General features: G+C 40.7%; 8 non-coding genes and 3 pseudogenes across 8 annotated transcripts; all 11 read right to left on the bottom strand.

Annotated features, from left to right (window-relative positions):
- Positions 1–5454: 5454 nt before the first annotated feature.
- LOC113567002 lies at positions 5455–5633 on the bottom strand. The gene has a single exon (XR_003409298.1). It is a non-coding gene; the product is annotated as a 5.8S ribosomal RNA (ribosomal RNA).
- A 596-nt stretch (positions 5634–6229) lies between these two features.
- LOC113566996 lies at positions 6230–8224 on the bottom strand. Its single transcript, XR_003409295.1, has one exon. It is a non-coding gene; the product is annotated as a small subunit ribosomal RNA (ribosomal RNA).
- A 2667-nt stretch (positions 8225–10891) lies between these two features.
- LOC113566997 lies at positions 10892–17596 on the bottom strand (annotated as a pseudogene).
- Positions 17597–18011: 415 nt separating this feature from the next.
- LOC113567001 lies at positions 18012–18190 on the bottom strand. The gene has a single exon (XR_003409297.1). It is a non-coding gene; the product is annotated as a 5.8S ribosomal RNA (ribosomal RNA).
- A 596-nt stretch (positions 18191–18786) lies between these two features.
- Positions 18787–20781, bottom strand: LOC113566995. Its single transcript, XR_003409294.1, has one exon. It is a non-coding gene; the product is annotated as a small subunit ribosomal RNA (ribosomal RNA).
- A 21465-nt stretch (positions 20782–42246) lies between these two features.
- On the bottom strand, positions 42247–42425 carry LOC113567000. The gene has a single exon (XR_003409296.1). It is a non-coding gene; the product is annotated as a 5.8S ribosomal RNA (ribosomal RNA).
- Positions 42426–43021: 596 nt separating this feature from the next.
- On the bottom strand, positions 43022–45016 carry LOC113566994. The gene has a single exon (XR_003409293.1). It is a non-coding gene; the product is annotated as a small subunit ribosomal RNA (ribosomal RNA).
- A 2400-nt stretch (positions 45017–47416) lies between these two features.
- LOC113566998 lies at positions 47417–56829 on the bottom strand (annotated as a pseudogene).
- Positions 56830–57244: 415 nt separating this feature from the next.
- LOC6603798 lies at positions 57245–57423 on the bottom strand. The gene has a single exon (XR_048223.1). It is a non-coding gene; the product is annotated as a 5.8S ribosomal RNA (ribosomal RNA).
- A 596-nt stretch (positions 57424–58019) lies between these two features.
- LOC6603797 lies at positions 58020–60014 on the bottom strand. Its single transcript, XR_048222.2, has one exon. It is a non-coding gene; the product is annotated as a small subunit ribosomal RNA (ribosomal RNA).
- A 2836-nt stretch (positions 60015–62850) lies between these two features.
- On the bottom strand, positions 62851–67308 carry LOC113566999 (annotated as a pseudogene; the record flags this gene model as incomplete).

Here is a 67308-nt window from a genome sequence, read left to right as displayed (position 1 = left end):
TTGATTGCTCCAGATCCCACGCCAGTTTAACGTCGCGGATAGGACTTCGACGTTGCCCGACACTCCGAATTCTCTCCGCAGTGCAGATATAACTTCCGGTCTTTCTATATTTCTCAACTTTGCGATGGTGCACATCGTCGAGAAACAGGTCCATCCGTTATAATCTGCGCATCCAATCACGCAAGCGTGATTGTCACGGATACACACCAGGTCTGGTTTACTACCGAGGTTTCCAGCTGCAAACTTGGTTCGACGTGTACTGTGTGGCCCTTCTCCTCAAGAATCCTCTTAAGGTTATTGACCACACAGTTATGTCTTGCTACCCGCCTCCCATGCGTACGGTAACAATTTTGCAGGATGTGGTTTGTTGTTTCGGGAGCATCACAACCTGCACGACATTGCCGTTCCAATTCATTTCTGCCCCTCGTGGTACGAGACCTCGATGGTAGGGCATTTATTCGCAGCTTGATACTGTTTCGGTAATCTTGACCTGTTAGCAAACGCGTGGGCTGACACACCTAGCCGTGTTGGGGACGAAAAAGTCCCGCTTCACGTAAGCCGCGACCATCAACAGACATATACAACCTGTTCGCCAAGTACGTTTCGATCTCTGTACGCGATGTCAACTCATTCAGTCCAGCCAGAGTTCTACCCCGGGCCTTATTCAATTCGTCGGTAAGAAATGAGCTGGCCGCCTCGGATTGCGCGAGGTGGGCCCACTTAATATTGCTCAATCTTTTCATACGTAGCATTGACGCTACCCAACGAACTGAAGGGATTCCGAGGCCCCCATAAGTATGAGGAGCATGGAAGAATGCAGTTGACACGTCCAGAGGAAGCCCTAACCACTTCCTTACGGTCGAACGTACCAGTATGTCACACTTTCTCAGAACACCTATCATCACACTACCTAGGGTCAGCTTATGGTAAAGTTGTGGGATAAGAACTGTTCTGAGTGCGAACAATTTCTGTTGTGGTTTTAGGGGGGACCTTGTCAGCCTCAACAGCTTCGGACCTAGGTCGTCGGCTGGACTGTACCTGGTCCTCCCTTGTGCAGTGAATGTTATGCCTAAATACTTCCACTCGTCTGTGCGCTTCAATGCAGGACACGAGCGCGAACCGATACGGAAGGTCTCTGGGATGACCACAGTACACTTCTGTTTCGGTTGCCCCTTTATTCCAACTGTAAAACATTTATCCGAGTTAAGGGTAAGCCCGACTGAAGATAGAAAATCGACAGTCGTGTCTAGCATTGTTTGAAGGCCTAAACGAGTTTCCGCAAATAAGACAATATCATCTGCGAACACGGCCGCGTTTGTTGTGTGATCACCGATTGTGGCACCAATCTCATTGGGGTAGGACCTAAGCAACTGATCGATGATCAAGTTGAATATTATGGGAGATAGCGGGTCACCCTGTCTGACACCTCGAGCAGGTATGAATTCCTCTGATCTCCATCCGTCCCCATTGAGCGTTGTGCCACAGACCTCGTACGAATTTTGTACGTAGTCAACGAATTCTTTAGGGGCACCATATGCAGTTAGAGTGGCGCTAACTGCTGCATGAGACACCGAGTCAAATGCTTTGCTTATATCTAAAGTTGCGATATAAAGTGATTTACAACGTTTATGGTGATCCCTTAAGATTAAGTCGACTATCGTCGTATTATCGGCACATCCGTCGGTTGGAAGGAAACCTCGCTGACGCGGATCCCAGTCGACTGATGAGGTCAACCGGGAAGCCAAAATGGCATTTAAAATCCTTACCATAACAGATTGTACCGTAATTGGACGAAAGTCTTGCGGTCGAGAAGCATTCCCCACCTTCGGAATGAAGATGGTTCGTGCCTGTCGGATGGAGACAGGCAACTTTCCGCACCAAAGTATCAGGTTCATTATGCGAAGCATAACTCCTGACGGAATACTCCTGACAGTTCTTGGAGTAATTCCATCAGGTCCTGGAGATTTCGTCAATGACACTCTGTGTACCCTTAGGTCCCCTAGTGTTATCGGGGACCAAACCCCTTCAAGTGGGTGTTCCGTCCGGAACGTGGTGTTCGTACCACTATATGTTGGGCTTGTTTGTGTCATGACTTGTCTCCAATAGGACCCCATGATACCTTGACTTGGCATAGTTGCTGTCCCCTCAGTTCCATCCAAAATGGCTTTTATACAACGACCTTTGTGCTTGTCCCAGTTACGCTGTGTTAAGGCGTACTGCTGTCTCCTACCTTGTCTCCTATTACGAGGTCTCCGTGGAGGTCTCGTTTGAATGGGGCGGTCATTCTGTGAGGGAAATACTTCCATAAGGTAAGTAGACAAGCGCTGAAGAGTAATTTCCTTACCCGAGGCCTGCGCACCATCTACGATGGATTGCAAAACCTCAACTCTCCATTGGTCATTGAGTCATAGTTACTCCCGCCGTTGACCCGCGCTTACTTGAATTTCTTCACTTTGACATTCAGAGCACTGGGCAGAAATCACATTGTGTCAACACCCGCTAGGGCCATCACAATGCTTTGTTTTAATTAGACAGTCGGATTCCCCAAGTCCGTGCCAGTTCTGAATTGATTGTTAATTGATAATCGTTATAATTAATAAGAACTAACTGGTTTAACCCAATTAGTATTCTTAAAAATTTTAGCAAGAAAGTTCCACAATTGGCTACGTAACTAAACTATCCGGGGAACAAGTAACTACCATAAATGATAGAAACTCTATTTACCCAGAACGAGCACATAAACCATGTTATTGTTTCCCAATCAAGCCCGACTATCTCAATCTTCAGAGCCAATCCTTATCCCGAAGTTACGGATCTAATTTGCCGACTTCCCTTACCTACATTATTCTATCGACTAGAGACTCTTCACCTTGGAGACCAGCTGCGGATATTGGTACGGCCTGTTGAGAAGTTTGCGTGTCCCCACCATAAATTTTCAAGGTCCGAGGAGAAAATATCGACACAACAGTATATGTCATGCTCTTCTAGCCCATCTACCATATCTCTCTGCGAAAGACTTCCATGGTAGTACGGCTATAAAACAGAAAAGAAAACTCTTCCGATATCTCTCGACGGCTTCTTTATGGTCGTTCCTGTTGCCAGGATGAGCACGAGGCCCATATTTAATAACAAACGGATACTCAACAGGTTACGGAATTGGAACCGTATTCCCTTTCGTTCAAAATTATTCAAGTATTTAAAAATCATAAAAGATTTGACAATATTACTCACTGATTTTTTACTTGAAAATTTTCGGCTTTCGCCTTGAACTTAGGACCGACTAACTCGTGATCAACCACTGTTCACACGAAACCCTTCTCCACTTCAGTCCTCCAAGGTCTCATTCGATTATTTGCTACTACCACCAAGATCTGTGCCAATGGCAGCTCCATGAAGGCTTACGCCAAACACTTCTACGCATACCATTGTACCTTCCTACTCACTAAAGTTTCAAAATTTATATCACAAGTAATATAAATCATCTACTTTAGCGGTAATGTATAGGTATACAACTTAAGCGCCATCCATTTTAAGGGCTAGTTGCTTCGGCAGGTGAGTTGTTACACACTCCTTAGCGGATTTCGACTTCCATGATCACCGTCCTGCTGTTTTAAGCAACCAACGCCTTTCATGGTTTCTGCATGAGTTGTTAATTTGGGCACCGTAACATTACGTTTGGTTCATCCCACAGCGCCAGTTCTGCTTACCAAAAGTGGCCCACTGGGCACATTATATCATAACCTTAAACTTCATATCAAGAAAGTTAAGGTTCTTACCCATTTAAAGTTTGAGAATAGGTTAAGATCGTTTCGACCCTAAGGCCTCTAATCATTCGCTTTACCAGATAAGATTATTTTATATAACATTAAAATGCACCAGCTATCCTGAGGGAAACTTCGGAAGGAACCAGCTACTAGATGGTTCGATTGGTCTTTCGCCCCTATACTCAATTCTGACAATCGATTTGCACGTCAGAACTGTTTCGGTCTTCCATCAGGGTTTCCCCTGACTTCAACCTGATCAAGTATAGTTCACCATCTTTCGGGTCACAGCATATATGCTCAAGGTACGTTCCAGTTAGAGGCATAAATAATATAAATATTATTATACATAACTATATAGAACGCCCCGGGATTGTGTTAATTATCTATAAATAGTTAAAAAACTAATCCCATTATTAGTCAAGTTAATTACGCTATTAGGTTTATCTCCCAATAACTTGCACATATGTTAGACTCCTTGGTCCGTGTTTCAAGACGGGTCCCGAAGGTATCCTGAATCTTTCGCATTGTTAATCATACAAATGCATATAATAAACACAAAAATCAATGATAATTATGCCATTATATAATTTCGAAAAATTAACGCACTGTATTAATTTTAATTTATCAACACTTTATCAAATTAATGACATTTATTCTATGTTAAAATGCAAGCATAATAATTTGAATAAACTATAAGTCATATTTTATGATAAATTTGTTATATGCTAATAGATTACAATGTCCTTATATGGAAAAAATGCACACTATTATTATAATATTGTTAAAATATTACAACTTTAATGATGAATTTTCCATAACGGATATTCAGGTTCATCGGGCTTAACCTCTAAGCAGTTTCACGTACTGTTTAACTCTCTATTCAGAGTTCTTTTCAACTTTCCCTCACGGTACTTGTTTACTATCGGTCTCATGGTTATATTTAGTTTTAGATGGAGTTTACCACCCACTTAGTGCTGCACTATCAAGCAACACGACTCTTTGGAAACATCATCTAGTAATCATTAACGTTATACGGGCCTGGCACCCTCTATGGGTAAATGGCCTCATTTAAGAAGGACTTAAATCGTTAATTTCTCATACTAGAATATTGACGCTCCATACACTGCATCTCACGTTTGCCATATAGACAAAGTGACTTAGTGCTGAACTGATTTCTTTTCGCTCGCCGCTACTAAGAAAATCCTGGTTAGTTTCTTTTCCTCCCCTAATTAATATGCTTAAATTCAGGGGGTAGTCCCATATGAGTTGAGGTTGTATATACGTATATTAAAATTTATAATGATAATTACACTATATTATTATATATAGAGCGTTCTCATAATGAAATCATTATAATATTCGTATTTTATAACGAATATCACGAAGAATATTAAATATTTATATTTACAACAAAATTTCCTTTCGAAACATTAATAAGAGGCAATTCTAGATGAAAAAACTTTAATTATTTTTTTATGCTAGACATTCCTCAGTATTATTTGATTCAAAAAGGACAAAAAAATATATATTTTTCTTCGTTCTTCTCACACAAATATATACAACAATGAGAGATAATGCGTTTCCATTTAATATCAATATTATGAATATATATATATATATATATCCAATAATATACAATATGCTTAAAAATTTCGTAAAATTTTTAAACAACTTATTTAGCATAGTCTTACAACCCTCAACCATATGTAGTCCAAGCAGCACTATAAAATTAATTAAAGTACCAAACAGCATGGACTGCGATATGCGTTCAAAATGTCGATGTTCATGTGTCCTGCAGTTCACACGATGACGCACAGTTTGCTGCGTTCTTCATCGACCCATGAGCCGAGTGATCCACCGCTTAGAGTGATTAAAATTTGTTTATTCATTTATTTGTCAGATATGTCTTTATTGAAAGAAATTAAAAATACACCATTTTACTGGCATATATCAATTCCTTCAATAAATTTTAGTTTTATCCTAAAAGAATGTTGCGAAATGTCTTAGTTTTATATAAGCGATATATTACCATATTGTTAAATAATATAATATGTATTTTGGCTTGTTTGATAATTATCAATTTATATAAAAGTATTAACCTGAAATCAGGTACAACATTGTACTTTTTAGGCTGTTGCATTAACCAATGTATGCCCATAGCTATGATGGACAATACATATTCGCAACGCGTGCATACTATGGTACATATGCACACAGATTTTATAAATCAATATTATTGTAATAATATCATCAATATGTATTTATATATTAATTGCTACACACATAGAACACAATGTTATATGTATAGCTACTACTAAATGAGTATATTGGCAATATAATTAATATAAACATATAATATATACAACTGAATATATTTTATTTTACAATTATGATTTTATAAAAACATATTTTGTTTGGTAAATTGGCAATATATAAATATTTTTGTTAACGGTAGAAACATACAATAATGATCCTTCCGCAGGTTCACCTACGGAAACCTTGTTACGACTTTTACTTCCTCTAAATAATCAAGTTCGGTCAACTTTTGCGAAACAACCGTAACACGCAAGGCGTCACAGTGATCACGTCCGGAGACCTCACTAAATAATTCAATCGGTAGTAGCGACGGGCGGTGTGTACAAAGGGCAGGGACGTAATCAATGCGAGTTAATGACTCACACTTACTGGGAATTCCAAGTTCATGTGAACAGTTTCAGTTCACAATCCCAAGCATGAAAGTGGTTCAGCGGTTTACCCGGACCTCTCGGTCTAGGAAATACACGTTGATACTTTCATTGTAGCGCGCGTGCAGCCCAGGACATCTAAGGGCATCACAGACCTGTTATTGCTCAATCTCATTATTGCTAGACGCAATTTGTCCATTTAAGAAGCTAGTGTCCTTATAATGGGACAAACCAACAGGTACGGCTCCACTTATATAAACACATTCAAACACAATAAACATTTTACTGCCACCATGAATGAAGGCTATATAAGCTTCAACACCATAATCCTGAAGATATCTATTTAATATATTTGAGTCTCGTTCGTTATCGGAATTAACCAGACAAATCACTCCACGAACTAAGAACGGCCATGCACCACCACCCATAGATTCGAGAAAGAGCTATCAATCTGTCTTACACACTTATGTTCGGACCTGGTAAGTTTTCCCGTGTTGAGTCAAATTAAGCCGCAGGCTCCACTCCTGGTGGTGCCCTTCCGTCAATTCCTTTAAGTTTCAGCTTTGCAACCATACTTCCCCCGGAGCCCAAAAGCTTTGGTTTCCCGGGAAGCGACTGAGAGAGCCATAAAAGTAGCTACACCCAATTGCTAGCTGGCATCGTTTATGGTTAGAACTAGGGCGGTATCTGATCGCCTTCGAACCTCTAACTTTCGTTCTTGATTAATGAAAACATCTTTGGCAAATGCTTTCGCTTAAGTTAGTCTTACGACGGTCCAAGAATTTCACCTCTCGCGTCGTAATACTAATGCCCCCAAACTGCTTCTATTAATCATTACCTCTTGATCTGAAAACCAATGAAAGCAGAACAGAGGTCTTATTTCATTATCCCATGCACAGAATATTCAGGCATTTGAAGCCTGCTTTAAGCACTCTAATTTGTTCAAAGTAATTGTACCGGCCCACAATAACACTCGATGAAGAGCACTAATGCAGGTTTTTAAATAGGAGGAATATATAAAAAAATACAAGTACTTAATTATATATAAGAACTCCACCGGTAATACGCTTACATACATAAAGGTATAGTAGTAACCACAATTGTAAGTTGTACTACCCGTATGAAGCACAAGTTCAACTACGAACGTTTTAACCGCAACAACTTTAATATACGCTATTGGAGCTGGAATTACCGCGGCTGCTGGCACCAGACTTGCCCTCCAATTGGTCCTTGTTAAAGGATTTAAAGTGTACTCATTCCAATTACAGGGCCTCGGATATGAGTCCTGTATTGTTATTTTTCGTCACTACCTCCCCGAGCTGGGAGTGGGTAATTTACGCGCCTGCTGCCTTCCTTAGATGTGGTAGCCGTTTCTCAGGCTCCCTCTCCGGAATCGAACCCTGATTCCCCGTTACCCGTTGCAACCATGGTAGTCCTAGATACTACCATCAAAAGTTGATAGGGCAGACATTTGAAAGATCTGTCGTCGGTACAAGACCATACGATCTGCATGTTATCTAGAGTTCAACCAATGTAACGATCTTACGATCGCTTGGTTTTAGCCTAATAAAAGCACACGTCCCATAAGGTCCGTGTTTTAATTGCATGTATTAGCTCTAGAATTACCACAGTTATCCAAGTAACTGTTAACGATCTAAGGAACCATAACTGATATAATGAGCCTTTTGCGGTTTCACTTTTAATTCGTGTGTACTTAGACATGCATGGCTTAATCTTTGAGACAAGCATATAACTACTGGCAGGATCAACCAGAATAATGTTTTCGTTTCGTGCGCATACGCTCACATATGTAAATATTTGACAACTCAATAATACTTTTGAATAAAAAAAAAAAATAAATAAATATTTTTTATCAACAGTTTATGAGAATTTGTTAAACGATTGTGGCCATTTTTATATAGCATTCACATTCGCCATTTTTCTCTATATAAATATATATATTTTATTATATACATTTTTTTTTCGTTCAAAAATATCTTTTTATTTGCACTTAATATATTATCACACGTATATAGGCTTAAACCAATATTAATTGTGTTTAAACTATGTATTTTAACAACAAATTTAAAATTTATCCAATTTCGTATGCGTTTTTTGTGATATACATTAAATAAAACCAAACACATGAGTTCATGTGGAATGGAATTTATATATTTTGGCAATATTTGAATTTGCATATAAATCGCTTTGATTATATATGCTGGTACATTGTTGAAATGGCACTCATACAATATTTAATCATATAAGACCATTTCCAAAAATTCACGATAATAATTCGAAACAGAAATGATATATACTAAATAGTATATATCTTGGTTAGTTTCACTATATTATCTTTATTAAGATCAATTTGAAAACAAATATCTCCTATTAAACACTACTTTGAGTATAATGACAACATATAATAATATTATATACAATACTGTACCAAATATTGTATACAATACCGATGGACATCAACTGTCCATCATGTATAGGTTTTCTGCCACGCTTTCCGCAAATCGGGTATTTTTGCTTTAGAGTGCCTCTTAACAATAGTTTCTTTTCGTATTTTAATAAAAAATACAATACTATCACTTCAAAATTATTCATATATATTAAGAAATATATATATATTCATATAAAATACACAGACATTGCCGGCTAAGTATATTCCCCATATCATATGAAATAAATTAATAATTTTTCATTATAAAATTTTCATATGAAATATACCATGCACGAGACTACCACTCCCTATATAGGTTTTATGCCACGCTTTCCGCAAATCGGGTATTTTTACTTGAGAGTGCCTCTTAACAATAGTTTCTTTTCGTATTTTAATAAAAAATACAATACTATCACTTCAAAATTATTCATATATACTAAGAAATATATATATATTCATATAAAACACACAGACATTGCCGGCTAAGTATATTCCCCATATCATATGAAATAAATTAATAATTTTTCATTATAAAATTTTCATATGAAATATACCATGCACGAGACTACCACTCCCTATATAGGTTTTATGCCACGCTTTCCGCAAATCGGGTATTTTTACTTGAGAGTGCCTCTTAACAATAGTTTCTTTTCGTATTTTAATAAAAAATACAATACTATCACTTCAAAATTATTCATATATACTAAGAAATATATATATATTCATATAAAACACACAGACATTGCCGGCTAAGTATATTCCCCATATCATATGAAATAAATTAATAATTTTTCATTATAAAATTTTCATATGAAATATACCATGCACGAGACTACCACTCCCTATATAGGTTTTCTGCCACGCTTTCCGCAAATCGGGTATTTTTACTTGAGAGTGCCTCTTAACAATAGTTTCTTTTCGTATTTTAATAAAAAATACAATACTATCACTTCAAAATTATTCATATATACTAAGAAATATATATATATTCATATAAAATACACAGACATTGCCGGCTAAGTATATTCCCCATATCATATGAAATAAATTAATAATTTTTCATTATAAAATTTTCATATGAAATATACCATGCACGAGACTACCACTCCCTATATAGGTTTTCTGCCACGCTTTCCGCAAATCAGGTATTTTTACTTGAGAGTACCTTTTAAAAATAGTTTCTTTTCGTATTTTAATACAAAATATTATACTATCACTTCAAAATTATTCATATATATTAAGAAAAATATATATACGCATATAAAATAAACAGACATTGCCGACTTAGTATGTTCCCCATATCATATGAAATTAAATTAATTATTTTTCATTACATTCATCATTCATTTACATGAAAGATATCATATCAGCTGGTATCTTTGCTTTAATTTCACATATACACGTAATATATCTATTTATATTAAATACATTTTTATATTTTCTATATTTATAATCGCATTATGATTATGCTATAATGTTATATTATATATGAGAAACATTCCCATATCCATATCCATATCCATATAAAACCTAATTCATAATCAAATCATGCTCATGTTATAATATAACATATAATATTATCACATTTTATATACCAAAGTATTTAATTCTTGCATTCATATCACATATCATTAAATTCCAATATTAGAAATACTTCCAAGTTCCACATACGATCACTCCATGCTTTTTGCATTCATATTATTTCATATATACATTCACATTTGCACATATGCATATACACTATGTTTCGTGTGTTTACATAATACAATTTTTATAAGTATCATTTCATATGTAATTAAGTATAACAAACTTATAATATAACATTATATTCATATTCAAGCCAACGTAATTTATATAGGATAAATAATTTATCCATATTTATATAAAATATATTCTTTTTAATATATATATATATATATATTACCATTTATAGGTATATATTCATATAAATATATAAAAATAATTTTCATATATAAAGAATAAATTTATATATATCGAATCATCAAGCAAAGGATAAGCTTCAGTGGATCGCAGTATGGCAGCTGCTCAACCACTTACAACACCTTGCCTGTTACAAAAGTCGTTTACAATTGATTCTAGGCTTTGTCATTGTATTAAATAATGTTTTTATATGCAACTAGCGCGGCATCAGGTGATCGATGATCCTCCCAATTTACTATGTTACAAATTACATTGGCATCACATCCATTGTCGTTTATAAAATAAATTATAAACTTTTAATGGTTTAGAAGCCATACAATGCAAATTGCCCCTTATTTATCATTGCAGTCCAGCACGGATACGACCTTAGAGGCGTTCAGGCATAATCCAACGGACGTAGCGTCATACCACTGTTCGCTCGAACAAGTATTGTGCCATTGGTCCGTACCTGCGGTTCCTCTCGTACTACGCAGGAATGCTGTCGCAACAACGTTTTGTCATTAGTAGGGTAAAACTAACCTGTCTCACGACGGTCTAAACCCAGCTCACGTTCCCTTGCATGGGTGAACAATCCAACGCTTGGTGAATTTTGCTTCACAATGATAGGAAGAGCCGACATCGAAGGATCAAAAAGCGACGTCGCTATGAACGCTTGGCCGCCACAAGCCAGTTATCCCTATGGTAACTTTTCTGACACCTCTTGTTAAAAACTCTTTAAACCAAAAGGATCGATAGGCCGAGCTTTTGCTGTCCCTGTGTGTACTGAACACCGAGATCAAGTCAGCATTTGCCCTTTTGCTCTATGTGTGGTTTCTGTCCGCACTGAGCTGGCCTTGGGACACCTCCGTTATTATTTGAGAGATGTACCGCCCCAGTCAAACTCCCTACCTGGCAATGTCCTTGAATTGGATCATACCTGAGTAATTGGAGTTATACCAAATTTTCAAATTGAAAATACATAAATGCATTTTCTCATTAAAGAATTTGTTTGCGATTATATAACAAACTCGTGATACTTTGATCAAGAAGCTTGCATCAAAACCCAATACCATAAGATATAATAAATATATCCGTATAATGGCTAGGAAATGATACACGTTCCATTTAATCAAGTAAGTAAGGAAACAATAAGAGTAGTGGTATTTCATTGTCGATACCAAACCGAAATCTAATATCTCCCACTTATGCTACACCTCTTATGTCTCCTTACACTGCCAGATTAGAGTCAAGCTCAAAAGGGTCTTCTTTCCCCGCTAATTATTCCAAGCCCGTTCCCTTGGCTGTGGTTTCGCTAGATAGTAGATAGGGACAGTAGGAATCTCGTTAATCCATTCATGCGCGTCACTAATTAGATGACGAGGCATTTGGCTATTTTTTTTTTTTTTTTTTTTGATCGCTGAGGAAGGAAAATCTTCAAAGATACTAGTGGAGGCCAAACCCCACTAGCATGCACGATTCATGATTACGAAGTAATCACGCATACGTACTAAAAACCCACCTCAAGTTTTACAACCACGATGTTTATACCTAATTTCACATTTTGCCTAGGTAGCAAGCGTCTTCTCTCCAACATAGTGTATAGGCTAAGTCCAATCCCGAGTGTAACCTGCGAGATACATGAACTGTCTGAAGCAATATAGTCCGCCTGTTACCACTCTGGCGCTAATGACATTGCTGTCACCGGATGAGATGAGACCCTTTGCTATCAATCTTCTAACGGATTGATTGCTCCAGATCCCACGCCAGTTTAACGTCGCGGATAGGACTTCGACGTTGCCCGACACTCCGAATTCTCTCCGCAGTGCAGATATAACTTCCGGTCTTTTATATTTCTCAACTTTGCGATGGTGCACATCGTCGAGAAACAGTCCATCCGTTATAATCTGCGCATCAATCACGCAAGCGTGATTGTCACGGATACACACCAGGTCTGGTTTACTTACCGAGGTTTCCAGCTGCAAACTTGGTTCGACGTGTACTGTGTGGCCCTTCTCCTCAAGAATCCTCTTAAGGTTATTGACTACACAGTTATGTCTTGCTACCCGCCTCCCATGCGTACGGTAACAATTTTGCAGGATGTGGTTTGTTGTTTCGGGAGCATCACAACCTGCACGACATTGCCGTTCCAATTCATTTCTGCCCCTCGTGGTACGAGACCTCGATGGTAGGGCATTTATTCGCAGCTTGATACTGTTTCGGTAATCTTGACCTGTTAGCAAACGCGTGGGCTGACACACCCAGCCGTGTTGGGGACGAAAAAGTCCCGCTTCACGTAAGCCGCGACCATCAACAGACATATACAACCTGTTCGCCCAGTACGTTTCGATCTCTGTACGCGATGTCAACTCATTCAGTCCAGCCAGAGTTCTACCCCGGGCCTTATTCAATTCGTCGGTAAGAAATGAGCTGGCCGCCTCGGATTGCGCGAGGTGGGCCCACTTAATATTGCTCAATCTTTTCATACGTAGCATTGGCGCTACCCAACGAACTGAAGGGATTCCGAGGCCCCCATAAGTATGAGGAGCATGGAAGAATGCAGTTGACACGTCCAGAGGAAGCCCTAACCACTTCCTTACGGTCGAACGTACCAGTATGTCACACTTTCTCAGAACACCTATCATCACACTACCTAGGGTCAGCTTATGGTAAAGTTGTGGGATAAGAACTGTTCTGAGTGCGAACAATTTCTGTTGTGGTTTTAGGGGGGACCTTGTCAGCCTCAACAGCTTCGGACCTAGGTCGTCGGCTGGACTGTACCTGGTCCTCCCTTGTGCAGTGAATGTTATGCCTAAATACTTCCACTCGTCTGTGCGCTTCAATGCAGGACACGAGCGCGAACCGATACGGAAGGTCTCTGGGATGACCACAGTACACTTCTGTTTCGGTTGCCCCTTTATTCCAACTGTAAAACATTTATCCGAGTTAAGGGTAAGCCCGACTGAAGATAGAAAATCGACAGTCGTGTCTAGCATTGTTTGAAGGCCTAAACGAGTTTCCGCAAATAAGACAATATCATCTGCGAACGCGGCCGCGTTTGTTGTGTGATCACCGATTGTGGCACCAATCTCATTGGGGTAGGACCTAAGCAACTGATCGATGATCAAGTTGAATATTATGGGAGATAGCGGGTCACCCTGTCTGACACCTCGAGCAGGTATGAATTCCTCTGATCTCCATCCGTCCCCATTGAGCGTTGTGCCACAGACCTCGTACGAATTTTGTACGTAGTCAACGAATTCTTTAGGGGCACCATATGCAGTTAGAGTGGCGCTAACTGCTGCATGAGACACCGAGTCAAATGCTTTGCTTATATCTAAAGTTGCGATATAAAGTGATTTACAACGTTTATGGTGATCCCTTAAGATTAAGTCGACTATCGTCGTATTATCGGCACATCCGTCGGTTGGAAGGAAACCTCGCTGACGCGGATCCCAGTCGACTGATGAGGTCAACCGGGAAGCCAAAATGGCATTTAAAATCCTTACCATAACAGATTGTACCGTAATTGGACGAAAGTCTTGCGGTCGAGAAGCATTCCCCACCTTCGGAATGAAGATGGTTCGTGCCTGTCGGATGGAGACAGGCAACTTTCCGCACCAAAGTATCAGGTTCATTATGCGAAGCATAACTCCTGACGGAATACTCCTGACAGTTCTTGGAGTAATTCCATCAGGTCCTGGAGATTTCGTCAATGACACTCTGTGTACCCTTAGGTCCCCTAGTGTTATCGGGGACCAAACCCCTTCAAGTGGGTGTTCCGTCCGGAACGTGGTGTTCGTACCACTATATGTTGGGCTTGTTTGTGTCATGACTTGTCTCCAATAGGACCCCATGATACCTTGACTTGGCATAGTTGCTGTCCCCTCAGTTCCATCCAAAATGGCTTTTATACAACGACCTTTGTGCTTGTCCCAGTTACGCTGTGTTAAGGCGTACTGCTGTCTCCTACCTTGTCTCCTATTACGAGGTCTCCGTGGAGGTCTCGTTTGAATGGGGCGGTCATTCTGTGAGGGAAATACTTCCATAAGGTAAGTAGACAAGCGCTGAAGAGTAATTTCCTTACCCGAGGCCTGCGCACCATCTACGATGGATTGCAAAACCTCAACTCTCCATTGGTCATTGAGTCATAGTTACTCCCGCCGTTGACCCGCGCTTACTTGAATTTCTTCACTTTGACATTCAGAGCACTGGGCAGAAATCACATTGTGTCAACACCCGCTAGGGCCATCACAATGCTTTGTTTTAATTAGACAGTCGGATTCCCCAAGTCCGTGCCAGTTCTGAATTGATTGTTAATTGATAATCGTTATAATTAATAAGAACTAACTGGTTTAACCCAATTAGTATTCTTAAAAATTTTAGCAAGAAAGTTCCACAATTGGCTACGTAACTAAACTATCCGGGGAACAAGTAACTACCATAAATGATAGAAACTCTATTTACCCAGAACGAGCACATAAACCATGTTATTGTTTCCCAATCAAGCCCGACTATCTCAATCTTCAGAGCCAATCCTTATCCCGAAGTTACGGATCTAATTTGCCGACTTCCCTTACCTACATTATTCTATCGACTAGAGACTCTTCACCTTGGAGACCAGCTGCGGATATTGGTACGGCCTGTTGAGAAGTTTGCGTGTCCCCACCATAAATTTTCAAGGTCCGAGGAGAAAATATCGACACAACAGTATATGTCATGCTCTTCTAGCCCATCTACCATATCTCTCTGCGAAAGACTTCCATGGTAGTACGGCTATAAAACAGAAAAGAAAACTCTTCCGATATCTCTCGACGGCTTCTTTATGGTCGTTCCTGTTGCCAGGATGAGCACGAGGCCCATATTTAATAACAAACGGATACTCAACAGGTTACGGAATTGGAACCGTATTCCCTTTCGTTCAAAATTATTCAAGTATTTAAAAATCATAAAAGATTTGACAATATTACTCACTGATTTTTTACTTGAAAATTTTCGGCTTTCGCCTTGAACTTAGGACCGACTAACTCGTGATCAACCACTGTTCACACGAAACCCTTCTCCACTTCAGTCCTCCAAGGTCTCATTCGATTATTTGCTACTACCACCAAGATCTGTGCCAATGGCAGCTCCATGAAGGCTTACGCCAAACACTTCTACGCATACCATTGTACCTTCCTACTCACTAAAGTTTCAAAATTTATATCACAAGTAATATAAATCATCTACTTTAGCGGTAATGTATAGGTATACAACTTAAGCGCCATCCATTTTAAGGGCTAGTTGCTTCGGCAGGTGAGTTGTTACACACTCCTTAGCGGATTTCGACTTCCATGATCACCGTCCTGCTGTTTTAAGCAACCAACGCCTTTCATGGTTTCTGCATGAGTTGTTAATTTGGGCACCGTAACATTACGTTTGGTTCATCCCACAGCGCCAGTTCTGCTTACCAAAAGTGGCCCACTGGGCACATTATATCATAACCTTAAACTTCATATCAAGAAAGTTAAGGTTCTTACCCATTTAAAGTTTGAGAATAGGTTAAGATCGTTTCGACCCTAAGGCCTCTAATCATTCGCTTTACCAGATAAGATTATTTTATATAACATTAAAATGCACCAGCTATCCTGAGGGAAACTTCGGAAGGAACCAGCTACTAGATGGTTCGATTGGTCTTTCGCCCCTATACTCAATTCTGACAATCGATTTGCACGTCAGAACTGTTTCGGTCTTCCATCAGGGTTTCCCCTGACTTCAACCTGATCAAGTATAGTTCACCATCTTTCGGGTCACAGCATATATGCTCAAGGTACGTTCCAGTTAGAGGCATAAATAATATAAATATTATTATACATAACTATATAGAACGCCCCGGGATTGTGTTAATTATCTATAAATAGTTAAAAAACTAATCCCATTATTAGTCAAGTTAATTACGCTATTAGGTTTATCTCCCAATAACTTGCACATATGTTAGACTCCTTGGTCCGTGTTTCAAGACGGGTCCCGAAGGTATCCTGAATCTTTCGCATTGTTAATCATACAAATGCATATAATAAACACAAAAATCAATGATAATTATGCCATTATATAATTTCGAAAAATTAACGCACTGTATTAATTTTAATTTATCAACACTTTATCAAATTAATGACATTTATTCTATGTTAAAATGCAAGCATAATAATTTGAATAAACTATAAGTCATATTTTATGATAAATTTGTTATATGCTAATAGATTACAATGTCCTTATATGGAAAAAATGCACACTATTATTATAATATTGTTAAAATATTACAACTTTAATGATGAATTTTCCATAACGGATATTCAGGTTCATCGGGCTTAACCTCTAAGCAGTTTCACGTACTGTTTAACTCTCTATTCAGAGTTCTTTTCAACTTTCCCTCACGGTACTTGTTTACTATCGGTCTCATGGTTATATTTAGTTTTAGATGGAGTTTACCACCCACTTAGTGCTGCACTATCAAGCAACACGACTCTTTGGAAACATCATCTAGTAATCATTAACGTTATACGGGCCTGGCACCCTCTATGGGTAAATGGCCTCATTTAAGAAGGACTTAAATCGTTAATTTCTCATACTAGAATATTGACGCTCCATACACTGCATCTCACGTTTGCCATATAGACAAAGTGACTTAGTGCTGAACTGATTTCTTTTCGCTCGCCGCTACTAAGAAAATCCTGGTTAGTTTCTTTTCCTCCCCTAATTAATATGCTTAAATTCAGGGGGTAGTCCCATATGAGTTGAGGTTGTATATACGTATATTAAAATTTATAATGATAATTACACTATATTATTATATATAGAGCGTTCTCATAATGAAATCATTATAATATTCGTATTTTATAACGAATATCACGAAGAATATTAAATATTTATATTTACAACAAAATTTCCTTTCGAAACATTAATAAGAGGCAATTCTAGATGAAAAAACTTTAATTATTTTTTTATGCTAGACATTCCTCAGTATTATTTGATTCAAAAAGGACAAAAAAATATATATTTTTCTTCGTTCTTCTCACACAAATATATACAACAATGAGAGATAATGCGTTTCCATTTAATATCAATATTATGAATATATATATATATATATATCCAATAATATACAATATGCTTAAAAATTTCGTAAAATTTTTAAACAACTTATTTAGCATAGTCTTACAACCCTCAACCATATGTAGTCCAAGCAGCACTATAAAATTAATTAAAGTACCAAACAGCATGGACTGCGATATGCGTTCAAAATGTCGATGTTCATGTGTCCTGCAGTTCACACGATGACGCACAGTTTGCTGCGTTCTTCATCGACCCATGAGCCGAGTGATCCACCGCTTAGAGTGATTAAAATTTGTTTATTCATTTATTTGTCAGATATGTCTTTATTGAAAGAAATTAAAAATACACCATTTTACTGGCATATATCAATTCCTTCAATAAATTTTAGTTTTATCCTAAAAGAATGTTGCGAAATGTCTTAGTTTTATATAAGCGATATATTACCATATTGTTAAATAATATAATATGTATTTTGGCTTGTTTGATAATTATCAATTTATATAAAAGTATTAACCTGAAATCAGGTACAACATTGTACTTTTTAGGCTGTTGCATTAACCAATGTATGCCCATAGCTATGATGGACAATACATATTCGCAACGCGTGCATACTATGGTACATATGCACACAGATTTTATAAATCAATATTATTGTAATAATATCATCAATATGTATTTATATATTAATTGCTACACACATAGAACACAATGTTATATGTATAGCTACTACTAAATGAGTATATTGGCAATATAATTAATATAAACATATAATATATACAACTGAATATATTTTATTTTACAATTATGATTTTATAAAAACATATTTTGTTTGGTAAATTGGCAATATATAAATATTTTTGTTAACGGTAGAAACATACAATAATGATCCTTCCGCAGGTTCACCTACGGAAACCTTGTTACGACTTTTACTTCCTCTAAATAATCAAGTTCGGTCAACTTTTGCGAAACAACCGTAACACGCAAGGCGTCACAGTGATCACGTCCGGAGACCTCACTAAATAATTCAATCGGTAGTAGCGACGGGCGGTGTGTACAAAGGGCAGGGACGTAATCAATGCGAGTTAATGACTCACACTTACTGGGAATTCCAAGTTCATGTGAACAGTTTCAGTTCACAATCCCAAGCATGAAAGTGGTTCAGCGGTTTACCCGGACCTCTCGGTCTAGGAAATACACGTTGATACTTTCATTGTAGCGCGCGTGCAGCCCAGGACATCTAAGGGCATCACAGACCTGTTATTGCTCAATCTCATTATTGCTAGACGCAATTTGTCCATTTAAGAAGCTAGTGTCCTTATAATGGGACAAACCAACAGGTACGGCTCCACTTATATAAACACATTCAAACACAATAAACATTTTACTGCCACCATGAATGAAGGCTATATAAGCTTCAACACCATAATCCTGAAGATATCTATTTAATATATTTGAGTCTCGTTCGTTATCGGAATTAACCAGACAAATCACTCCACGAACTAAGAACGGCCATGCACCACCACCCATAGATTCGAGAAAGAGCTATCAATCTGTCTTACACACTTATGTTCGGACCTGGTAAGTTTTCCCGTGTTGAGTCAAATTAAGCCGCAGGCTCCACTCCTGGTGGTGCCCTTCCGTCAATTCCTTTAAGTTTCAGCTTTGCAACCATACTTCCCCCGGAGCCCAAAAGCTTTGGTTTCCCGGGAAGCGACTGAGAGAGCCATAAAAGTAGCTACACCCAATTGCTAGCTGGCATCGTTTATGGTTAGAACTAGGGCGGTATCTGATCGCCTTCGAACCTCTAACTTTCGTTCTTGATTAATGAAAACATCTTTGGCAAATGCTTTCGCTTAAGTTAGTCTTACGACGGTCCAAGAATTTCACCTCTCGCGTCGTAATACTAATGCCCCCAAACTGCTTCTATTAATCATTACCTCTTGATCTGAAAACCAATGAAAGCAGAACAGAGGTCTTATTTCATTATCCCATGCACAGAATATTCAGGCATTTGAAGCCTGCTTTAAGCACTCTAATTTGTTCAAAGTAATTGTACCGGCCCACAATAACACTCGATGAAGAGCACTAATGCAGGTTTTTAAATAGGAGGAATATATAAAAAAATACAAGTACTTAATTATATATAAGAACTCCACCGGTAATACGCTTACATACATAAAGGTATAGTAGTAACCACAATTGTAAGTTGTACTACCCGTATGAAGCACAAGTTCAACTACGAACGTTTTAACCGCAACAACTTTAATATACGCTATTGGAGCTGGAATTACCGCGGCTGCTGGCACCAGACTTGCCCTCCAATTGGTCCTTGTTAAAGGATTTAAAGTGTACTCATTCCAATTACAGGGCCTCGGATATGAGTCCTGTATTGTTATTTTTCGTCACTACCTCCCCGAGCTGGGAGTGGGTAATTTACGCGCCTGCTGCCTTCCTTAGATGTGGTAGCCGTTTCTCAGGCTCCCTCTCCGGAATCGAACCCTGATTCCCCGTTACCCGTTGCAACCATGGTAGTCCTAGATACTACCATCAAAAGTTGATAGGGCAGACATTTGAAAGATCTGTCGTCGGTACAAGACCATACGATCTGCATGTTATCTAGAGTTCAACCAATGTAACGATCTTACGATCGCTTGGTTTTAGCCTAATAAAAGCACACGTCCCATAAGGTCCGTGTTTTAATTGCATGTATTAGCTCTAGAATTACCACAGTTATCCAAGTAACTGTTAACGATCTAAGGAACCATAACTGATATAATGAGCCTTTTGCGGTTTCACTTTTAATTCGTGTGTACTTAGACATGCATGGCTTAATCTTTGAGACAAGCATATAACTACTGGCAGGATCAACCAGAATAATGTTTTCGTTTCGTGCGCATACGCTCACATATGTAAATATTTGACAACTCAATAATACTTTTGAATAAAAAAAAAAAATAAATAAATATTTTTAATCAACAGTTTATGAGAATTTGTTAAACGATTGTGGCCATTTTTATATAGCATTCACATTCGCCATTTTTCTCTATATAAATATATATATTTTATTATATACATTTTTTTTTCGTTCAAAAATATCTTTTTATTTGCACTTAATATATTATCACACGTATATAGGCTTAAACCAATATTAATTGTGTTTAAACTATGTATTTTAACAACAAATTTAAAATTTATCCAATTTCGTATGCGTTTTTTGTGATATACATTAAATAAAACCAAACACATGAGTTCATGTGGAATGGAATTTATATATTTTGGCAATATTTGAATTTGCATATAAATCGCTTTGATTATATATGCTGGTACATTGTTGAAATGGCACTCATACAATATTTAATCATATAAGACCATTTCCAAAAATTCACGATAATAATTCGAAACAGAAATGATATATACTAAATAGTATATATCTTGGTTAGTTTCACTATATTATCTTTATTAAGATCAATTTGAAAACAAATATCTCCTATTAAACACTACTTTGAGTATAATGACAACATATAATAATATTATATACAATACTGTACCAAATATTGTATACAATACCGATGGACATCAACTGTCCATCATGTATAGGTTTTCTGCCACGCTTTCCGCAAATCGGGTATTTTTGCTTTAGAGTGCCTCTTAACAATAGTTTCTTTTCGTATTTTAATAAAAAATACAATACTATCACTTCAAAATTATTCATATATACTAAGAAATATATATATATTCATATAAAATACACAGACATTGCCGGCTAAGTATATTCCCCATATCATATGAAATAAATTAATAATTTTTCATTATAAAATTTTCATATGAAATATACCATGCACGAGACTACCACTCCCTATATAGGTTTTCTGCCACGCTTTCCGCAAATCGGGTATTTTTACTTGAGAGTGCCTCTTAACAATAGTTTCTTTTCGTATTTTAATAAAAAATACAATACTATCACTTCAAAATTATTCATATATACTAAGAAATATATATATATTCATATAAAACACACAGACATTGCCGGCTAAGTATATTCCCCATATCATATGAAATAAATTAATAATTTTTCATTATAAAATTTTCATATGAAATATACCATGCACGAGACTACCACTCCCTATATAGGTTTTCTGCCACGCTTTCCGCAAATCGGGTATTTTTACTTGAGAGTGCCTCTTAACAATAGTTTCTTTTCGTATTTTAATAAAAAATACAATACTATCACTTCAAAATTATTCATATATACTAAGAAATATATATATATTCATATAAAATACACAGACATTGCCGGCTAAGTATATTCCCCATATCATATGAAATAAATTAATAATTTTTCATTATAAAATTTTCATATGAAATATACCATGCACGAGACTACCACTCCCTATATAGGTTTTCTGCCACGCTTTCCGCAAATCAGGTATTTTTACTTGAGAGTACCTTTTAAAAATAGTTTCTTTTCGTATTTTAATACAAAATATTATACTATCACTTCAAAATTATTCATATATATTAAGAAAAATATATATACGCATATAAAATAAACAGACATTGCCGACTTAGTATGTTCCCCATATCATATGAAATTAAATTAATTATTTTTCATTACATTCATCATTCATTTACATGAAAGATATCATATCAGCTGGTATCTTTGCTTTAATTTCACATATACACGTAATATATCTATTTATATTAAATACATTTTTATATTTTCTATATTTATAATCGCATTATGATTATGCTATAATGTTATATTATATATGAGAAACATTCCCATATCCATATCCATATCCATATAAAACCTAATTCATAATCAAATCATGCTCATGTTATAATATAACATATAATATTATCACATTTTATATACCAAAGTATTTAATTCTTGCATTCATATCACATATCATTAAATTCCAATATTAGAAATACTTCCAAGTTCCACATACGATCACTCCATGCTTTTTGCATTCATATTATTTCATATATACATTCACATTTGCACATATGCATATACACTATGTTTCGTGTGTTTACATAATACAATTTTTATAAGTATCATTTCATATGTAATTAAGTATAACAAACTTATAATATAACATTATATTCATATTCAAGCCAACGTAATTTATATAGGATAAATAATTTATCCATATTTATATAAAATATATTCTTTTTAATATATATATATATATATATTACCATTTATAGGTATATATTCATATAAATATATAAAAATAATTTTCATATATAAAGAATAAATTTATATATATCGAATCATCAAGCAAAGGATAAGCTTCAGTGGATCGCAGTATGGCAGCTGCTCAACCACTTACAACACCTTGCCTGTTACAAAAGTCGTTTACAATTGATTCTAGGCTTTGTCATTGTATTAAATAATGTTTTTATATGCAACTAGCGCGGCATCAGGTGATCGATGATCCTCCCAATTTACTATGTTACAAATTACATTGGCATCACATCCATTGTCGTTTATAAAATAAATTATAAACTTTTAATGGTTTAGAAGCCATACAATGCAAATTGCCCCTTATTTATCATTGCAGTCCAGCACGGATACGACCTTAGAGGCGTTCAGGCATAATCCAACGGACGTAGCGTCATACCACTGTTCGCTCGAACAAGTATTGTGCCATTGGTCCGTACCTGCGGTTCCTCTCGTACTACGCAGGAATGCTGTCGCAACAACGTTTTGTCATTAGTAGGGTAAAACTAACCTGTCTCACGACGGTCTAAACCCAGCTCACGTTCCCTTGCATGGGTGAACAATCCAACGCTTGGTGAATTTTGCTTCACAATGATAGGAAGAGCCGACATCGAAGGATCAAAAAGCGACGTCGCTATGAACGCTTGGCCGCCACAAGCCAGTTATCCCTATGGTAACTTTTCTGACACCTCTTGTTAAAAACTCTTTAAACCAAAAGGATCGATAGGCCGAGCTTTTGCTGTCCCTGTGTGTACTGAACACCGAGATCAAGTCAGCATTTGCCCTTTTGCTCTATGTGTGGTTTCTGTCCGCACTGAGCTGGCCTTGGGACACCTCCGTTATTATTTGAGAGATGTACCGCCCCAGTCAAACTCCCTACCTGGCAATGTCCTTGAATTGGATCATACCTGAGTAATTGGAGTTATACCAAATTTTCAAATTGAAAATACATAAATGCATTTTCTCATTAAAGAATTTGTTTGCGATTATATAACAAACTCGTGATACTTTGATCAAGAAGCTTGCATCAAAACCCAATACCATAAGATATAATAAATATATCCGTATAATGGCTAGGAAATGATACACGTTCCATTTAATCAAGTAAGTAAGGAAACAATAAGAGTAGTGGTATTTCATTGTCGATACCAAACCGAAATCTAATATCTCCCACTTATGCTACACCTCTTATGTCTCCTTACACTGCCAGATTAGAGTCAAGCTCAAAAGGGTCTTCTTTCCCCGCTAATTATTCCAAGCCCGTTCCCTTGGCTGTGGTTTCGCTAGATAGTAGATAGGGACAGAATGAATCTGATCACTCAGCTTTATTTTACGTGGCGGTTCCTCAGGGAGGGATTTCAACCACGGCGTCTAATGTTTATTTGCAGCTTAGCCTCGATTAGTGCGATATATTTACATATATCACGCCATCACGCACCACCGCTACATACGCAGGAACCTGGTACAATGCGCCAGTTAGCGCCCCTAAAAAGAAGCTATAGCTATGTACATAGCGACTCTTCTGGTACCAATTGAAAGTATCCTGGTCGGGCATACAATCCCCCTTGGTGAGGGGCGAGGTGTATCTAACACGTCTTCCGATCTATGGGTCTCGGCACCCGGTTGAGAGCGCAACTCCACGAGGAGCCTAGCGGCTCTCCCCGCGTAACGTTTGGGTATCAACCACAGCCACCACGATACTCCCACTAGGGGGCCGACCTCAATGTGCAGCCTTGGAACTGCACAACCCGTGGTACCGATCTTAAGGACTCAGCTCGATCCTCCCTTTTAGCCCCGACCGGCCTGGATAGGGAATCCACCCAGCCCGTGCGCCGCTTGCGCATTCAGCAGCTGTTGTCGCCTGGAGAACGCCAGTCCGGCGAACCTGTCGAGAGTCCGCATTCTCTCCTGAGAAGCCGTCACATCGGAGAAGGTCCAGTCGCCATCCGTGTACTGCACTCCAAGTCCATCGAGGTATCGCAAGTCTGTATAGAGTGGACAAGCACATAGGAAGTGCTGCCAATCCTCGCGTTCTGCGCCGCATATACATGCTGGCGTGTCGCTAAGGCTTCTTCCATGCAGAAATGCATTGAGCGATCCGTGGCCCGTCAGCAGGAACCCAGCGCGCAGCGTGAAGCCAAACCTTCGTTCGCTGTAGACGAAGCCTGCGTTCGGGATGAAGCGGTGCGTCACCCGTCCTGGGGAGTCACCATCATCCCATCTGCGTTGCCACTCGCACAACAGGTCTTCGTCTAGTCGCGCCATCTTCTGCTTCCAGCTAAGATTTGCCAAATCTTCGCCGTACAGCCAATCGCTCTCCTCCAGCGGGTAGTCACGCTTTAGTTTGAAGCTGATTGCCAGGCGTCTGGCAACCAGATCAAACGGGGGGGCTCCAGCTAGTACTTGCAGCGCCATGGTGGACACTGTTCGGCATACCGGTAGGCATCCAATCAGGACGATCCTTTGGCACGCAAGCAGATGCCTCCTGGCAACCACTTGCGTCGTCGTCACGACAGACCAAACCGAGGCACCAAATAGTGCACAGGGCACCATGAGTCCGGCATATATTGTCCGCTTTGCGCGGGGACTGAGTCCCCAGTCGACCCGCAGTACGCGCGACAATGCCCCTACGACTCCGGTCAGCTTATCACGCAAGCCCGTGATGTGCGGGAGAAAACTCAACCGCTCGCCGACCGTGATGCCTAGGTACCGATACTTGCACTTATATGGCAGGTTTGCTCCAGCAAGCCGTACCACTGGCGGCCGTCTAAGTATGCCTTTGAGCAGCATGATCGCCGTCTTGCTAGTTGAAACGGCAACGCCGACTTCAACTCCCCAAGCGCCTACGATGGACATTAACTCACCTCCTTTTTGTTCGAGCTCTGATCGGGCATTCCCTTCGATGAGGAGGAGCAAGTCGTCAGCATACGCGCTGAGCGCACCAAGGGGCTCTAAGCGCTGGAGCAACACGTCCATTAAGATGTTCCATATAAATGGACCACTTATGGACCCCTGCGGGCAACCTCTTGTCACCGGAACAGTGGCTACTCCATGCCTACTGACGATGCTCGCACTCCGGCCGGAGAAGAAACTTCGCCACAAGCTTGCTTCTCGGCATCCCAGCTCAAGGAGGCGGCGTAGTGCAGCATTCCACTCAACGTTGTCGAAGGCTCCCTTGAAATCCACGAAGACTCCGAGCACGTATTTCGACCGGCTGGCCGAAACAGTACTCACGACGTGTTTCCAAGCATCCTCCACACAACGTCCTTGGCGAAAGCCAAATTGCCATCTGCAGCCATCCGGAATGGTGTCCTTCAGACGATTCACCATGATGCCCTCAAGCACTTTGCCCAGCACTGGCAACAGACAGATACCCCGATATGAGGTAGGATCGGTCCGGTCCTTATCGGGTCCCTTCAGGAGTGGAACCACCCTGGGATGCTTCCATTCCGTTGGGAAATACCCTGTCTCCAGGCAGCGGGAATACATCGCTGTCATGTGCTGAGGGATGGCACGCCACAATGCCTTGCAAATGGCACCTGTGATGCCGTCCATGCCGGGAGAGCGTCTGCTCTTCAACCTGGCGACGCATGCATCAACCTCGAAAGCTTCGAGGGCCGGTGGAGCCTCGATCGGGATGGCAATGTGTGCATTCGTCTCCGCAACAGGAAAGAAGTTGCGAAGGAGCACACCCGCACAGTCGCGCCATGTTGCGACCAGCCTACCATCCGTTCGAAGGCATCCAATCTCCGTGCTCTTTTTGCGGCCTCGGCAAATCCTGTAGACGTGCCCCCATGGATCATCTCTGTTCTCTCCCACGAAGCGTCGCCAGTTGTCTTCCTTCGATCTCAGGATGAGCTTCTTGTACTGCGCTGAGGAGATCCTCAACGCGAGCACAAGTTCCTCTGCTGCGTCGGTCTCATGCCGACGAGCGTCCTGGAGCCTTCGCCTCAGTCTCCTGACCTCTCGGCGTTTGGAGTGTAGTTCGGCAGTCCACCAAACTACTTTTCTCGCGGCTCTCGGTGTGCTGCGTCCCAGCACTCTGTCGCACACACTGTGCACTACAGAGCGCAGTGCAGACACTTGGTTGTCCAACGGCGATTCGGCGATGTCTTCCGGTAATTCGGCAATCTCCCTTACCACTTCCTCCTCGAACAATCGCCAGCGCGCATTGGAAAGCTTCCATGACGGCACAGGAGCAATGGGCTCAACTGTGTCGTTCGGGTCAGTCGTCACCACAACATGGATCATGTTGTGATCGCTGGTGTCCCATTCCTTCACTTCCCAATCGTATGTGGCCCACATAGTCGCAGCTTGGTTGACGATTGTCACATCGATATCGCTTTGGCCTCTACGGTTATCGAATGTAAACACCCGACTGGCTTCATTGAGCACGCCGGCTCTCATCTCGGTTATCCACTCAGACAGCAGCTCACCCCGTGCATAGTTAGCTTGCCCCCGATTGTGTTCGGAGAGCTTGCTAAACCACGCTGGGGATACTGCGTTCGCGTCGAGCCCAAAGATGACAGGAGTGCGGCTGCCCAGCAGCAGCACCGCATCTAAGTACCTGAGGTACGGCGCCAAGTCGGTGTCGAATTGGCAGTACACGGAGCATAGGAAGATTGAGCCGAATCTTCCCGTAACTCTGACGCATACTCCAAAATCCGTGGTAAGGGTCTCCATTGGCATGCAGATGGCGTCCGGTTCGTCGACGATGATAGCAGCTTTTCGTCGGCGGTCCTGGAAAACTCGCATTCCAGAAGGAAGGCCGGTAATCCGCCCTGCTCCATCGACGTACGGCTCCTGGACCAGTGCGAACTGACGGCCAGAGCTGCGCATGATGGCTCCGAGTTCCATCACAGCCGCTCGGCCACGGCCACAATTAGCTTGGATGAAGCTAAACATTAATGTGGGGGGACTTATACATGCGCGCGTATAATCCTCCCGGTTGTATCGAATTTGAGGCTACTTTCTCGCAATAATTGTTGTCGACGGATTCATTAAGAAATCATAACTTTATTTCGTTCATTGGTCTTATATTTAATTTACACAGTATTTTATAATTTTCTCTTCTCTCGCTTTCATTTAAGCCGCGCACACAGAACATAAGCTCTCTCTCTCTCTCGTAGCTCAAACTCTTCCTCTTCGATTACTCGATCTTAGTTTCTATTCGATTATTTCCTCTCTCTATGTTAATGATACTCCCGTTACTGCCTTTCCTACATTCGGCCATCCGACATCCTCATTCGTCCCGAATGATGGATACCACTTTTTCATGTGCTCTGCCACTGTGTTAGTCCGGTTAGGTCCCTCTTCCTCTCCTACTTTTTCGACTAAATATCTACCATGCCTCAATTTGCGGACTATTTTATAAGGTCCTAAATATTTTTTCTTTAACTTCAAACCCGCTCCAAACTGCGTTCTTTTGATGGCAACCAATTCATCCACCTCATACTCGCGCTCCTCTCTCCTATTCCTGTTATACGTTCTACTATTTTCTTCTTGCATTTTAGCTATGTTTCCTTTCACTGTCTTTCGTATCTCTTCTTTTTCACTCTGTAGCTCGGCTAGCAACTCTTCTTCCAACATGTCCTTCAACTCAATATCATACCCTATTCTCATATCGATGCCTGTCAGGATCTTAAATGGCGACACTTTCGTACTTCTCGGGGGTGACGAATTTATGAATTGCTGTACTCTACCGACATTCTTATACCATGCCTTAGGATCTTCCGCACACAATTTTGTTAACAACGAGATGATCGTCCGATTTAGACGCTCCACTTGCCCGTTTCCCCTCGGCACTCCCGTGGCAATAAGCAAATGCTGTATATTTTGTGAGTCACAGTACTCCTTAAAGATGTTTGAAGTAAAAGCAGTACCGCGGTCAGTAACGACCCGCCTTGGATTTCCAAACAACTCTGATTGCCTTTGAAACTTGTCAACCACTTCTTCTGCACCAGTGCTCTTCGTCGGATACAACCACACATATTTCGAGAAAGCATCTACTACTACCAAAATATGATTGTACCGTTTTTTCGTTAACTCCATAGGGCCTATATGATCAACATGAAAAGTATTCAACGGTTCGTCACCCTTATCAATAAAATTCAGAAATCCTTCTTTTCTACCATGTTTCGACTCGCTGACAATACATTCCAAGCACGACCTAACAATTACTTCTACTTTACTCGGCAAACTCGGTATATAATAATCTCTCTGTACTAGATCAGTAGTCTTTTTTACCCCAAAATGCCCTTGGCGATGGGCCATTAGAATAATTTCCCTTTCCATGCTGGATGGTATCACAATGAGCTCCTTAGTAGGATCTTTATGCAAAATACCATGCTGCACGTAAAAGTCATCGTATGTTCCTTGTTCTAACACCTTAACTATTACGCTTGTCCATTCATCTAGTTTTTGTGCATTTTGTATTTTAATCCTAATCGTATCTTCCAATAGAAGACAATGTACTCTGCTTAAAGCATCGACGTGTTTCATTCTGACGCCCGACCGATGCTCAATATCAAACTCAAAATCTTGCAAAAATATTGCCCAGCGGGCTACCCTTAAGGGAACTTCTCGTTTTTTTCATCGTCATTGCAAAAGCGTTGCAATCTGTAACGATCTTTATCTTCATCCCCAATACGTATACTCTCCATTTCTTCAATGCTTGGATTATAGCCAGGACCTCCAACTCATATGAATGATATTTCTCTTCAGTTGGCGTAGTCTTCCTACTCATATACTCTACTGGGTGAAACTGTTGATCCTCTGAGCTTCTTTGCAACAAAATGGCTCCATAACCAAATTTACTAGCATCACAATGGATTTCTGTAACTCTCTTTGGATTGAAAAGTAGCAAAACCGGTGGATTGGTTAATCGAAGCTTTAGCTGTTCAAACGAGGCCAGTTCTTCCATCCCCATCTTAAAAGAAACCTCCTTTTTCAATAGATTTGTAAGTGGTTTAGCAATCGTGGCGAAATCCTTCACGAACCTACGGAAATATGATGTGAGACCCAAATATCGTTGGACTCCCTTTCTATCTCGTGGAACTGGAAAATTCTCAACTGCTCCCGTTTTCTCTCTTGACGGTATAATCGTCCCGTCTTCTATAATGTACCCAAGGAAAATGACTCTGCGCTGTAAAAACTGACACTTACTCCATTTCATTTTCAACCCTGACGCCTCTGCCAAGCTCAAAACTCTCTTCAGTTTATTGATTCCTTCTAACTCACTCTCAGCTGGTATAATAATGTCATCCATATACAATATCAAAACGCCTTCGCTAATAAGTGGCCTCAGCACCGCGAATATATAGCGCGTGAACACCGCTGCCGAATTGTTAATCCCAAATGGTACAAAATTAAACTCGTATTGGCCGTTCTGGGTGACAAACGACGTAAATTTCCTCGAGTTCTCCTCTACTGGGACGTGAAAGTATCCGTCACACAAATCGAGTGTTGTGAATATCTTTCCTCTTTGCAATTTATGTAACACATCATCGATAACTACTGTCGGAAAATTATCTCGTATAATCTTCTGGTTGAGCTTCCTATAGTCACAACATAACCTTTTCTTACCGTCTTTCTTCGGAACTAGCACAATAGGCGAAGAGTATTCCGAAACACTGTGTCGAATGATTCCTTTCTCCAACCATTCCTTAATTTGCTGATCTACCCTTTCTTGGTCGTCATAAGGCAACCGTCTCGGTCTCTGATATACTGGCACTTCGTCCATGAGTATAATCTTCATTTCCACTGGACAATTAGTCGACTTTACTGGATTATACTGGGTAATCATATCCTTCACTATTCCCTTAGTCATAACACTCAAATGCGAAAGATCGACCTCTGACGAAAAATCTTCTATCTCTTTTATCGTCATTATCTGCTCGAATGCTTCTTTTAACTCTGCTACGCGATTCGCCGGTGAAACATCGATAGAGCTCTTAATATCACTATAATGAGCAATACTGGTTTGAGCGCTATCCTCTATCTCGGATCTCTTTTCATTATCCCTCACCTCTTCAAACTTATGAAAAACTACTCCTTTTTTCCCAAGTGTAACGCTCACTACCTCTAATACGTCACTACCGGTTACCGCGCTATACAAAGTGTCTCTATCTTTGACCACATGAAAACACATCTCAATCGGGATGCCATCTAGCTCAGTATCAACAAGGAAAAATCCGAGGGTACCAATTCTTTTTCCTCCGATTCCAACTAATTCTTTCACTTGCGCCCTTAATGGAACTGGGTACGCTCGCTTATATGCACTCTCACTCATAGTGCATATGTCGCTACCGGAATCAAAAAGCGATGATATCACTTCATTACCGAACCGAACATCCTTAAAAACCCGATTATACATTCTCTGGACTAGCTGTTGTGGCTTTGATATCTCCTTTATATCCTTCTTTTGGACTTTACACTGATTTGCTTTATGTCCCAACTGTTCGCATTTGAAACATTTTATATCCTTCTCCACGCAATCTTTAGCCAAATGATTTTTCCCTCCACACTTGAAACATCTAGGTTCAACTGTCCTGATATTCTGTTCCTTCTTCTCGAACTTCATCTTTAATCTCGACTCCAGATTCGACGATGTTTTCTCGTATATCTTCATTTTGTCTCTTAACTCTTTAAAATCCTTGGCCTGATATAACACGCTCTTGTTCTGATTTGTATCAGGTATACCTTCTATTATGTATTCTATGACGCTATCTTCATCTAAATTACTCTTTTTGGCCAGACTCTTCATTTGATAAAAATATTCTACCAAACTTTCATTCGGCTTCTTCTTCCTATTCTCGAGTTGCTTGTGTACTTGCTTTGCCGACAGTTTCTCTGTAAACTCTTCCTCTAAAGCTTCTTTAAGTGTATCCCAATTAGTAAGACCATCTTGACTGTTTACAAACAACTTCGCAGCTCCTTTCAGCAATTGCCTACCATATACGAACTTTTGCAGCGCGTTCCACTGTACTGTCTCTGCTGTGCTCTCAAAATCTGTAAGCCAATCGTTAATATCTTTATGCTGGCTGCCATCAAACTCAACTAAAGAATCACGAATATCTTTCAATGTAAACGCCATTTTACTTGGAGCTTCTAATTGTTCACTCTGGATATTCAAACTAAAATCTGTTGTATCCTCATACATTGACTCTTTATTAACCTCCGACTCGAAATATGATATTAGTCTGTCTTGTAACTCTGCTTTGTTCCCCTTAGTTTTCAGCTTCAACTCTTTTAACTTTTCTTTTAGCTCGACTACGGTGAGTTGTGTGATCTCGTTGTGCAACATTAGTATTGTAATTAATATGATATAAACTTAAAATAATGTTTAAGAATTTTGATTAATGTTTACGAATAATATGTTTTATCTCACTCTTTAAATTTCTTATACTTTATCTCTGTTACTCTTACTCTGCTGTCTCTCTTTGACATCTGTCGCTATTACGCTAATTGTTTCTTACGTCGTTTCTTTGCTCTGCACCCATACACACGTCTGATGGATAACGCCGTCGTCTGTGTATGTGGCTGCCGCACTCGGGACTTTGATTTTCTTCTTTTCCTCTGCTCTCGATCGTCTCGTCACGCCTTGTTCCTATCTGCTGGTTGATGCCGTCGTCGTTGTGTGTGAAGCCCGCTCTCTGGATACTGATGTTCTCTGCTCTTTCTGGACCCTCTCGTCGCGTTCTGCACCCATACACACATCTGATGAATATTGTCGTCGCCTGTGTATGTGAATGCCGCTCTCTGGATTCTGTTGTTGTTGTTACTCCTTGCTTCTCTGTACCTCTCTCTAACCGTTCGACATCGAAGTTTTCAACTCTCTTTTATGCACTCTCTGTGTGCCTCTTTTCCATCTGTTCCACTGCCTCTCTCACAGTTTCACATAATTTTCTCGTCTCTTGTGCACTATTTATGTGCTTCTTCTCGAATTTTCGTTGTCCTCTGTGGTTCTACCGTCGCTCAGACATGCACGAACTTAACGGATAATGCCGTAACTGCTCTTCTGCTTGCCTTTGCTGTCATACTCTGTCTCACTCGCTCTCGTGAAATTTAGGCCTGTCGTGACATAGCCATTTCTGTGTGTGTGCTGCTCAATGTGCTGTCTCGTTCTCTCCTTTGCAGAAATTTCTAGACGTTCAAAAATCTGCTTCTCCTGGGTGTTTTATGTTTTGTGGCAATAATGTATACACAATTTAATGATTGATGTACACTATTGCTTCTTTTTTTTATTGGACGAGCCCCCATTAATGTGGGGGGACTTATACATGCGCGCGTATAATCCTCCCGGTTGTATCGAATTTGAGGCTACTTTCTCGCAATAATTGTTGTCGACGGATTCATTAAGAAATCATAACTTTATTTCGTTCATTGGTCTTATATTTAATTTACACAGTATTTTATAATTTTCTCTTCTCTCGCTTTCATTTAAGCCGCGCACACAGAACATAAGCTCTCTCTCTCTCTCGTAGCTCAAACTCTTCCTCTTCGATTACTCGATCTTAGTTTCTATTCGATTATTTCCTCTCTCTATGTTAATGATACTCCCGTTACTGCCTTTCCTACATTAATGTCTAGCTTGCACCCTCGCCAGTACCGCTCCGTAGATCGGGCACGCCGCTGACAGCATGGAATGTGCTGCAGGGTACCCCTTGAAGCGGCAGTTGCGGCAGTCCACGGGGTTGGGACACCGTGCAACGTTGTGGCCGTTCTGTCCACACCGGTGGCACACGTTCTCCTTTAGGCGACATTGCGACACCTTGTGGTCGAAGCCTGCACATCTGTGGCAGGCGTATGTTCTGACCAAGGAGCGGCAGCGGCATCTAAACCACTTAATGTATACGCATTCGCGCAACGCCTCCTGTGCCTTTGCGTCGACCTCTAGCGTCACGTTGATCGTGGCGCCGTCGGTGACCGACCAGGGTTTACTGCCCAGGTGAACCGACTTTTTGAACTCCGCGGCAGTCATGGTCTCCTCCAGGTTCTTTGTGAAGAGCTCCTCCATAAACTCTTCCGGTGTTATGGACGTGTCCACGTCGTACACCACGACCTGAGGCTTGGTCTCCGGCCTCTTCTTGACCTCCAATCCCGCTTCGGTGAATTTGCTGCTGGCCACTACCTTCCTCAGTTCGCTCACTGAAGGGGTGCGAATAATCGCTCCTCCGCTCTTCAGCTCGCGAACCTCGTGGACGCGGACTCCAAGAGTCGGCACCACGGTCTTCTTAACACGCTCCACAAGCTCCTTGCTGGTCTCCTCCGGGTTTTTGCTCTTTATTAGAGCAGACCAGGTATCCCTAGGCTTTGGGATCGGTGCAGCGACGGCGCTCGGTGCGGGCAGGCCTGGGAAGGCTGTCGCATACGCAGCGGTTGTGACGGCAGTGTTGCCCGAGTGGGCAGCAGCAGCGGGTCTCGGTGGAGGCGGCATCCTTGCCCTCTCCTCCAGGCGCACCTTTTCCCCAGCCAGGGCCATGACCAACTCGTCGTACCGGTTGGTCGCGACGAGGATTTCCATTGAGGCCTCGGGCGGCATCAGCCCCTTAAGTACAGCCTTGCTCACCGCCATCCTTATCGCAGACATTTCTGCGATGATGGCCGAGTAGCCTGCCGCGACAATGTCAGTTGCCGGGCATGTGGCAGCGGTGGTGGCAGCGGTGGTGGCAGCGGTGGCGGCAGCGGTGGCGGCAGCGGTGGCGGCAGCGGTGGCGGCAGCGGCGGCAGAAGTACTGGCAGCGGTGGTGGCAGCGGCAGCGGCAGAGGTGGATGGAGCCTGCTCAAAGGGGAGCGACGTTGGCGGCGATCTCTCGGCTGGGATCGGCCGCTCTCCAGCTAGCCCAATCCCAAGCCCGATCTTTTTGGCTCCCTGTTTGGCGGCTGAGGACTTCGGCCGACCCCGCCTGCGGGCGGGAACGCTCGACGACGAGCTCGCCCCTACACTAGCCACGCTAGTGTCGCTGGCGTCGGCCTCCGTCTCTATTTCCATAGCCCGGCGGGTTGTGGCTACATCTATTGGCGTGACTCAACTAATCGGCACTTAGTGGAGACTCGAACCAACGTATCAGCGGAGACACGAACCGAACGCTTCGAACTCGAGCCAAAGCTTCGAACCAAAGCTTCGAACTCGAACGTGCTGTCGAACTATTCCGACTTGTTGTCGAACTATTCGCACTTGTTTACGAACTAGGGTTCCGCACGTGGTTGTTTTTAGCGTTTATTTTGCAAATATTAATTTGCAAATATCTGCTTTGTTCTTTCACCAAATTAACACCCGATTTCACTCACGAACAGCGCGTGATCTCGCGGCAATTTTGATATATTTTCCACTTGGAAAAATCACTTTTTACTTAATTCGAGCGACGGTATAGCGGACCGCTTGAAAAACACGTCTGCTTCGAATGGCAGTCAAAAAGCAACTGAGTAGATAGGGACAGTAGGAATCTCGTTAATCCATTCATGCGCGTCACTAATTAGATGACGAGGCATTTGGCTATTTTTTTTTTTTTTTTTTTTTTTTTTTTGATCGCTGAGGAAGGAAAATCTTCAAAGATACTAGTGGAGGCCAAACCCCACTAGCATGCACGATTCATGATTACGAAGTAATCACGCATACGTACTAAAAACCCACCTCAAGTTTTACAACCACGATGTTTATACCTAATTTCACATTTTGCCTAGGTAGCAAGCGTCTTCTCTCCAACATAGTGTATAGGCTAAGTCCAATCTCGAGTGTAACCTGCGAGATACATGAACTGTCTGAAGCAATATAGTCCGCCTGTTACCACTCTGGCGCTAATGACATTGCTGTCACCGGATGAGATGAGACCCTTTGCTATCAATCTTCTAACGGATTGATTGCTCCAGATCCCACGCCAGTTTAACGTCGCGGATAGGACTTCGACGTTGCCCGACACTCCGAATTCTCTCCGCAGTGCAGATATAACTTCCGGTCTTTTATATTTCTCAACTTTGCGATGGTGCACATCGTCGAGAAACAGTCCATCCGTTATAATCTGCGCATCAATCACGCAAGCGTGATTGTCACGGATACACACCAGGTCTGGTTTACTTACCGAGGTTTCCAGCTGCAAACTTGGTTCGACGTGTACTGTGTGGCCCTTCTCCTCAAGAATCCTCTTAAGGTTATTGACTACACAGTTATGTCTTGCTACCCGCCTCCCATGCGTACGGTAACAATTCTGCAGGATGTGGTTTGTTGTTTCGGGAGCATCACAACCTGCACGACATTGCCGTTCCAATTCATTTCTGCCCCTCGTGGTACGAGACCTCGATGGTAGGGCATTTATTCGCAGCTTGATACTGTTTCGGTAATCTTGACCTGTTAGCAAACGCGTGGGCTGACACACCCAGCCGTGTTGGGGACGAAAAAGTCCCGCTTCACGTAAGCCGCGACCATCAACAGACATATACAACCTGTTCGCCCAGTACGTTTCGATCTCTGTACGCGATGTCAACTCATTCAGTCCAGCCAGAGTTCTACCCCGGGCCTTATTCAATTCGTCGGTAAGAAATGAGCTGGCCGCCTCGGATTGCGCGAGGTGGGCCCACTTAATATTGCTCAATCTTTTCATACGTAGCATTGGCGCTACCCAACGAACTGAAGGGATTCCGAGGCCCCCATAAGTATGAGGAGCATGGAAGAATGCAGTTGACACGTCCAGAGGAAGCCCTAACCACTTCCTTACGGTCGAACGTACCAGTATGTCACACTTTCTCAGAACACCTATCATCACACTACCTAGGGTCAGCTTATGGTAAAGTTGTGGGATAAGAACTGTTCTGAGTGCGAACAATTTCTGTTGTGGTTTTAGGGGGGACCTTGTCAGCCTCAACAGCTTCGGACCTAGGTCGTCGGCTGGACTGTACCTGGTCCTCCCTTGTGCAGTGAATGTTATGCCTAAATACTTCCACTCGTCTGTGCGCTTCAATGCAGGACACGAGCGCGAACCGATACGGAAGGTCTCTGGGATGACCACAGTACACTTCTGTTTCGGTTGCCCCTTTATTCCAACTGTAAAACATTTATCCGAGTTAAGGGTAAGCCCGACTGAAGATAGAAAATCGACAGTCGTGTCTAGCATTGTTTGAAGGCCTAAACGAGTTTCCGCAAATAAGACAATATCATCTGCGAACGCGGCCGCGTTTGTTGTGTGATCACCGATTGTGGCACCAATCTCATTGGGGTAGGACCTAAGCAACTGATCGACGATCAAGTTGAATATTATGGGAGATAGCGGGTCACCCTGTCTGACACCTCGAGCAGGTATGAATTCCTCTGATCTCCATCCGTCCCCATTGAGCGTTGTGCCACTGACCTCGTACGAATTTTGTACGTAGTCAACGAATTCTTTAGGGGCACCATATGCAGTTAGAGTGGCGCTAACTGCTGCATGAGACACCGAGTCAAATGCTTTGCTTATATCTAAAGTTGCGATATAAAGTGATTTACAACGTTTATGGTGATCCCTTAAGATTAAGTCGACTATCGTCGTATTATCGGCACATCCGTCGGTTGGAAGGAAACCTCGCTGACGCGGATCCCAGTCGACTGATGAGGTCAACCGGGAAGCCAAAATGGCATTTAAAATCCTTACCATAACAGATTGTACCGTAATTGGACGAAAGTCTTGCGGTCGAGAAGCATTCCCCACCTTCGGAATGAAGATGGTTCGTGCCTGTCGGATGGAGACAGGCAACTTTCCGCACCAAAGTATCAGGTTCATTATGCGAAGCATAACTCCTGACGGAATACTCCTGACAGTTCTTGGAGTAATTCCATCAGGTCCTGGAGATTTCGTCAATGACACTCTGTGTACCCTTAGGTCCCCTAGTGTTATCGGGGACCAAACCCCTTCAAGTGGGTGTTCCGTCCGGAACGTGGTGTTCGTACCACTATATGTTGGGCTTGTTTGTGTCATGACTTGTCTCCAATAGGACCCCATGATACCTTGACTTGGCATAGTTGCTGTCCCCTCAGTTCCATCCAAAATGGCTTTTATACAACGACCTTTGTGCTTGTCCCAGTTCCGCTGTGTTAAGGCGTACTGCTGTCTCCTACCTTGTCTCCTATTACGAGGTCTCCGTGGAGGTCTCGTTTGAATGGGGCGGTCATTCTGTGAGGGAAATACTTCCATAAGGTAAGTAGACAAGCGCTGAAGAGTAATTTCCTTACCCGAGGCCTGCGCACCATCTACGATGGATTGCAAAACCTCAACTCTCCATTGGTCATTGCATACTACAGGTGGGTACCCCTGTAGTACTGCCAGGATTTCACTGTTCGACAGTTCGGTTGGAGTGGTTCCGAGAGTGTTTGGTGGCGTTACTAGGGGATCTCGCTCGCGTATACTAGGGCGGCGCTGTATGGTTTCAGATTCTAATGCTTCTGGGAGAGGAACAGCTTGACCCTTTAGCTGTTCGATTTTGGTCTTATATCTCTCCCTCTGTCGACATTTCTTGATAGCGTCGACGCTACGGTTCGTAAATACTTCCGCTAGCTTCTTATTTAGATATCTTTCTCCATTTGCTGCGAGCTCGATCTCTTTTCTTGCCATCATACTCAACTCTTCCTCACTCCATTGTGCCTTACGGTCGGTACGCAGACGAAGTTGATCAAACTCGTCCTTGTGCCGACGTGACATGTGAACGCCTAGTCCGCTTTTGCTACGGAAAGACGATTCACATATCGTGCATTGGTAACCACTGTTTGGGTTAACCTGTGCACTATGTTCAGATTGGGCCCCTAGGCTAGAGACCGTAGGGATTTGGTTCGTCAACGAATTAGTGTTTATTATCCGAGGCGTTGTATTTTGCATATTAGTGCCAATCAAACTGAACTGTCCAAGGGGCTGGCAACCCCATAGGACTGTTTCGCTGCTCAAGTTAGTTACTATTAGACCAAAAGAACTTCAGTCTAATAGCATCCAGAAGATACCACGAGGAGGTCTTGAATCAACTTGATCTGATTTTTACGATTTACGAATTACGGAATGACTCCCCTTCTACGCTATTATTCAGACCCATATCTTCCTTAAGAGAGTCATAGTTACTCCCGCCGTTGACCCGCGCTTACTTGAATTTCTTCACTTTGACATTCAGAGCACTGGGCAGAAATCACATTGTGTCAACACCCGCTAGGGCCATCACAATGCTTTGTTTTAATTAGACAGTCGGATTCCCCAAGTCCGTGCCAGTTCTGAATTGATTGTTAATTGATAATCGTTATAATTAATAAGAACTAACTGGTTTAACCCAATTAGTATTCTTAAAAATTTTAGCAAGAAAGTTCCACAATTGGCTACGTAACTAAACTATCCGGGGAACAAGTAACTACCATAAATGATAGAAACTCTATTTACCCAGAACGAGCACATAAACCATGTTATTGTTTCCCAATCAAGCCCGACTATCTCAATCTTCAGAGCCAATCCTTATCCCGAAGTTACGGATCTAATTTGCCGACTTCCCTTACCTACATTATTCTATCGACTAGAGACTCTTCACCTTGGAGACCAGCTGCGGATATTGGTACGGCCTGTTGAGAAGTTTGCGTGTCCCCACCATAAATTTTCAAGGTCCGAGGAGAAAATATCGACACAACAGTATATGTCATGCTCTTCTAGCCCATCTACCATATCTCTCTGCGAAAGACTTCCATGGTAGTACGGCTATAAAACAGAAAAGAAAACTCTTCCGATATCTCTCGACGGCTTCTTTATGGTCGTTCCTGTTGCCAGGATGAGCACGAGGCCCATATTTAATAACAAACGGATACTCAACAGGTTACGGAATTGGAACCGTATTCCCTTTCGTTCAAAATTATTCAAGTATTTAAAAATCATAAAAGATTTGACAATATTACTCACTGATTTTTTACTTGAAAATTTTCGGCTTTCGCCTTGAACTTAGGACCGACTAACTCGTGATCAACCACTGTTCACACGAAACCCTTCTCCACTTCAGTCCTCCAAGGTCTCATTCGATTATTTGCTACTACCACCAAGATCTGTGCCAATGGCAGCTCCATGAAGGCTTACGCCAAACACTTCTACGCATACCATTGTACCTTCCTACTCACTAAAGTTTCAAAATTTATATCACAAGTAATATAAATCATCTACTTTAGCGGTAATGTATAGGTATACAACTTAAGCGCCATCCATTTTAAGGGCTAGTTGCTTCGGCAGGTGAGTTGTTACACACTCCTTAGCGGATTTCGACTTCCATGATCACCGTCCTGCTGTTTTAAGCAACCAACGCCTTTCATGGTTTCTGCATGAGTTGTTAATTTGGGCACCGTAACATTACGTTTGGTTCATCCCACAGCGCCAGTTCTGCTTACCAAAAGTGGCCCACTGGGCACATTATATCATAACCTTAAACTTCATATCAAGAAAGTTAAGGTTCTTACCCATTTAAAGTTTGAGAATAGGTTAAGATCGTTTCGACCCTAAGGCCTCTAATCATTCGCTTTACCAGATAAGATTATTTTATATAACATTAAAATGCACCAGCTATCCTGAGGGAAACTTCGGAAGGAACCAGCTACTAGATGGTTCGATTGGTCTTTCGCCCCTATACTCAATTCTGACAATCGATTTGCACGTCAGAACTGTTTCGGTCTTCCATCAGGGTTTCCCCTGACTTCAACCTGATCAAGTATAGTTCACCATCTTTCGGGTCACAGCATATATGCTCAAGGTACGTTCCAGTTAGAGGCATAAATAATATAAATATTATTATACATAACTATATAGAACGCCCCGGGATTGTGTTAATTATCTATAAATAGTTAAAAAACTAATCCCATTATTAGTCAAGTTAATTACGCTATTAGGTTTATCTCCCAATAACTTGCACATATGTTAGACTCCTTGGTCCGTGTTTCAAGACGGGTCCCGAAGGTATCCTGAATCTTTCGCATTGTTAATCATACAAATGCATATAATAAACACAAAAATCAATGATAATTATGCCATTATATAATTTCGAAAAATTAACGCACTGTATTAATTTTAATTTATCAACACTTTATCAAATTAATGACATTTATTCTATGTTAAAATGCAAGCATAATAATTTGAATAAACTATAAGTCATATTTTATGATAAATTTGTTATATGCTAATAGATTACAATGTCCTTATATGGAAAAAATGCACACTATTATTATAATATTGTTAAAATATTACAACTTTAATGATGAATTTTCCATAACGGATATTCAGGTTCATCGGGCTTAACCTCTAAGCAGTTTCACGTACTGTTTAACTCTCTATTCAGAGTTCTTTTCAACTTTCCCTCACGGTACTTGTTTACTATCGGTCTCATGGTTATATTTAGTTTTAGATGGAGTTTACCACCCACTTAGTGCTGCACTATCAAGCAACACGACTCTTTGGAAACATCATCTAGTAATCATTAACGTTATACGGGCCTGGCACCCTCTATGGGTAAATGGCCTCATTTAAGAAGGACTTAAATCGTTAATTTCTCATACTAGAATATTGACGCTCCATACACTGCATCTCACGTTTGCCATATAGACAAAGTGACTTAGTGCTGAACTGATTTCTTTTCGCTCGCCGCTACTAAGAAAATCCTGGTTAGTTTCTTTTCCTCCCCTAATTAATATGCTTAAATTCAGGGGGTAGTCCCATATGAGTTGAGGTTGTATATACGTATATTAAAATTTATAATGATAATTACACTATATTATTATATATAGAGCGTTCTCATAATGAAATCATTATAATATTCGTATTTTATAACGAATATCACGAAGAATATTAAATATTTATATTTACAACAAAATTTCCTTTCGAAACATTAATAAGAGGCAATTCTAGATGAAAAAACTTTAATTATTTTTTTATGCTAGACATTCCTCAGTATTATTTGATTCAAAAAGGACAAAAAAATATATATTTTTCTTCGTTCTTCTCACACAAATATATACAACAATGAGAGATAATGCGTTTCCATTTAATATCAATATTATGAATATATATATATATATATCCAATAATATACAATATGCTTAAAAATTTCGTAAAATTTTTAAACAACTTATTTAGCATAGTCTTACAACCCTCAACCATATGTAGTCCAAGCAGCACTATAAAATTAATTAAAGTACCAAACAGCATGGACTGCGATATGCGTTCAAAATGTCGATGTTCATGTGTCCTGCAGTTCACACGATGACGCACAGTTTGCTGCGTTCTTCATCGACCCATGAGCCGAGTGATCCACCGCTTAGAGTGATTAAAATTTGTTTATTCATTTATTTGTCAGATATGTCTTTATTGAAAGAAATTAAAAATACACCATTTTACTGGCATATATCAATTCCTTCAATAAATTTTAGTTTTATCCTAAAAGAATGTTGCGAAATGTCTTAGTTTTATATAAGCGATATATTACCATATTGTTAAATAATATAATATGTATTTTGGCTTGTTTGATAATTATCAATTTATATAAAAGTATTAACCTGAAATCAGGTACAACATTGTACTTTTTAGGCTGTTGCATTAACCAATGTATGCCCATAGCTATGATGGACAATACATATTCGCAACGCGTGCATACTATGGTACATATGCACACAGATTTTATAAATCAATATTATTGTAATAATATCATCAATATGTATTTATATATTAATTGCTACACACATAGAACACAATGTTATATGTATAGCTACTACTAAATGAGTATATTGGCAATATAATTAATATAAACATATAATATATACAACTGAATATATTTTATTTTACAATTATGATTTTATAAAAACATATTTTGTTTGGTAAATTGGCAATATATAAATATTTTTGTTAACGGTAGAAACATACAATAATGATCCTTCCGCAGGTTCACCTACGGAAACCTTGTTACGACTTTTACTTCCTCTAAATAATCAAGTTCGGTCAACTTTTGCGAAACAACCGTAACACGCAAGGCGTCACAGTGATCACGTCCGGAGACCTCACTAAATAATTCAATCGGTAGTAGCGACGGGCGGTGTGTACAAAGGGCAGGGACGTAATCAATGCGAGTTAATGACTCACACTTACTGGGAATTCCAAGTTCATGTGAACAGTTTCAGTTCACAATCCCAAGCATGAAAGTGGTTCAGCGGTTTACCCGGACCTCTCGGTCTAGGAAATACACGTTGATACTTTCATTGTAGCGCGCGTGCAGCCCAGGACATCTAAGGGCATCACAGACCTGTTATTGCTCAATCTCATTATTGCTAGACGCAATTTGTCCATTTAAGAAGCTAGTGTCCTTATAATGGGACAAACCAACAGGTACGGCTCCACTTATATAAACACATTCAAACACAATAAACATTTTACTGCCACCATGAATGAAGGCTATATAAGCTTCAACACCATAATCCTGAAGATATCTATTTAATATATTTGAGTCTCGTTCGTTATCGGAATTAACCAGACAAATCACTCCACGAACTAAGAACGGCCATGCACCACCACCCATAGATTCGAGAAAGAGCTATCAATCTGTCTTACACACTTATGTTCGGACCTGGTAAGTTTTCCCGTGTTGAGTCAAATTAAGCCGCAGGCTCCACTCCTGGTGGTGCCCTTCCGTCAATTCCTTTAAGTTTCAGCTTTGCAACCATACTTCCCCCGGAGCCCAAAAGCTTTGGTTTCCCGGGAAGCGACTGAGAGAGCCATAAAAGTAGCTACACCCAATTGCTAGCTGGCATCGTTTATGGTTAGAACTAGGGCGGTATCTGATCGCCTTCGAACCTCTAACTTTCGTTCTTGATTAATGAAAACATCTTTGGCAAATGCTTTCGCTTAAGTTAGTCTTACGACGGTCCAAGAATTTCACCTCTCGCGTCGTAATACTAATGCCCCCAAACTGCTTCTATTAATCATTACCTCTTGATCTGAAAACCAATGAAAGCAGAACAGAGGTCTTATTTCATTATCCCATGCACAGAATATTCAGGCATTTGAAGCCTGCTTTAAGCACTCTAATTTGTTCAAAGTAATTGTACCGGCCCACAATAACACTCGATGAAGAGCACTAATGCAGGTTTTTAAATAGGAGGAATATATAAAAAAATACAAGTACTTAATTATATATAAGAACTCCACCGGTAATACGCTTACATACATAAAGGTATAGTAGTAACCACAATTGTAAGTTGTACTACCCGTATGAAGCACAAGTTCAACTACGAACGTTTTAACCGCAACAACTTTAATATACGCTATTGGAGCTGGAATTACCGCGGCTGCTGGCACCAGACTTGCCCTCCAATTGGTCCTTGTTAAAGGATTTAAAGTGTACTCATTCCAATTACAGGGCCTCGGATATGAGTCCTGTATTGTTATTTTTCGTCACTACCTCCCCGAGCTGGGAGTGGGTAATTTACGCGCCTGCTGCCTTCCTTAGATGTGGTAGCCGTTTCTCAGGCTCCCTCTCCGGAATCGAACCCTGATTCCCCGTTACCCGTTGCAACCATGGTAGTCCTAGATACTACCATCAAAAGTTGATAGGGCAGACATTTGAAAGATCTGTCGTCGGTACAAGACCATACGATCTGCATGTTATCTAGAGTTCAACCAATGTAACGATCTTACGATCGCTTGGTTTTAGCCTAATAAAAGCACACGTCCCATAAGGTCCGTGTTTTAATTGCATGTATTAGCTCTAGAATTACCACAGTTATCCAAGTAACTGTTAACGATCTAAGGAACCATAACTGATATAATGAGCCTTTTGCGGTTTCACTTTTAATTCGTGTGTACTTAGACATGCATGGCTTAATCTTTGAGACAAGCATATAACTACTGGCAGGATCAACCAGAATAATGTTTTCGTTTCGTGCGCATACGCTCACATATGTAAATATTTGACAACTCAATAATACTTTTGAATAAAAAAAAAAAATAAATAAATATTTTTTATCAACAGTTTATGAGAATTTGTTAAACGATTGTGGCCATTTTTATATAGCATTCACATTCGCCATTTTTCTCTATACAAATATATATATTTTATTATATACATTTTTTTTTCGTTCAAAAATATCTTTTTATTTGCACTTAATATATTATCACACGTATATAGGCTTAAACCAATATTAATTGTGTTTAAACTATGTATTTTAACAACAAATTTAAAATTTATCCAATTTCGTATGCGTTTTTTGTGATATACATTAAATAAAACCAAACACATGAGTTCATGTGGAATGGAATTTATATATTTTGGCAATATTTGAATTTGCATATAAATCGCTTTGATTATATATGCTGGTACATTGTTGAAATGGCACTCATACAATATTTAATCATATAAGACCATTTCCAAAAATTCACGATAATAATTCGAAACAGAAATGATATATACTAAATAGTATATATCTTGGTTAGTTTCACTATATTATCTTTATTAAGATCAATTTGAAAACAAATATCTCCTATTAAACACTACTTTGAGTATAATGACAACATATAATAATATTATATACAATACTGTACCAAATATTGTATACAATACCGATGGACATCAACTGTCCATCATGTATAGGTTTTCTGCCACGCTTTCCGCAAATCGGGTATTTTTGCTTTAGAGTGCCTCTTAACAATAGTTTCTTTTCGTATTTTAATAAAAAATACAATACTATCACTTCAAAATTATTCATATATATTAAGAAATATATATATATTCATATAAAATACACAGACATTGCCGGCTAAGTATATTCCCCATATCATATGAAATAAATTAATAATTTTTCATTATAAAATTTTCATATGAAATATACCATGCACGAGACTACCACTCCCTATATAGGTTTTATGCCACGCTTTCCGCAAATCGGGTATTTTTACTTGAGAGTGCCTCTTAACAATAGTTTCTTTTCGTATTTTAATAAAAAATACAATACTATCACTTCAAAATTATTCATATATACTAAGAAATATATATATATTCATATAAAACACACAGACATTGCCGGCTAAGTATATTCCCCATATCATATGAAATAAATTAATAATTTTTCATTATAAAATTTTCATATGAAATATACCATGCACGAGACTACCACTCCCTATATAGGTTTTCTGCCACGCTTTCCGCAAATCGGGTATTTTTACTTGAGAGTGCCTCTTAACAATAGTTTCTTTTCGTATTTTAATAAAAAATACAATACTATCACTTCAAAATTATTCATATATACTAAGAAATATATATATATTCATATAAAATACACAGACATTGCCGGCTAAGTATATTCCCCATATCATATGAAATAAATTAATAATTTTTCATTATAAAATTTTCATATGAAATATACCATGCACGAGACTACCACTCCCTATATAGGTTTTCTGCCACGCTTTCCGCAAATCAGGTATTTTTACTTGAGAGTACCTTTTAAAAATAGTTTCTTTTCGTATTTTAATACAAAATATTATACTATCACTTCAAAATTATTCATATATATTAAGAAAAATATATATACGCATATAAAATAAACAGACATTGCCGACTTAGTATGTTCCCCATATCATATGAAATTAAATTAATTATTTTTCATTACATTCATCATTCATTTACATGAAAGATATCATATCAGCTGGTATCTTTGCTTTAATTTCACATATACACGTAATATATCTATTTATATTAAATACATTTTTATATTTTCTATATTTATAATCGCATTATGATTATGCTATAATGTTATATTATATATGAGAAACATTCCCATATCCATATCCATATCCATATAAAACCTAATTCATAATCAAATCATGCTCATGTTATAATATAACATATAATATTATCACATTTTATATACCAAAGTATTTAATTCTTGCATTCATATCACATATCATTAAATTCCAATATTAGAAATACTTCCAAGTTCCACATACGATCACTCCATGCTTTTTGCATTCATATTATTTCATATATACATTCACATTTGCACATATGCATATACACTATGTTTCGTGTGTTTACATAATACAATTTTTATAAGTATCATTTCATATGTAATTAAGTATAACAAACTTATAATATAACATTATATTCATATTCAAGCCAACGTAATTTATATAGGATAAATAATTTATCCATATTTATATAAAATATATTCTTTTTAATATATATATATATATATATTACCATTTATAGGTATATATTCATATAAATATATAAAAATAATTTTCATATATAAAGAATAAATTTATATATATCGAATCATCAAGCAAAGGATAAGCTTCAGTGGATCGCAGTATGGCAGCTGCTCAACCACTTACAACACCTTGCCTGTTACAAAAGTCGTTTACAATTGATTCTAGGCTTTGTCATTGTATTAAATAATGTTTTTATATGCAACTAGCGCGGCATCAGGTGATCGATGATCCTCCCAATTTACTATGTTACAAATTACATTGGCATCACATCCATTGTCGTTTATAAAATAAATTATAAACTTTTAATGGTTTAGAAGCCATACAATGCAAATTGCCCCTTATTTATCATTGCAGTCCAGCACGGATACGACCTTAGAGGCGTTCAGGCATAATCCAACGGACGTAGCGTCATACCACTGTTCGCTCGAACAAGTATTGTGCCATTGGTCCGTACCTGCGGTTCCTCTCGTACTACGCAGGAATGCTGTCGCAACAACGTTTTGTCATTAGTAGGGTAAAACTAACCTGTCTCACGACGGTCTAAACCCAGCTCACGTTCCCTTGCATGGGTGAACAATCCAACGCTTGGTGAATTTTGCTTCACAATGATAGGAAGAGCCGACATCGAAGGATCAAAAAGCGACGTCGCTATGAACGCTTGGCCGCCACAAGCCAGTTATCCCTATGGTAACTTTTCTGACACCTCTTGTTAAAAACTCTTTAAACCAAAAGGATCGATAGGCCGAGCTTTTGCTGTCCCTGTGTGTACTGAACACCGAGATCAAGTCAGCATTTGCCCTTTTGCTCTATGTGTGGTTTCTGTCCGCACTGAGCTGGCCTTGGGACACCTCCGTTATTATTTGAGAGATGTACCGCCCCAGTCAAACTCCCTACCTGGCAATGTCCTTGAATTGGATCATACCTGAGTAATTGGAGTTATACCAAATTTTCAAATTGAAAATACATAAATGCATTTTCTCATTAAAGAATTTGTTTGCGATTATATAACAAACTCGTGATACTTTGATCAAGAAGCTTGCATCAAAACCCAATACCATAAGATATAATAAATATATCCGTATAATGGCTAGGAAATGATACACGTTCCATTTAATCAAGTAAGTAAGGAAACAATAAGAGTAGTGGTATTTCATTGTCGATACCAAACCGAAATCTAATATCTCCCACTTATGCTACACCTCTTATGTCTCCTTACACTGCCAGATTAGAGTCAAGCTCAAAAGGGTCTTCTTTCCCCGCTAATTATTCCAAGCCCGTTCCCTTGGCTGTGGTTTCGCTAGATAGTAGATAGGGACAGAATGAATCTGATCTCTCAGCTTTATTTTACGTGGCGGTTCCTCAGGGAGGGATTTCAACCACGGCGTCTAATGTTTATTTGCAGCTTAGCCTCGATTAGTGCGATATATTTACATATATCACGCCATCACGCACCACCGCTACATACGCAGGAACCTGGTACAATGCGCCAGTTAGCGCCCCTAAAAAGAAGCTATAGCTATGTACATAGCGACTCTTCTGGTACCAATTGAAAGTATCCTGGTCGGGCATACAATCCCCCTTGGTGAGGGGCGAGGTGTATCTAACACGTCTTCCGATCTATGGGTCTCGGCACCCGGTTGAGAGCGCAACTCCACGAGGAGCCTAGCGGCTCTCCCCGCGTAACGTTTGGGTATCAACCACAGCCACCACGATACTCCCACTAGGGGGCCGACCTCAATGTGCAGCCTTGGAACTGCACAACCCGTGGTACCGATCTTAAGGACTCAGCTCGATCCTCCCTTTTAGCCCCGACCGGCCTGGATAGGGAATCCACCCAGCCCGTGCGCCGCTTGCGCATTCAGCAGCTGTTGTCGCCTGGAGAACGCCAGTCCGGCGAACCTGTCGAGAGTCCGCATTCTCTCCTGAGAAGCCGTCACATCGGAGAAGGTCCAGTCGCCATCCGTGTACTGCACTCCAAGTCCATCGAGGTCTCGCAAGTCTGTATAGAGTGGACAAGCACATAGGAAGTGCTGCCAATCCTCGCGTTCTGCGCCGCATAGACATGCTGGCGTGTCGCTAAGGCTTCTTCCATGCAGAAATGCATTGAGCGATCCGTGGCCCGTCAGCAGGAACCCAGCGCGCAGCGTGAAGCCAAACCTTCGTTCGCTGTAGACGAAGCCTGCGTTCGGGATGAAGCGGTGCGTCACCCGTCCTGGGGAGTCACCATCATCCCATCTGCGTTGCCACTCGCACAACAGGTCTTCGTCTAGTCGCGCCATCTTCTGCTTCCAGCTAAGATTTGCCAAATCTTCGCCGTACAGCCAATCGCTCTCCTCCAGCGGGTAGTCACGCTTTAGTTTGAAGCTGATTGCCAGGCGTCTGGCAACCAGATCAAACGGGGGGGCTCCAGCTAGTACTTGCAGCGCCATGGTGGACACTGTTCGGCATACCGGTAGGCATCCAATCAGGACGATCCTTTGGCACGCAAGCAGATGCCTCCTGGCAACCACTTGCGTCGTCGTCACGACAGACCAAACCGAGGCACCAAATAGTGCACAGGGCACCATGAGTCCGGCATATATTGTCCGCTTTGCGCGGGGACTGAGTCCCCAGTCGACCCGCAGTACGCGCGACAATGCCCCTACGACTCCGGTCAGCTTATCACGCAAGCCCGTGATGTGCGGGAGAAAACTCAACCGCTCGCCGACCGTGATGCCTAGGTACCGATACTTGCACTTATATGGCAGGTTTGCTCCAGCAAGCCGTACCACTGGCGGCCGTCTAAGTATGCCTTTGAGCAGCATGATCGCCGTCTTGCTAGTTGAAACGGCAACGCCGACTTCAACTCCCCAAGCGCCTACGATGGACATTAACTCACCTCCTTTTTGTTCGAGCTCTGATCGGGCATTCCCTTCGATGAGGAGGAGCAAGTCGTCAGCATACGCGCTGAGCGCACCAAGGGGCTCTAAGCGCTGGAGCAACACGTCCATTAAGATGTTCCATATAAATGGACCACTTATGGACCCCTGCGGGCAACCTCTTGTCACCGGAACAGTGGCTACTCCATGCCTACTGACGATGCTCGCACTCCGGCCGGAGAAGAAACTTCGCCACAAGCTTGCTTCTCGGCATCCCAGCTCAAGGAGGCGGCGTAGTGCAGCATTCCACTCAACGTTGTCGAAGGCTCCCTTGAAATCCACGAAGACTCCGAGCACGTATTTCGACCGGCTGGCCGAAACAGTACTCACGACGTGTTTCCAAGCATCCTCCACACAACGTCCTTGGCGAAAGCCAAATTGCCATCTGCAGCCATCCGGAATGGTGTCCTTCAGACGATTCACCATGATGCCCTCAAGCACTTTGCCCAGCACTGGCAACAGACAGATACCCCGATATGAGGTAGGATCGGTCCGGTCCTTATCGGGTCCCTTCAGGAGTGGAACCACCCTGGGATGCTTCCATTCCGTTGGGAAATACCCTGTCTCCAGGCAGCGGGAATACATCGCTGTCATGTGCTGAGGGATGGCACGCCACAATGCCTTGCAAATGGCACCTGTGATGCCGTCCATGCCGGGAGAGCGTCTGCTCTTCAACCTGGCGACGCATGCATCAACCTCGAAAGCTTCGAGGGCCGGTGGAGCCTCGATCGGGATGGCAATGTGTGCATTCGTCTCCGCAACAGGAAAGAAGTTGCGAAGGAGCACACCCGCACAGTCGCGCCATGTTGCGACCAGCCTACCATCCGTTCGAAGGCATCCAATCTCCGTGCTCTTTTTGCGGCCTCGGCAAATCCTGTAGACGTGCCCCCATGGATCATCTCTGTTCTCTCCCACGAAGCGTCGCCAGTTGTCTTCCTTCGATCTCAGGATGAGCTTCTTGTACTGCGCTGAGGAGATCCTCAACGCGAGCACAAGTTCCTCTGCTGCGTCGGTCTCATGCCGACGAGCGTCCTGGAGCCTTCGCCTCAGTCTCCTGACCTCTCGGCGTTTGGAGTGTAGTTCGGCAGTCCACCAAACTACTTTTCTCGCGGCTCTCGGTGTGCTGCGTCCCAGCACTCTGTCGCACACACTGTGCACTACAGAGCGCAGTGCAGACACTTGGTTGTCCAACGGCGATTCGGCGATGTCTTCCGGTAATTCGGCAATCTCCCTTACCACTTCCTCCTCGAACAATCGCCAGCGCGCATTGGAAAGCTTCCATGACGGCACAGGAGCAATGGGCTCAACTGTGTCGTTCGGGTCAGTCGTCACCACAACATGGATCATGTTGTGATCGCTGGTGTCCCATTCCTTCACTTCCCAATCGTATGTGGCCCACATAGTCGCAGCTTGGTTGACGATTGTCACATCGATATCGCTTTGGCCTCTACGGTTATCGAATGTAAACACCCGACTGGCTTCATTGAGCACGCCGGCTCTCATCTCGGTTATCCACTCAGACAGCAGCTCACCCCGTGCATAGTTAGCTTGCCCCCGATTGTGTTCGGAGAGCTTGCTAAACCACGCTGGGGATACTGCGTTCGCGTCGAGCCCAAAGATGACAGGAGTGCGGCTGCCCAGCAGCAGCACCGCATCTAAGTACCTGAGGTACGGCGCCAAGTCGGTGTCGAATTGGCAGTACACGGAGCATAGGAAGATTGAGCCGAATCTTCCCGTAACTCTGACGCATACTCCAAAATCCGTGGTAAGGGTCTCCATTGGCATGCAGATGGCGTCCGGTTCGTCGACGATGATAGCAGCTTTTCCTCGGCGGTCCTGGAAAACTCGCATTCCAGAAGGAAGGCCGGTAATCCGCCCTGCTCCATCGACGTACGGCTCCTGGACCAGTGCGAACTGACGGCCAGAGCTGCGCATGATGGCTCCGAGTTCCATCACAGCCGCTCGGCCACGGCCACAATTAGCTTGGATGAAGCTAAACATTAATGTCTAGCTTGCACCCTCGCCAGTACCGCTCCGTAGATCGGGCACGCCGCTGACAGCATGGAATGTGCTGCAGGGTACCCCTTGAAGCGGCAGTTGCGGCAGTCCACGGGGTTGGGACACCGTGCAACGTTGTGGCCGTTCTGTCCACACCGGTGGCACACGTTCTCCTTTAGGCGACATTGCGACACCTTGTGGTCGAAGCCTGCACATCTGTGGCAGGCGTATGTTCTGACCAAGGAGCGGCAGCGGCATCTAAACCACTTAATGTATACGCATTCGCGCAACGCCTCCTGTGCCTTTGCGTCGACCTCTAGCGTCACGTTGATCGTGGCGCCGTCGGTGACCGACCAGGGTTTACTGCCCAGGTGAACCGACTTTTTGAACTCCGCGGCAGTCATGGTCTCCTCCAGGTTCTTTGTGAAGAGCTCCTCCATGAACTCTTCCGGTGTTATGGACGTGTCCACGTCGTACACCACGACCTGAGGCTTGGTCTCCGGCCTCTTCTTGACCTCCAGTCCCGCTTCGGTGAATTTGCTGCTGGCCACTACCTTCCTCAGTTCGCTCACTGAAGGGGTGCGAATAATCGCTCCTCCGCTCTTCAGCTCGCGAACCTCGTGGACGCGGACTCCAAGAGTCGGCACCACGGTCTTCTTAACACGCTCCACAAGCTCCTTGCTGGTCTCCTCCGGGTTTTTGCTCTTTATTAGAGCAGACCAGGTATCCCTAGGCTTTGGGATCGGTGCAGCGACGGCGCTCGGTGCGGGCAGGCCTGGGAAGGCTGTCGCATACGCAGCGGTTGTGACGGCAGTGGTGCCCGATGTGGGCAGCAGCAGCGGGTCTCGGTGGAGGCGGCATCCTTGCCCTCTCCTCCAGGCGCACCTTTTCCCCAGCCAGGGCCATGACCAACTCGTCGTACCGGTTGGTCGCGACGAGGATTTCCATTGAGGCCTCGGGCGGCATCAGCCCCTTAAGTACAGCCTTGCTCACCGCCATCCTTATCGCAGACATTTCTGCGATGATGGCCGAGTAGCCTGCCGCGACAATGTCAGTTGCCGGGCATGTGGCAGCGGTGGTGGCAGCGGTGGTGGCAGCGGTGGCGGCAGCGGTGGCGGCAGCGGTGGCGGCAGCGGCGGCAGAAGTACTGGCAGCGGTGGTGGCAGCGGCAGCGGCAGAGGTGGATGGAGCCTGCTCAAAGGGGAGCGACGTTGGCGGCGATCTCTCGGCTGGGATCGGCCGCTCTCCAGCTAGCCCAATCCCAAGCCCGATCTTTTTGGCTCCCTGTTTGGCGGCTGAGGACTTCGGCCGACCCCGCCTGCGGGCGGGAACGCTCGACGACGAGCTCGCCCCTACACTAGCCACGCTAGTGTCGCTGGCGTCGGCCTCCGTCTCTATTTCCATAGCCCGGCGGGTTGTGGCTACCTCTATTGGCGTGACTCAACTAATCGGCACTTAGTGGAGACTCGAACCAACGTCTCAGCGGAGACACGAACCGAACGCTTCGAACTCGAGCCAAAGCTTCGAACCAAAGCTTCGAACTCGAACGTGCTGTCGAACTATTCCGACTTGTTGTCGAACTATTCGCACTTGTTTACGAACTAGGGTTCCGCACGTGGTTGTTTTTAGCGTTTATTTTGCAAATATTAATTTGCAAATATCTGCTTTGTTCTTTCACCAAATTAACACCCGATTTCACTCACGAACAGCGCGTGATCTCGCGGCAATTTTGATATATTTTCCACTTGGAAAAATCACTTTTTACTTTATTCGAACGACGGTATAGCGGACCGCTTGAAAAACACGTCTGCTTCGAATGGCAGTCAAAAAGCAACTGAGTAGATAGGGACAGTAGGAATCTCGTTAATCCATTCATGCGCGTCACTAATTAGATGACGAGGCATTTGGCTACCTTAAGAGAGTCATAGTTACTCCCGCCGTTGACCCGCGCTTACTTGAATTTCTTCACTTTGACATTCAGAGCACTGGGCAGAAATCACATTGTGTCAACACCCGCTAGGGCCATCACAATGCTTTGTTTTAATTAGACAGTCGGATTCCCCAAGTCCGTGCCAGTTCTGAATTGATTGTTAATTGATAATCGTTATAATTAATAAGAACTAACTGGTTTAACCCAATTAGTATTCTTAAAAATTTTAGCAAGAAAGTTCCACAATTGGCTACGTAACTAAACTATCCGGGGAACAAGTAACTACCATAAATGATAGAAACTCTATTTACCCAGAACGAGCACATAAACCATGTTATTGTTTCCCAATCAAGCCCGACTATCTCAATCTTCAGAGCCAATCCTTATCCCGAAGTTACGGATCTAATTTGCCGACTTCCCTTACCTACATTATTCTATCGACTAGAGACTCTTCACCTTGGAGACCAGCTGCGGATATTGGTACGGCCTGTTGAGAAGTTTGCGTGTCCCCACCATAAATTTTCAAGGTCCGAGGAGAAAATATCGACACAACAGTATATGTCATGCTCTTCTAGCCCATCTACCATATCTCTCTGCGAAAGACTTCCATGGTAGTACGGCTATAAAACAGAAAAGAAAACTCTTCCGATATCTCTCGACGGCTTCTTTATGGTCGTTCCTGTTGCCAGGATGAGCACGAGGCCCATATTTAATAACAAACGGATACTCAACAGGTTACGGAATTGGAACCGTATTCCCTTTCGTTCAAAATTATTCAAGTATTTAAAAATCATAAAAGATTTGACAATATTACTCACTGATTTTTTACTTGAAAATTTTCGGCTTTCGCCTTGAACTTAGGACCGACTAACTCGTGATCAACCACTGTTCACACGAAACCCTTCTCCACTTCAGTCCTCCAAGGTCTCATTCGATTATTTGCTACTACCACCAAGATCTGTGCCAATGGCAGCTCCATGAAGGCTTACGCCAAACACTTCTACGCATACCATTGTACCTTCCTACTCACTAAAGTTTCAAAATTTATATCACAAGTAATATAAATCATCTACTTTAGCGGTAATGTATAGGTATACAACTTAAGCGCCATCCATTTTAAGGGCTAGTTGCTTCGGCAGGTGAGTTGTTACACACTCCTTAGCGGATTTCGACTTCCATGATCACCGTCCTGCTGTTTTAAGCAACCAACGCCTTTCATGGTTTCTGCATGAGTTGTTAATTTGGGCACCGTAACATTACGTTTGGTTCATCCCACAGCGCCAGTTCTGCTTACCAAAAGTGGCCCACTGGGCACATTATATCATAACCTTAAACTTCATATCAAGAAAGTTAAGGTTCTTACCCATTTAAAGTTTGAGAATAGGTTAAGATCGTTTCGACCCTAAGGCCTCTAATCATTCGCTTTACCAGATAAGATTATTTTATATAACATTAAAATGCACCAGCTATCCTGAGGGAAACTTCGGAAGGAACCAGCTACTAGATGGTTCGATTGGTCTTTCGCCCCTATACTCAATTCTGACAATCGATTTGCACGTCAGAACTGTTTCGGTCTTCCATCAGGGTTTCCCCTGACTTCAACCTGATCAAGTATAGTTCACCATCTTTCGGGTCACAGCATATATGCTCAAGGTACGTTCCAGTTAGAGGCATAAATAATATAAATATTATTATACATAACTATATAGAACGCCCCGGGATTGTGTTAATTATCTATAAATAGTTAAAAAACTAATCCCATTATTAGTCAAGTTAATTACGCTATTAGGTTTATCTCCCAATAACTTGCACATATGTTAGACTCCTTGGTCCGTGTTTCAAGACGGGTCCCGAAGGTATCCTGAATCTTTCGCATTGTTAATCATACAAATGCATATAATAAACACAAAAATCAATGATAATTATGCCATTATATAATTTCGAAAAATTAACGCACTGTATTAATTTTAATTTATCAACACTTTATCAAATTAATGACATTTATTCTATGTTAAAATGCAAGCATAATAATTTGAATAAACTATAAGTCATATTTTATGATAAATTTGTTATATGCTAATAGATTACAATGTCCTTATATGGAAAAAATGCACACTATTATTATAATATTGTTAAAATATTACAACTTTAATGATGAATTTTCCATAACGGATATTCAGGTTCATCGGGCTTAACCTCTAAGCAGTTTCACGTACTGTTTAACTCTCTATTCAGAGTTCTTTTCAACTTTCCCTCACGGTACTTGTTTACTATCGGTCTCATGGTTATATTTAGTTTTAGATGGAGTTTACCACCCACTTAGTGCTGCACTATCAAGCAACACGACTCTTTGGAAACATCATCTAGTAATCATTAACGTTATACGGGCCTGGCACCCTCTATGGGTAAATGGCCTCATTTAAGAAGGACTTAAATCGTTAATTTCTCATACTAGAATATTGACGCTCCATACACTGCATCTCACGTTTGCCATATAGACAAAGTGACTTAGTGCTGAACTGATTTCTTTTCGCTCGCCGCTACTAAGAAAATCCTGGTTAGTTTCTTTTCCTCCCCTAATTAATATGCTTAAATTCAGGGGGTAGTCCCATATGAGTTGAGGTTGTATATACGTATATTAAAATTTATAATGATAATTACACTATATTATTATATATAGAGCGTTCTCATAATGAAATCATTATAATATTCGTATTTTATAACGAATATCACGAAGAATATTAAATATTTATATTTACAACAAAATTTCCTTTCGAAACATTAATAAGAGGCAATTCTAGATGAAAAAACTTTAATTATTTTTTTATGCTAGACATTCCTCAGTATTATTTGATTCAAAAAGGACAAAAAAATATATATTTTTCTTCGTTCTTCTCACACAAATATATACAACAATGAGAGATAATGCGTTTCCATTTAATATCAATATTATGAATATATATATATATATATATCCAATAATATACAATATGCTTAAAAATTTCGTAAAATTTTTAAACAACTTATTTAGCATAGTCTTACAACCCTCAACCATATGTAGTCCAAGCAGCACTATAAAATTAATTAAAGTACCAAACAGCATGGACTGCGATATGCGTTCAAAATGTCGATGTTCATGTGTCCTGCAGTTCACACGATGACGCACAGTTTGCTGCGTTCTTCATCGACCCATGAGCCGAGTGATCCACCGCTTAGAGTGATTAAAATTTGTTTATTCATTTATTTGTCAGATATGTCTTTATTGAAAGAAATTAAAAATACACCATTTTACTGGCATATATCAATTCCTTCAATAAATTTTAGTTTTATCCTAAAAGAATGTTGCGAAATGTCTTAGTTTTATATAAGCGATATATTACCATATTGTTAAATAATATAATATGTATTTTGGCTTGTTTGATAATTATCAATTTATATAAAAGTATTAACCTGAAATCAGGTACAACATTGTACTTTTTAGGCTGTTGCATTAACCAATGTATGCCCATAGCTATGATGGACAATACATATTCGCAACGCGTGCATACTATGGTACATATGCACACAGATTTTATAAATCAATATTATTGTAATAATATCATCAATATGTATTTATATATTAATTGCTACACACATAGAACACAATGTTATATGTATAGCTACTACTAAATGAGTATATTGGCAATATAATTAATATAAACATATAATATATACAACTGAATATATTTTATTTTACAATTATGATTTTATAAAAACATATTTTGTTTGGTAAATTGGCAATATATAAATATTTTTGTTAACGGTAGAAACATACAATAATGATCCTTCCGCAGGTTCACCTACGGAAACCTTGTTACGACTTTTACTTCCTCTAAATAATCAAGTTCGGTCAACTTTTGCGAAACAACCGTAACACGCAAGGCGTCACAGTGATCACGTCCGGAGACCTCACTAAATAATTCAATCGGTAGTAGCGACGGGCGGTGTGTACAAAGGGCAGGGACGTAATCAATGCGAGTTAATGACTCACACTTACTGGGAATTCCAAGTTCATGTGAACAGTTTCAGTTCACAATCCCAAGCATGAAAGTGGTTCAGCGGTTTACCCGGACCTCTCGGTCTAGGAAATACACGTTGATACTTTCATTGTAGCGCGCGTGCAGCCCAGGACATCTAAGGGCATCACAGACCTGTTATTGCTCAATCTCATTATTGCTAGACGCAATTTGTCCATTTAAGAAGCTAGTGTCCTTATAATGGGACAAACCAACAGGTACGGCTCCACTTATATAAACACATTCAAACACAATAAACATTTTACTGCCACCATGAATGAAGGCTATATAAGCTTCAACACCATAATCCTGAAGATATCTATTTAATATATTTGAGTCTCGTTCGTTATCGGAATTAACCAGACAAATCACTCCACGAACTAAGAACGGCCATGCACCACCACCCATAGATTCGAGAAAGAGCTATCAATCTGTCTTACACACTTATGTTCGGACCTGGTAAGTTTTCCCGTGTTGAGTCAAATTAAGCCGCAGGCTCCACTCCTGGTGGTGCCCTTCCGTCAATTCCTTTAAGTTTCAGCTTTGCAACCATACTTCCCCCGGAGCCCAAAAGCTTTGGTTTCCCGGGAAGCGACTGAGAGAGCCATAAAAGTAGCTACACCCAATTGCTAGCTGGCATCGTTTATGGTTAGAACTAGGGCGGTATCTGATCGCCTTCGAACCTCTAACTTTCGTTCTTGATTAATGAAAACATCTTTGGCAAATGCTTTCGCTTAAGTTAGTCTTACGACGGTCCAAGAATTTCACCTCTCGCGTCGTAATACTAATGCCCCCAAACTGCTTCTATTAATCATTACCTCTTGATCTGAAAACCAATGAAAGCAGAACAGAGGTCTTATTTCATTATCCCATGCACAGAATATTCAGGCATTTGAAGCCTGCTTTAAGCACTCTAATTTGTTCAAAGTAATTGTACCGGCCCACAATAACACTCGATGAAGAGCACTAATGCAGGTTTTTAAATAGGAGGAATATATAAAAAAATACAAGTACTTAATTATATATAAGAACTCCACCGGTAATACGCTTACATACATAAAGGTATAGTAGTAACCACAATTGTAAGTTGTACTACCCGTATGAAGCACAAGTTCAACTACGAACGTTTTAACCGCAACAACTTTAATATACGCTATTGGAGCTGGAATTACCGCGGCTGCTGGCACCAGACTTGCCCTCCAATTGGTCCTTGTTAAAGGATTTAAAGTGTACTCATTCCAATTACAGGGCCTCGGATATGAGTCCTGTATTGTTATTTTTCGTCACTACCTCCCCGAGCTGGGAGTGGGTAATTTACGCGCCTGCTGCCTTCCTTAGATGTGGTAGCCGTTTCTCAGGCTCCCTCTCCGGAATCGAACCCTGATTCCCCGTTACCCGTTGCAACCATGGTAGTCCTAGATACTACCATCAAAAGTTGATAGGGCAGACATTTGAAAGATCTGTCGTCGGTACAAGACCATACGATCTGCATGTTATCTAGAGTTCAACCAATGTAACGATCTTACGATCGCTTGGTTTTAGCCTAATAAAAGCACACGTCCCATAAGGTCCGTGTTTTAATTGCATGTATTAGCTCTAGAATTACCACAGTTATCCAAGTAACTGTTAACGATCTAAGGAACCATAACTGATATAATGAGCCTTTTGCGGTTTCACTTTTAATTCGTGTGTACTTAGACATGCATGGCTTAATCTTTGAGACAAGCATATAACTACTGGCAGGATCAACCAGAATAATGTTTTCGTTTCGTGCGCATACGCTCACATATGTAAATATTTGACAACTCAATAATACTTTTGAATAAAAAAAAAAAATAAATAAATATTTTTTATCAACAGTTTATGAGAATTTGTTAAACGATTGTGGCCATTTTTATATAGCATTCACATTCGCCATTTTTCTCTATACAAATATATATATTTTATTATATACATTTTTTTTTCGTTCAAAAATATCTTTTTATTTGCACTTAATATATTATCACACGTATATAGGCTTAAACCAATATTAATTGTGTTTAAACTATGTATTTTAACAACAAATTTAAAATTTATCCAATTTCGTATGCGTTTTTTGTGATATACATTAAATAAAACCAAACACATGAGTTCATGTGGAATGGAATTTATATATTTTGGCAATATTTGAATTTGCATATAAATCGCTTTGATTATATATGCTGGTACATTGTTGAAATGGCACTCATACAATATTTAATCATATAAGACCATTTCCAAAAATTCACGATAATAATTCGAAACAGAAATGATATATACTAAATAGTATATATCTTGGTTAGTTTCACTATATTATCTTTATTAAGATCAATTTGAAAACAAATATCTCCTATTAAACACTACTTTGAGTATAATGACAACATATAATAATATTATATACAATACTGTACCAAATATTGTATACAATACCGATGGACATCAACTGTCCATCATGTATAGGTTTTCTGCCACGCTTTCCGCAAATCGGGTATTTTTGCTTTAGAGTGCCTCTTAACAATAGTTTCTTTTCGTATTTTAATAAAAAATACAATACTATCACTTCAAAATTATTCATATATATTAAGAAATATATATATATTCATATAAAATACACAGACATTGCCGGCTAAGTATATTCCCCATATCATATGAAATAAATTAATAATTTTTCATTATAAAATTTTCATATGAAATATACCATGCACGAGACTACCACTCCCTATATAGGTTTTATGCCACGCTTTCCGCAAATCGGGTATTTTTACTTGAGAGTGCCTCTTAACAATAGTTTCTTTTCGTATTTTAATAAAAAATACAATACTATCACTTCAAAATTATTCATATATACTAAGAAATATATATATATTCATATAAAACACACAGACATTGCCGGCTAAGTATATTCCCCATATCATATGAAATAAATTAATAATTTTTCATTATAAAATTTTCATATGAAATATACCATGCACGAGACTACCACTCCCTATATAGGTTTTCTGCCACGCTTTCCGCAAATCGGGTATTTTTACTTGAGAGTGCCTCTTAACAATAGTTTCTTTTCGTATTTTAATAAAAAATACAATACTATCACTTCAAAATTATTCATATATACTAAGAAATATATATATATTCATATAAAATACACAGACATTGCCGGCTAAGTATATTCCCCATATCATATGAAATAAATTAATAATTTTTCATTATAAAATTTTCATATGAAATATACCATGCACGAGACTACCACTCCCTATATAGGTTTTCTGCCACGCTTTCCGCAAATCAGGTATTTTTACTTGAGAGTACCTTTTAAAAATAGTTTCTTTTCGTATTTTAATACAAAATATTATACTATCACTTCAAAATTATTCATATATATTAAGAAAAATATATATACGCATATAAAATAAACAGACATTGCCGACTTAGTATGTTCCCCATATCATATGAAATTAAATTAATTATTTTTCATTACATTCATCATTCATTTACATGAAAGATATCATATCAGCTGGTATCTTTGCTTTAATTTCACATATACACGTAATATATCTATTTATATTAAATACATTTTTATATTTTCTATATTTATAATCGCATTATGATTATGCTATAATGTTATATTATATATGAGAAACATTCCCATATCCATATCCATATCCATATAAAACCTAATTCATAATCAAATCATGCTCATGTTATAATATAACATATAATATTATCACATTTTATATACCAAAGTATTTAATTCTTGCATTCATATCACATATCATTAAATTCCAATATTAGAAATACTTCCAAGTTCCACATACGATCACTCCATGCTTTTTGCATTCATATTATTTCATATATACATTCACATTTGCACATATGCATATACACTATGTTTCGTGTGTTTACATAATACAATTTTTATAAGTATCATTTCATATGTAATTAAGTATAACAAACTTATAATATAACATTATATTCATATTCAAGCCAACGTAATTTATATAGGATAAATAATTTATCCATATTTATATAAAATATATTCTTTTTAATATATATATATATATATATTACCATTTATAGGTATATATTCATATAAATATATAAAAATAATTTTCATATATAAAGAATAAATTTATATATATCGAATCATCAAGCAAAGGATAAGCTTCAGTGGATCGCAGTATGGCAGCTGCTCAACCACTTACAACACCTTGCCTGTTACAAAAGTCGTTTACAATTGATTCTAGGCTTTGTCATTGTATTAAATAATGTTTTTATATGCAACTAGCGCGGCATCAGGTGATCGATGATCCTCCCAATTTACTATGTTACAAATTACATTGGCATCACATCCATTGTCGTTTATAAAATAAATTATAAACTTTTAATGGTTTAGAAGCCATACAATGCAAATTGCCCCTTATTTATCATTGCAGTCCAGCACGGATACGACCTTAGAGGCGTTCAGGCATAATCCAACGGACGTAGCGTCATACCACTGTTCGCTCGAACAAGTATTGTGCCATTGGTCCGTACCTGCGGTTCCTCTCGTACTACGCAGGAATGCTGTCGCAACAACGTTTTGTCATTAGTAGGGTAAAACTAACCTGTCTCACGACGGTCTAAACCCAGCTCACGTTCCCTTGCATGGGTGAACAATCCAACGCTTGGTGAATTTTGCTTCACAATGATAGGAAGAGCCGACATCGAAGGATCAAAAAGCGACGTCGCTATGAACGCTTGGCCGCCACAAGCCAGTTATCCCTATGGTAACTTTTCTGACACCTCTTGTTAAAAACTCTTTAAACCAAAAGGATCGATAGGCCGAGCTTTTGCTGTCCCTGTGTGTACTGAACACCGAGATCAAGTCAGCATTTGCCCTTTTGCTCTATGTGTGGTTTCTGTCCGCACTGAGCTGGCCTTGGGACACCTCCGTTATTATTTGAGAGATGTACCGCCCCAGTCAAACTCCCTACCTGGCAATGTCCTTGAATTGGATCATACCTGAGTAATTGGAGTTATACCAAATTTTCAAATTGAAAATACATAAATGCATTTTCTCATTAAAGAATTTGTTTGCGATTATATAACAAACTCGTGATACTTTGATCAAGAAGCTTGCATCAAAACCCAATACCATAAGATATAATAAATATATCCGTATAATGGCTAGGAAATGATACACGTTCCATTTAATCAAGTAAGTAAGGAAACAATAAGAGTAGTGGTATTTCATTGTCGATACCAAACCGAAATCTAATATCTCCCACTTATGCTACACCTCTTATGTCTCCTTACACTGCCAGATTAGAGTCAAGCTCAAAAGGGTCTTCTTTCCCCGCTAATTATTCCAAGCCCGTTCCCTTGGCTGTGGTTTCGCTAGATAGTAGATAGGGACAGTAGGAATCTCGTTAATCCATTCATGCGCGTCACTAATTAGATGACGAGGCATTTGGCTATTTTTTTTTTTTTTTTTTTTTTGATCGCTGAGGAAGGAAAATCTTCAAAGATACTAGTGGAGGCCAAACCCCACTAGCATGCACGATTCATGATTACGAAGTAATCACGCATACGTACTAAAAACCCACCTCAAGTTTTACAACCACGATGTTTATACCTAATTTCACATTTTGCCTAGGTAGCAAGCGTCTTCTCTCCAACATAGTGTATAGGCTAAGTCCAATCTCGAGTGTAACCTGCGAGATACATGAACTGTCTGAAGCAATATAGTCCGCCTGTTACCACTCTGGCGCTAATGACATTGCTGTCACCGGATGAGATGAGACCCTTTGCTATCAATCTTCTAACGGATTGATTGCTCCAGATCCCACGCCAGTTTAACGTCGCGGATAGGACTTCGACGTTGCCCGACACTCCGAATTCTCTCCGCAGTGCAGATATAACTTCCGGTCTTTTATATTTCTCAACTTTGCGATGGTGCACATCGTCGAGAAACAGTCCATCCGTTATAATCTGCGCATCAATCACGCAAGCGTGATTGTCACGGATACACACCAGGTCTGGTTTACTTACCGAGGTTTCCAGCTGCAAACTTGGTTCGACGTGTACTGTGTGGCCCTTCTCCTCAAGAATCCTCTTAAGGTTATTGACTACACAGTTATGTCTTGCTACCCGCCTCCCATGCGTACGGTAACAATTCTGCAGGATGTGGTTTGTTGTTTCGGGAGCATCACAACCTGCACGACATTGCCGTTCCAATTCATTTCTGCCCCTCGTGGTACGAGACCTCGATGGTAGGGCATTTATTCGCAGCTTGATACTGTTTCGGTAATCTTGACCTGTTAGCAAACGCGTGGGCTGACACACCCAGCCGTGTTGGGGACGAAAAAGTCCCGCTTCACGTAAGCCGCGACCATCAACAGACATATACAACCTGTTCGCCCAGTACGTTTCGATCTCTGTACGCGATGTCAACTCATTCAGTCCAGCCAGAGTTCTACCCCGGGCCTTATTCAATTCGTCGGTAAGAAATGAGCTGGCCGCCTCGGATTGCGCGAGGTGGGCCCACTTAATATTGCTCAATCTTTTCATACGTAGCATTGGCGCTACCCAACGAACTGAAGGGATTCCGAGGCCCCCATAAGTATGAGGAGCATGGAAGAATGCAGTTGACACGTCCAGAGGAAGCCCTAACCACTTCCTTACGGTCGAACGTACCAGTATGTCACACTTTCTCAGAACACCTATCATCACACTACCTAGGGTCAGCTTATGGTAAAGTTGTGGGATAAGAACTGTTCTGAGTGCGAACAATTTCTGTTGTGGTTTTAGGGGGGACCTTGTCAGCCTCAACAGCTTCGGACCTAGGTCGTCGGCTGGACTGTACCTGGTCCTCCCTTGTGCAGTGAATGTTATGCCTAAATACTTCCACTCGTCTGTGCGCTTCAATGCAGGACACGAGCGCGAACCGATACGGAAGGTCTCTGGGATGACCACAGTACACTTCTGTTTCGGTTGCCCCTTTATTCCAACTGTAAAACATTTATCCGAGTTAAGGGTAAGCCCGACTGAAGATAGAAAATCGACAGTCGTGTCTAGCATTGTTTGAAGGCCTAAACGAGTTTCCGCAAATAAGACAATATCATCTGCGAACGCGGCCGCGTTTGTTGTGTGATCTCCGATTGTGGCACCAATCTCATTGGGGTAGGACCTAAGCAACTGATCGACGATCAAGTTGAATATGGGAGATAGCGGGTCACCCTGTCTGACACCTCGAGCAGGTATGATTCCTCTGATCTCCATCCGTCCCCATTGAGCGTTGTGCCACAGACCTCGTACGAATTTTGTACGTAGTCAACGAATTCTTTAGGGGCACCATATGCAGTTAGAGTGGCGCTAACTGCTGCATGAGACACCGAGTCAAATGCTTTGCTTATATCTAAAGTTGCGATATAAAGTGATTTACAACGTTTATGGTGATCCCTTAAGAGAGTCATAGTTACTCCCGCCGTTGACCCGCGCTTACTTGAATTTCTTCACTTTGACATTCAGAGCACTGGGCAGAAATCACATTGTGTCAACACCCGCTAGGGCCATCACAATGCTTTGTTTTAATTAGACAGTCGGATTCCCCAAGTCCCGTGCCAGTTCTGAATTGATTGTTAATTGATAATCGTTATAATTAATAAGAACTAACTGGTTTAACCCAATTAGTATTCTTAAAAATTTTAGCAAGAAAGTTCCACAATTGGCTACGTAACTAAACTATCCGGGGAACAAGTAACTACCATAAATGATAGAAACTCTATTTACCCAGAACGAGCACATAAACCATGTTATTGTTTCCCAATCAAGCCCGACTATCTCAATCTTCAGAGCCAATCCTTATCCCGAAGTTACGGATCTAATTTGCCGACTTCCCTTACCTACATTATTCTATCGACTAGAGACTCTTCACCTTGGAGACCAGCTGCGGATATTGGTACGGCCTGTTGAGAAGTTTGCGTGTCCCCACCATAAATTTTCAAGGTCCGAGGAGAAAATATCGACACAACAGTATATGTCATGCTCTTCTAGCCCATCTACCATATCTCTCTGCGAAAGACTTCCATGGTAGTACGGCTATAAAACAGAAAAGAAAACTCTTCCGATATCTCTCGACGGCTTCTTTATGGTCGTTCCTGTTGCCAGGATGAGCACGAGGCCCATATTTAATAACAAACGGATACTCAACAGGTTACGGAATTGGAACCGTATTCCCTTTCGTTCAAAATTATTCAAGTATTTAAAAATCATAAAAGATTTGACAATATTACTCACTGATTTTTTACTTGAAAATTTTCGGCTTTCGCCTTGAACTTAGGACCGACTAACTCGTGATCAACCACTGTTCACACGAAACCCTTCTCCACTTCAGTCCTCCAAGGTCTCATTCGATTATTTGCTACTACCACCAAGATCTGTGCCAATGGCAGCTCCATGAAGGCTTACGCCAACACTTCTACGCATACCATTGTACCTTCCTACTCACTAAAGTTTCAAAATTTATATCACAAGTAATATAAATCATCTACTTTAGCGGTAATGTATAGGTATACAACTTAAGCGCCATCCATTTAAGGGCTAGTTGCTTCGGCAGGTGAGTTGTTACACACTCCTTAGCGGATTTCGACTTCCATGATCACCGTCCTGCTGTTTTAAGCAACCAACGCCTTTCATGGTTTCTGCATGAGTTGTTAATTTGGGCACCGTAACATTACGTTTGGTTCATCCCACAGCGCCAGTTCTGCTTACCAAAGTGGCCCACTGGGCACATTATATCATAACCTTAAACTTCATATCAAGAAAGTTAAGGTTCTTACCCATTTAAAGTTTGAGAATAGGGTTAAGATCGTTCGACCCTAAGGGCCTCTAATCATTCGCTTTACCAGATAAGATTATTTTATATAACATTAAAATGCACCAGCTATCCTGAGGGAAACTTCGGAAGGAACCAGCTACTAGATGGTTCGATTGGTCTTTCGCCCCTATACTCAATTCTGACAATCGATTTGCACGTCAGAACTGTTTCGGTC

Source organism: Drosophila persimilis, unplaced genomic scaffold (genome assembly GCF_003286085.1).
Source record: "Drosophila persimilis strain 14011-0111.01,24,50 unplaced genomic scaffold, DperRS2 tig00001490-arrow-arrow-pilon, whole genome shotgun sequence".
Classification (NCBI taxonomy): Eukaryota; Metazoa; Arthropoda; class Insecta; order Diptera; family Drosophilidae; genus Drosophila; species Drosophila persimilis.
Note: the sequence above shows the minus strand (reverse complement) of the source record. Positions and strands in the feature narration are given on the sequence as shown.